The sequence below is a fragment of the Myxocyprinus asiaticus genome, chromosome 6, assembly GCF_019703515.2.
Source record: "Myxocyprinus asiaticus isolate MX2 ecotype Aquarium Trade chromosome 6, UBuf_Myxa_2, whole genome shotgun sequence".
NCBI lineage: Eukaryota > Metazoa > Chordata > Actinopteri > Cypriniformes > Catostomidae > Myxocyprinus > Myxocyprinus asiaticus.
Window position 1 is genome coordinate 31847495 of NC_059349.1, and position 72089 is coordinate 31919583.

The 72089-nt window shown below is 36.4% G+C and overlaps 3 protein-coding genes and 1 long non-coding RNA gene across 7 annotated transcripts in view; 2 read left to right on the forward strand and 2 right to left on the reverse strand.

Moving 5' to 3' along the window:
- Positions 1–1984: 1984 nt before the first annotated feature.
- On the reverse strand, positions 1985–31497 carry jph1b (junctophilin 1b). Of its 2 annotated transcripts, none has more exons than XM_051700943.1 (6): positions 30857–31497; positions 27109–27871; positions 13782–13900; positions 6861–7525; positions 5051–5148; positions 1985–2600 (listed from the first exon to the last, which is right to left on the reverse strand). In XM_051700943.1, the coding sequence occupies exons 1-5, from the start codon at positions 31233–31235 to the stop codon at positions 5068–5070; spliced, it is 2007 nt and encodes a 668-aa protein (XP_051556903.1). In that variant the 5' UTR covers positions 31236–31497; the 3' UTR covers positions 1985–2600; positions 5051–5067. The 2 variants fall into 2 exon arrangements, with proteins under 2 accessions (XP_051556903.1, XP_051556904.1); XM_051700944.1 differs by lacking the exon at positions 1985–2600 and adding an exon at positions 3804–4862.
- A 21078-nt stretch (positions 31498–52575) lies between these two features.
- Positions 52576–56062, reverse strand: LOC127442267 (uncharacterized). Its single transcript, XR_007897465.1, has 3 exons — positions 55969–56062; positions 55360–55476; positions 52576–54688 (listed from the first exon to the last, which is right to left on the reverse strand). It is a non-coding gene; the product is annotated as an uncharacterized LOC127442267 (long non-coding RNA).
- pi15b (peptidase inhibitor 15b) lies at positions 55440–59459 on the forward strand. Of its 2 annotated transcripts, XM_051700152.1 has the most exons (6): positions 55440–55571; positions 55694–55991; positions 56544–56662; positions 56937–57069; positions 57150–57265; positions 57458–59459. In XM_051700152.1, the coding sequence occupies exons 2-6, from the start codon at positions 55722–55724 to the stop codon at positions 57591–57593; spliced, it is 774 nt and encodes a 257-aa protein (XP_051556112.1). In that variant the 5' UTR covers positions 55440–55571; positions 55694–55721; the 3' UTR covers positions 57594–59459. The 2 variants fall into 2 exon arrangements, with proteins under 2 accessions (XP_051556112.1, XP_051556111.1); XM_051700151.1 differs by lacking the exon at positions 57458–59459 and having other exon boundaries at positions 57150–57451.
- Positions 59460–61854: 2395 nt separating this feature from the next.
- The window catches only part of LOC127442255 (cysteine-rich secretory protein LCCL domain-containing 1-like), a 17844-nt gene continuing 7609 nt past the window's right edge, over positions 61855–72089 (forward strand). The window contains exons 1-4 of one of the 2 annotated variants that reach the window (XM_051700132.1): positions 61855–62036; positions 62167–62228; positions 62617–62924; positions 68464–68582. In XM_051700132.1, the coding sequence (XP_051556092.1) occupies positions 62667–62924; positions 68464–68582 (377 nt within the window). In that variant the 5' untranslated portion in view covers positions 61855–62036; positions 62167–62228; positions 62617–62666. The remainder of the gene's footprint in view (positions 62037–62166; positions 62229–62616; positions 62925–68463; positions 68583–72089) is intronic. The other variant, XM_051700133.1, reaches the window with a different exon arrangement.

Genomic DNA, 72089 nt, shown 5'->3' on the forward strand with positions numbered 1-72089 from the left:
TTCATAATCTTGGTTAATGTTAATTTCTAAATAGACTATTTTTCACTGTAGGTTTATGTTAGATCATAAAACATTAGCTAATGTTTATGTATGAAACTTTTAATGTTGAAAAATGGATTAGTATATGTTGAAAGTAACAAACCAAGATTAACAAGCACTGCAAAAGTACTACGTGTTAGTCCATGTCCATAGTCCAAAGTGTTACTGTACTTTGAAACTGATACTGAAAAGAAATGTGCTTGTGTATACATATATGAATGACAACATTCAATGTATTCCTTAAATTACATAAGATGAATGAAATCACTGGTGAGTGCCATGAGCAGCGCATAGCAGAAATATAATATGTATTTGCCAGTGTTATATATACAGTATGTGTGCTGGAAAGTCAGGACTTGGTAGAGCTCTTGTCAAGAGGGTTGGGTGTGAGGTTGCATATTCGCAATGGGAGCCTGTTTCAGGCCTGACAAGAGAGAACAGGTGTCTTAGGACAGGTTGACCTCGCAGCTTTGACCCTGGGGGCCTATCAGTCTAGATCTAATGGCAGGGAGGGAGCCAGGAGGAGTAAGCATACAGTGTTAATTAAGGAGCCTCTATATATACACTCCCGCCTCTTATCAAAAAGTCCACTTAGCCCACTTTATGTTTCAAAAGGGAAGTTGAGGTGCCAGAAATTGTGTAGAACAGTTTTGCATATAGTATAAGACCAGCTGTCATTTTGAACTGGAGAATGAACTATCAAATGTCCTCTACCAGGACTTCACATAGAATATGTATTAAATTAATTATTTTTATTTTATTTTCTGAACAAACGACACATGTTGACATAGGAATAGATGTAGGAATTTGTTTTACAGGTGCGGAATACAGATTTAGTCATATGCGCAATCTTGGCTTGGAAGAAGACCACTGTCCTTTAGTTACTAGTTTAAGCAGAACAGTACAGTTGTAATTAAATTTAAGATGCACTCTTTTCACAATGGCTCTTTAATGTATTGTGGGGGCCTTTTCTTTAGAAGAAGCAATTGCTTTGAAATATGAGCCAGTGTATGTAGTTTTAGATGGTTGAGGTTTCTCACTGTCTCCCATTCGCATACCACAAATTCTCTGTAACCGATCCTGTTTGACCTTGGCAATTCCCACAAAAATATTTCCCAAACTATACAGGATCTAAGTTTGTATCGACCATTTGTATAAATATACCTTTTTTTTTTTCTTTTTTTTTTTTTTTTGCAGAGATTGAACACAAATAACGTACTGGAAGTCAGGACATTTCATTACTGTACCAGTGATGTGATGGAAACTACGTGACATACCTTTGTACTGTATGTTCCTCTTCCAGTTCGTGCGTCAGTATGATATTAATGAGGAAAAATGTCAAGTGAGATATAAGGTACTGGCCTTTACCAATGAGAAACTGAACTTTGAGTGTTGGTCCAGTCTCGATGCCTCCAGTCTTACCGTACCACACGATATCGCTCTTCTTTTAAACTGAGGAGCCACGGCTTACTGCCTGACTTGTAACAGGCTCTTTCTATAGTAACTTTAGTGCACTACAGGCACCATGTTCACATACAAAAAGAGAACAACAAAGCAGCTGGTGACCTTCCACTCCCTTCCCTTCCTATGAGCTCAGAGGAGGAGAGCGATGGCATAGTCTGGCGCAATTCTCATGGTGCTCAGATACGGCCCTCTCCTAGCCAACAGCAGCTGCTTCACACTATTTTGGTCTTAGGATCACCATAGCAATCCTCCAGACAAGGAATCATTTTCACACTCAAGAGGGAAGGACTGCGTAAAAATAAAAACATACCTTGAAGTCTAGGGAGACTGCACGAAAGTATTGGGAATCCCCTGCCCAAGCTCTTCTCTGTATAAAAATTTGTTATTTTGTATAAACAAATGCAATTACATGAACTGGACCAGGTGTTAAACTGATGTGGGTGAATGTAAGGGCCAAAGAATGCCAGTCAATGCTTCAAACTTTGCAAAGTCACCTTTTTTAATAGTAATTTATGGCAGTAATTTCCAAAAAATAATATATATTTATTTATATGTTTCTATATCATTGCGGGACAGTTAATATCAAAACTTTTATAAGCGAATAATACATTCAAATCAGTTTCAAAATGTGAAGATATTGACAGATTAAAGCCATTTTACTATCAAATGTAGTAATTAAGTCAAATACTTTTCCATTTAAACACCTTAAATACATGAAGCTGATTACAGAAAAAAAATGCATCAAATTTAACTGTGCTTGGTGTAGATGGACCAAAAACTAAAAACAAGAAATCTTTGTGAAAGTAATACCAATATGGGGATCTGATAATTACACTTACATCTCATTTGTATTAGGTTGGGATGGAATAAAAACAGACCATAAAGAAAAAAAGACTAGCCATGTACATAGCCAATGTGTTTACATCAAAGGTGTTTTCCCCCTGCCACAAAAAAAGCAGAAAGTCTTCATTGAAAAATAAGTCTGTTCTACATTTGCAGATTAATCTCGCTTGCAAATGACAAGTGCTCATCCATTCTGATGCTCTTCTCTTCCCTCCTCCTTCTCTCTCACATACTCTCGCAGTCTGACAAAACCTCTGTAAAAACAGTCACCCTGTTACTGCTGAAATTCATGCTTCACACGACACATACAGCCCAACATCCTCTCATAAACAAGCCGTATTCAGCGACCAGAGCTGGAAAATACACCATGCACACAGAATGTTCAAATCAATCAGCAAAACATGCGGTGCTGCAAAGTAATTTTAGTCAAGGCCATTTCGTGTCCAACTGTTGCCTAAATATATTCTGACTTTGTATATAAAATAGATCTATTTATAAGTATACATTTTTCATTTCAATACTAGTGCAAGAGCACCATGTGCACAATAATTTCAATTCACATCCTCATGCACCACCAGACCAAAATAATCAAGAATAACAGCAGATTTTCACAAAAATCCAAGTTAAGAGCGCATTTCAAAAATCACTTATTTTCTGAGGTAAACTATAACACTGTTACAAATTCTCAAAGGCATCCATCTTTACATTCGCATTCAGAACCAGTGGGTCGACCTGAATGTATTCAACACAATTTAGCAGGCATAATATTGAGGCAAGTTGCTTGGCGTATCGCTCTGCACGTGTCAAGTTAAAGGGATAGTTCACCCAAAAATAAAATTCTCTCATCATTTACTCACCCTTATGCCATCCCAGATACGTTTGACTTTCTTTCTTCTGCTGAACACAAACAAAGATTTTTAGAAGAATATCTGAGCTCTGTAGGTCCATTCAATGCAAGTGAATCGTGACCAGACTTTTGAAGGTCCTAAAAAGCACATAAAGGCAGCATAAAAGCAATCCACATGAATCCACTGGTTAAATCTATATCTTCAGAAGCGATATGATAGTTGTGGGTGAGAAACATTCCTTTTTAACTAGAAATTTCCTCCATGCCCAGTAGGTGGCGATATGCAAAAAGAATGTGAATCGCCAAAAACAAAAGAAGAATGTGAAAGTGAAAGTGGAGATTTATAGTAAAAAAAGGGCTTAAATACTGATCTATTTCTCACCCACACCTATCATATAGCTTATGAAGACATAGATTTAACCAATGGAATCTTATGGATAAATTTTATGCTGCCTTTATCTGCTTTTTGGGCCTTTAAATTTCTGGCTACCATTCACTTGCAATGTATGAACCTACAGAGCTGAAATATTCTTCTAAAAATCTTCGTTTGTGTTCAGCAGAAGAAAGAAAGTCATACACATCTTTGGGTGAACTATCCCTTTAAGGGGGGGGGGGGGGGGGTTATCGAGCACAGTCTCAGGCCTGAAGATTAAAGGTGCAAAATCCAATGTAAATATTTTACTAATTTCTCAAAAAATAAAAGCCATGCATTATACCCTACAGTGATTTTACAATGTCAAACATAAATTATTACAATATTATTCAGAATAAATAACTTTTTAAAACCAAACCACACACTGTACTCTAGTTGTTTACTAAATAGCCAATCTTTGTATAATATTGGATAAATAATATTTGAATATTTTCTACAGGACTGTTATTGGCTGTAACGTGCTATTATTTTATATTAGATTTTAGTGAATAAGAGTACAAAGCACTAGAGATATTTTTGTCATCTGTCACTACAGGTGAAAGTACACAAAAAACAAAAAACAAAAAAAAACCACAACAATAGATACAAAACAAATAAATAAAATCCTCAAGACAAAGTCATTAAACCAGTACCATGCACAGGCATGTCATGGATGAATCTCCTTAAACAGGAGCAGCAGATGATAGACAAGGCTGTAGAAATGGGTAATGGAATAAGACTGGCAAGTGACCCTTTCAAAATGTGCATGGTGTTTTCAACCAAGTGGAAAGCGGACACTGGTACACACTCCTGCTGCCCAAACACACTGGCGACCCGCAGCACATCTCCCTTTTAAAACGTCAGTTGGTAAATTAGTAAGGCAGCTGTTCGCTTCCGTCAACTAAAAGTGCATCTCCGAACATATCCAGTTAAGTCCCCCCCATTCCACCCCTCCCCATAGCAGCGGGGTGGACATGCACTTGACTGGGTACGGCTTGGATCAGCAGATTCTTTTTCGTTCCCAACGACTGGTTGCTTCAGCTTTCAGAGCCCAAGCGAGTCACAAATCATCGCCAGAGGAACTGGGTTGGCTCAAGCCGAATGGTCCAGGTTTCGTCTTTCTCCCATGATTTGCTCTAATTCCAGTCGTCCAGTCCTTTGCCTGTGTCTGAGTCTGACTGGCGCCATTTTGTTTTAAAGGCCACTGACGCAACTGCAGAGAATTAGGGGCCTACGCCGCTAGTTTTCATGAGCTCACTGAAGGGTCGAAACAGTTAGAGGGTAAGTAATTATGTTGAATAACATTCAGGCACAGCTGAAATTACATGTCAAGAGTAGGTAAGGTAGACAACATTAGTTGGGGCAAAGATGGACATCAGGGCCAATGGCTCTGGTGTGAAAGCACTCAACCTGCAATATCCTCCATTTGTGTATGTGAATCTTACCTGAGTTTAATGTTTCGTCAAGTGAGAAAATGGACAAAAATAATTGCCAGTCCAATATTTATCAGCATCACTAGTATGACCAATATTGAGTTGGGACCCTGGAAAACCAACAGAAGTGACAAAGGTTTAGATTTTACATTTTGATCTTAAAATCAACAATCACGTTATACTTATTTTGTAATAGTAACCCGAAAGGGAAAGTTCACCCAGAAATGAAAAGTCATCATCTATCCACCCTCATGTTGTTCAAAACCCATAAGACTTTCTTCAGTGGAACAGAAAAGGCAATAATAGGCAGCTCAGTCACCATTCACGTTCATTACATCTTTTTTTTCATACAATGAAAGTGAATGGTGACTGAGGCTGTCACTCCCTAACATTTTGCCTAACTCTAAGTAAACTTACTAAACAGTTGCGCCACTTTTGCATGTGGTATTTCAGTGCAAAAACCTGTGCTTCATTCACTAACCATCCGTAATCTAGTTAAACAGGCGCAATCAGCGCTGAAATTACACTGCGTCTTGAGTATTTAAATTAAGTCATTCTCATTCACAAAAATTGTCCACTGCAATTTACATTGCACTATTACTGCCAAAAGAAAGCTTTTTATTTCGATTTTTATTTGAAAGAGATATTAGCATACATTTTCTATCAATCATATCAGCAGTATTTCATCAAACAGTGATCAAATGATTGGGAAGAGCATTGTAAACTGTCATATATCCTGATGCATGTGTATTCAAGAGCACTTTCAGCATGTTAAAGAGATGATTCAGGTGTCAGGATTACAGTAGTGAGTGATGCTAAACAGTACCGCCAGATCAGTGTGGGACAGATCATAGTGGTATGTTGCATCCTCCGCTATATAGCCCTCAGAATCAGCTCACAAGTTTGGAATTGCGTGTGGGAATTGCGTGTGCAATTTGCATTTAGCAGTGATTTTGTGGGCGTGTCTGCGCCTTTGCCTGATCTGCATAATTTTCTTAATGAATCGCCTCTAAACCAGAACTGACAGTGTGTGCAAATTTACCAGGCACAGTTAATTCTTAGTGAAATTCCCCCATACTGCACTAGTTTGAAACAACAAATGCTGAATGCTGACAGAATTTTTCCAGAAGTTTTTTCCCATAAATTTTTTCCATAGGGATTTCATGAAGTACTTCATAAAAGAGTTCTAAGACATGAACCAAACCAACCAGCTATGAGATGAATCACAACACTACAAACTTTGATTTGAAGCAAAAAGATATTTGAAAATCAGACAAAAAGAAAAAGGCGTAACTGTACTTACGTGAGGGAATGAACTACAAGCGCATGAAGCATTGCGAATGACGTAATTTAAGTAAAAACACTGTATAAAACTATTGAATTAAAGCTGTTGATTATATAAGAATCAATATTTTTTCAAATGTATTGCAAAATATTCAGAGAATTACAAATATATAAGTAGTTTGAGAGTGCAGGGAGATCAACTCAGTTGCGTCATTCGCACTGCAACATGGAAGATGGCGGTCGCTGCTGTGCTATTTTGCTGTGGATTCTCTGATGGATCTTTCTTTTCAGAATTCAAGGGTAGTGTAGTTCTTCAGGAATTTTGCTTTAAAAAGTTGAAATAATGTGAACTGAAGCATACACCATTCACTAACAACCTCGCAGCTCAGTAGGTCTGTCTTTAAAAGTATAGAAGTTTTTGTTAATAATCAATTCCCCAATGGAAAAAATGAATGGGATTTTTACTTCCAGTACCAGACTGTTGCTCTCTATTATATTTAACACATTTTATGTTATTTTAGGGATATATGCCACTTACTGATTCCTCCTCAACAATGTCAGTTGTAATTTCCATGCTGGCTTTCTTAGTTTCTGCTAGGCTCTTTGGCTTCAGCGATTCCTGTTTCTTCAGTTTCGGCTCGGGTTTGCTCTCTTTGGCCATTACTGGTTTGGGTGTTGGTGGGTGGTACTGCTTTGCAGGTGGGGGGATCCTGGCAAGAGCAGTTGGGGTTACATGGTGATGTTCTTCCTCCTCTGGTTCATCAGGTGGGATCATTACCTCTGCCTTCACAAAGTATCCATGATACTGAGAGTGCAGCTCACCGTTCCCTGGGCTGGAGGCATTGGTGACCGGCGCTAGCAGCTTGGAAGGTTTGGGTACGGGTTCTACTTCCTGTCTTAATTCCTGTTTGTCTGGTATCCTGGAAGTAGCCTTGGTGACACCCGCTGCAAGGCTTTCGGTAGCAGGGGGGTTGTTTTCTTTGATAGCTTTTTGGGCACTTCTGTTAAAGAAGGGCTTTTTCTTGCTGAGGGGTGGTGAGGGGGGTGGCGTGGGACCCGGGCTTTGGGAAGGTGTCTGGGTTGGGGTGGTGCCTTTGCGATAAAAGTGTGGACTTCCTGATGGTGATTTCTCTTTCTTTTCCTCTGGGGCTTCTTTAATCTCAATGGGCTCACTGGAAAACCGTTGCTTGATATAATCTGGGCCTTTAAAATGGGTATCAGGAATGTCAGAATTAGTATTATATTTTAATCATACTTCATACAGACTCATTGGATTATTTTGGGCATTTTGCCACATTTTTTTTTACTGATAAACACAGGAGTAGAGAGAGAGAGAGAGACAAGAGGAGAAAGAGGAAATCAAGGGGAATGGATGGTAACATTACCCAGGCCAGACTGAAACATTGAAAAAAATAATAATAAAAAAATAAAAAATAAACTTTTCTTAATCATTACTTTTGTCATGTTTTAAAATAAAATATATAAATACCCTTAAAACACAATACATTATGATAAATATACCTGACAAGCAAAATTGCATAAGGGATTAAAGCTAACACTTTACAATAAGGTTCTATTCATTAACATTAGTTAATGCATTACTTATCATGAACTAACAATGAACAATATTTTTGTTCAGCATTTATTAATCTTTGTTAATGTTAATGTACTGTATAAATATACAATTGTTCATTGCATTAATATTATCGTACACTACTTTTAATGTAAAAAATGTGTTAACAAATGAACATTAACCAAGATTAAGAAGTGCTGTGAAAATATTGTTCATTATTATTTCATGTTTAATAATGTAGTTAACTAATGTTAACGAATACATTCTTATTGTAAAGTGTTATCAAATTAAGATGTGTTTTCAGAGAATGTTTCTTGAATTTTTATAAAGCTTGTCTTTCATACCTCACTGGTAAATAGCTCTTAATGTAAATTGTGTTACATTTATGCTTAAAACACGAATAAACAATTTGCCCATGGGGTAAAAAATTAAATAAACTTAATTCAGTATATATTATCTAAGCACAAGCCCTAATATTTTTCTTCTCAGGAAAATATATTTAGTTTAAAGGATGTTTAGATATTTTTTACTGAAAAACAAGACAAAAATACTGATACTGGTCACAGCACTCTCAGACTAAATTAGATTCTTCCAAACAAAAGTTCAGACATAAAATGATTAATATGTGACAAAAAAGACCTTGATACCTCTAAATAAGCTTCAAACATTTTCAAACAAAACATCAAGAGAGCGCTGTTTGCAAATATCTGGCTCAGAATAAACTACCACCACAACAGATGCAATTTCACATTTTCACAGTTTCACAGTCTCAGTCTGTTAGTGTTTATGCAGGGATGGACATTAAGAACTTTTCCACTTGCTTTATGATTCAAGCGTGAGCTTCCAGGCATTCTCCAGATTCTCCATACCACAGATATGGCCAAAGTGGCCTCACAGCTGACATGGGTGGGCTTTCTAGAACTTGCACTGGACTGTGACCAGACCCAGACTCAGACTGCAGCATAAATGACACTCTTTATCAGCCATTTCACAAAGCAGACCACAGAGGTGAGGTACACTAACAGCTCATCTGCTAAGAGCCTTGACGACAAGCTCTTTCCAAAAAATGATACGAGTATGTTTTTAAAAAAAATAAAATAAAAAATAAAACACTCACACACACACACACACACACACACACACACACACACACACACACACAATAACACCTTACAGTTTAGAGAAGGTTATTTTGGGGCAGAAAAGGATGTTTTAATATTAAGAGATTGGCTCTGGGGTAAGCACACTGGGGTATCCGGCTGTAGCTGATATTCAGTTGTAGCTGAATATATGCTGATTTTCAGAACAACAGCACAATTACGAGTGAGATACAGCTATTTAAATAAAAAGTTAATATCGAGTAATTTCCATTCAAGACACAATGGCCAGTTGTTTTTGACTATTTTTACTCTACTTACAAAAAAGTTCCCCAGACTGTCAACTTGACGCCTTTAACGCAGACAATAAAGTGATACAAAAATCAAATTGTCCCAGTGCTGTTAACATACTGTTGCAATCGAAATTATTCAACCCCCCCAAGACAGTAAGGATTTACAAAGGTAAGCTTTTTTTTTTTTTTACTTTACATCTATATCACTTGAGTGACACATTCAAAGTCATAGTATGAATATATAACCTAATATTTGTAAATAGCAGGATTTTTAAAAATACATGTCATAATTATTCAACCCCTATTGCATGTAGCTGTTTCTTAAATATGTAAGGCTACACAAGTAATTGTTTTTAAAACAAAATTAAGTCATCAATCTGCAATGGCACTTATTTAAGTTTTAAAATTTAAGTTTAGCGTTGTAAGCAAAAATGTATTTCTATGCAATTAAAAATAAGCTGTCTCAAAAGCTAATAGAGGAGATAATTTCATTACACAAGAAAGGTCATGGCTAAAAGTACATTTCCAAGGCACTTCAATTTCCAATAGACAACGTTGGCAGCACCATTCATACATTTTTTAAATATGGTACAACAGCAACCTTCTTGGGTTGTGGAAGAAAGCAAAACTTCACCAAGGGAAATGTTGACTTGAATATTCAAGAAGTAGTTAGGAAAGACCTGTGGAGTCCTGGAAGAAGGTTTTATAGACATATGACACTAAACTGAAAATGAGTTTTAGACCCATGTCAGCAGTACGTCTGGAGTAAGATGACAAGGTGATGACAAGAACACCACCATCCCCACAGTCAAGCATGGAGGTGGGTTAGTCCTGTTATGGGGGTCTTTTGCAGCTGCAGGAAACGGCTATCCTGACTATGTGACTGCCACCATGGATTCTTTCAGGTATCAGGCCATTTTGGCATGAAAAATGTGATGCCTTCAGTGTGTAAATTGAAGCTCGGTGATCACTGGAATTTCCAGCAAGACAATAACACCAAGGATACATCCAAGTTATCCAAAATCTGGTTCAGGGATAGGTCGTGGAATGTCCTTAAATGGCCCTTTCAGTCCATCATTAAAATCCCATTGCAAACCTTTGCTGGGATTTCAAGGAAGCAGTGGCAGCACAGAAACCAAAGAATGTCAATGAGCTGGAAGCTTTTGCTCATGAGAAATGTGTAAAAATTCTAATAGAGAGGTGTCCGAAGCCTGAAAACACTTACCTGAAACATTTATTTGCTGTTATTAAGGATAAAGGATGCTCCACAAATGATTGACTTTGGGGGTTGAATATTTTTGACATGACATTTGTGGAGAGAATTAATTATTTTTTATTTTAAAATTTGGGTAAACTGAACTCTTTGTTCTCAAAATCACTCAAATGTGTATTAAAAACTTACATTGACTGTTTACTGAGGTTTTAGTTTATGTGTTTTAATTCACATCACGAGAATGTATTGCTGGTCAGGGGGGTTGAATATTTTTGACATGACATTTGTGGAGAGAATTAGTTATTTTTTTATTTTAAAATAAAATGTAACTCTTTGTTCTCACAATCACTCAAATGTGTATTAAAAACTTACTTTGACTGTTTACTGAGTTCCCATCTATGTTGGGCGCTTATTGGCTGCTTTTCTTTATTATTTGGTCCAAGTCATCAATTTCAAAAACTTTTTGAAAACTTTTTATAATTAAATAAATTAATATGGTGGCACAATTATATTTTTGTCTACAAAACTCATTTCAAACATTTAAGCATACGCCTTCAGATCAAAAGATTTTTAAGATCATGAGAAACATTTCAGTCAAGTGTTTCAAAACTTTTGACTGGTAGTGTGTATACACACACACACACACACACACACACACACACACACACACTATATATACATATATTACATGAAACAAGTCAAACCAAACTTCTACTCTCAACAAGCAGTGAAAGTGCTTAATAAACATCAATCTTGATATTTTAAGAATTAATATTTGGATGGTTTAAATGGAGATTGGAATTTTTACCCATCCCCAATCCCTATTATTTTTATTGTAAGATATACATTTGGTTTTATTGGTTCAGTATAGCAAAATCCAATTATTTTCTTGAACCCCCTAGAACCTCCGGTTAGGAATAACTGATATAATGAATTTCCAATTTTTTTTATTAATTAATTAATGTAAATCAAAATTTGTATTGTGAAATGACTAAATTCAGCATGTTTTACACCAAATAATCCTTTTGAAATTAATTACGTGTGGATTTTACAATGATAAAATCGCTGTTTTATAAGAGAAGGCACGAACAATTTTGCAACAGGTAGGTGTCAGTTTACAGCTCTCCCCATTAATTTGTATGGTATCTGCAAATTAATTTTCAGCTATTAATTTGTCTATTACAGTGGTTCTGAACTATGGGAAGAGAGACGTGTGAGGCCTAGGATCTAGAAACTAGTAACTGGCAATCTTTTCTTTTTCTTTTTGATGTGTCAAAACAAGCTCTTCAGGCACTATGGTTCATTGTATGATGTAATGGACATAAACATGCACGGCTCAATATATGACAATCTTTCATTTGTGTGATATGAACAATATTACTGTCCTGAATTTAAAACAATTTGGTCATGAAGTTCGCCACTGTGACAATTGTTACCATTGACTGGTGGGTATGTCAATAACATTTCTGTGACATTACACTCACCCATATAACGTGTTTTGGGCACAGCATTTAATAATGTGTATTAAAAATCTTTGATGCTTGCCCAGTCTCAAAGCCCATGGCACATGCCTGAGGCACACCTAGCTAGCATACATTCGGTGCACATTGCTCTTCAGAGAAGCAGCAGTACACAAGTCTTGGTGGTAGATCTGCTTGTTTAGGGGGTTGTGTTTTGTGTTATGAATTTGTGCAGCTTCCCTGCTTTTTTGGGGTTTGTGTTAATGTCTAATTTTGCAGCAGCATGTGATACATGCTTGATGCAGCATGCCATGTTTTTCTAATTGTGCAGCAGCAGCAGCATTTTCACATGCTTAACACAGTATGTCTGTGTATGTTCTAGCAGTAGCAAGTATCCGTTGATCTAGTCCACCAAGACCAATATCCTGTCAATATGTCATACCTACAATAACATGCTAACTTCTTCCGAGAGTTGTCATGACTGAACCAAAATTAGTGTATCTCACTAATAAACATTTGCAATTTTGATCTGAATCTATTTCATTTCGGCAATGACATCTTCAAGGTAATTCTTATTAAAGTGGAGTAAAAAACTGACTTGTCCTGGACAACTCTTACCTAAAAAGATGAGCAACAGCACTATCCTAAACATTTTTAAATGTGCTACTCAAGATGGCAGGCCTGTTAGAACATCTCAACTTTTTTCAGAAGATAGAAGACAGAGGTATCATGTATTACACTCTCTCTGAATGCTGTAGTTCACACACAGCTGCCTAAGCGCTGGTGATTCAGCGATATTATTTATGACATGACATAAAATGACATCCTTCATAGTGGACCTTTTGTGTCCTAAACTGCAGGTATAATCCCACAGTGGCTTAACTGTCAGAACAGGTTATTGTACGATTATCTGACAATTGAGTCTAAGCGGCTGCTATTGAAATAAACAATTATGCTTTACTGCAACAGATGGATTTAAAAAAAAAAAAATTCTATTACATTTTATGGGCCAGTTTGTCTGTTTGACACATGCTACTTTGAAACCTTGAAGCCTCTGATTAAAAATTGTTATTCAGAATTTGTTATTTGTTTAACTTCATAAGAAAGATGTCACTGGTCAGCCATGCAGACCTGCGATTGGGGTGGGGGATTGGGATTTTAGGATTCTACTGAGTGTTTGGGAATTATCCTGAAACCATTTGGTAATGTATGGACAAATGCCAAAGGTTTAGTCAGGCTTTATATGAGCAGAGGGGTGGAAGAAACCTTTGCCTCACCGAATTGAGATTAAAGTGATATTATTGAGATTAATGATAAGGAGATGACATAAACCATGCATATACTATGCTTCATTCATTATGGAACATTTCGATAACTCAAAACTCAAAAATTTAAAACAAAATTGTTGGTATTTCTTAATGTTTCCTCTCAAAAACGGGTGATTGGTTTAGAGAAAAAAATAAATGTTACATAATATTGTATATCTGCCTAACATAAGCAACCTGCCACTCATACACTTCCTGTCAGTGTGAGAACATGACCCTCATGTTTTTTCTATAATAATCTGCAGGCAGAAAGTAGTTGGAGCTGGACTGAGAGAGGCAGCAGATAATTTATGCAAATGCTATTCCACCCCTTCACGACTCATTTGCAGTCGCATCTGCTCTCTTTCCGTCGCTTGACAGAGACGCAAAAAAGAGACACTTGACCCAGACACAAAGACGAAGACACAAAAAGAAAGTAATTAGGGAGGGGCGAGAGGGCGGACAAAACGGGTGTGTATGCATGAGAGATAATGAATGTGCGCGTGGGTGACGGAATACCTGGTTGATGGAAGTTGGGGGACAGATCCCTGGCCACTGCTCTGGCGATGTCAGAGTCCTGGCTGGCAGAAAGGGCGGCCTGGTCAGCTGCCTCTGCCTTAGCCCTGGCGTGTGCGGTTCTAGGTAAAGCAATGAGAAAGAGTTGGAGTCAGACAGCTTGGAAGATAAGAAGATATTGGAGGAGGTACATCACTTTAACACTGCCCCTGGCACAATCAGTCACCACCACTGCAATGGCTGTATTTCCACTGTGACACTCACAAACAAACACAAAGTTGCATTCATTGACACATGCTAAGAAACAACTTCAAAACAAATTAGGGATGCACCAAAATGTGTGTGCCGTTACTGCTATCGGATTATTTATAACATCTGCTGATACCGAAACCTCTGTTTGGAGGTCTGGGTTTTTTTAAGCTACCTTGTTTCAAATCACTGTTAACTAATTACACAACTTTGAAAGAAATTTTAAAAATACATTTTCTTCTCTATGTCTCTACATGTCATTTATGTTTCAGAGTAACTGGTCTCGGTTAAAAACAAAACACTGAAACACAAAACACATTATTAACTCACTTTAAAATTCTTAACTCACATTAACTGAATTCTGAATGGTCTCCTGTTAGGCTCACATTCAAATTAGTTGTGTAAAAAGTTGTAAGTAATGGTAGTTTCACCTTGTGACATTCTGGCAGTGCAAAGCTTAAAAATTGCAACTCTGCTGTCATTGTCACCTAAATTAAAGTAATTTCTCACAAGATACATGATATATTTTCTTTTACACACACAATAGGTTAATTGTCCGGCGCGTTTTTTCCACCCCATTTTGATTGACATGAAACAATCTACCTATGTCCGATAGTGCAGATGATTGATGCATCAGTACTACAAATACAGCGAAATATAGGCGATGGCAGTGTTGGGTGTAATTGGATTACAAAGTAATTAGTTAATGTAATCTAATTACTTTTGGATACAAAAGTAGTGTAACACATTGCATTTTAAATTCTTGTAATCAGATGAGCGGAAAAACACATTTTTGCGACAAGTGTTTTAGCGAGTAACTTAAAAGTAAAGTAATTAGTAATGTGATTACTTTTTCAGTAAAATAATCAGTAAAGTAATCTGATTACAATTTTAGAGAAGTCATTAGTAATTTGTAGTGGATTACTTTTTTTTGTAACTTACCCAACACTGGGGACTGGGACATTAAACTGTACAAGATTGTCCTTTTGTCCATATTCAAACATATATTCCATAAAACTTGAATGATAACTCAGAATATTATAGTAGTATAACAATCAGCCAAATAGCGGGTAAATAAGCCATCAAATTCCATTTGGTAAAGCTGAAGTGTGTGATTATTATTAAAAAAAAAAAAAAGCTTTATCCTATCTTAATATGCAGACAACTATAAATAAGCCATTTGTAGGTAGATTCCCCGAAAAGTGTAAACACTGTATCTCTGAAGTTTGCAAATCTTGCCAGTCCATCTGGTGATGCTAGCGGCACAGAAATTATACACTTCAGCTTTAAGAAGATGTGAGTATGAGTCAAAGAGTGCATTTTGCAGCATTTATTAATCTATACAGATATACAGTATGTAAGAGTATTTACATTTTATGTATACAGTATACTGTATAAGGCCTTTATATATTTCTATACACATATGGGGTGACAGGAGCACTAACAGGCACTCCAAACCAGCCTTTTAATTTTAGTTTGTTTCATCCAGTGTAAGCACTTTTGGGGTTACTTATATCAGTCTAAGTGGACTGTTCTTCTTTGAGGCATTGGCCTACTTAAAAAATTCCCATCTCATATGCAGAGTAAAATATGAATGTCAGTGCTGTCTCCTCCCTCATTCCTTGTTAATGATTAACCATTACTACATTGTAAAGTGTTAGCAGGCTTTTAATGACTTGACCCAGCATGAAACATTCCAGACAAAGTACCTTTCGAAGTCCATCCACATTACAACTGTTGTGCTAAGCTTGCTTTTAAGGGATCATAGTCTTCTACTATGGCGTGGAACGTTGTTGTCAGAAGAGCTGTACAAATAAATTAAATTGAATCTAAAGCTCTGGGTGAATTAATTAAACTAGCCAGCTTCCCCTTTTTCTTAAACAAACAAACAAACAAAAAAACAAAAAACAAAGGAGGAAGCTTAAACAAAGCTGTAGCAAAACGGATTGCACAGTATACCTAGTATAGCATAACTGCATTTCACAGATCCAAGAGAACAAGACATATATGGGGCCGATCCTCTGCTGAAATTTGCTGTCATTGTCATAAATGAAACCATAAACAGGAGAAAGACGTACTGCAAGCTTGATTTAGAGAGACTTGTCATGGTGATGTAGCGCTAAAACAAATAAACTGAGAGTCTGGTGCTCATCTAGAGCAAAAGCAGCTCTAATGCTTTGAGAGAGTGGGATTAATGCTTTATTATGGCCCCTGACACTCAGTCCAGCCTGGCTGAGCTTAGTTCCTTGAAGAGATACATCTCCCTCATTGGGATACTGGGCTTCCGAAGACACCGGTCTAAATGAAACGTGTTGCAACTGGGTCTTAAGAGCAAACTTTAGCTTAAACAAAGCTGTGAAATGTACCATGTTAAAAGGAATAGTACACCCAAAATTTTAAATTCTGTCATTATTTATTTATGCTGCAAGTTGGCCATTAATAATATCACACGTAATTGGTTCTTGAGTGTCTCGTAACCAAACAGCATGATGTCAAACCTTCACCATATTTGATCTGAGAGCTGCAGTGGAGGATTATCAGTCAATAATGACTTAAATTTTTTGGAGCTTGACAGCCCATGGTCACTATAAACTGCCATAATATGGAAAATATCTTATTTACATGAAGATTCCTTAAAATTATTTTGTCTTCTATAGAAAAAAAAGGAAAAAAAAAACAGAATACAGGTTTAGAATTACATGAGGGTGAGTAACTAATGACAGAATATTTGGGTGAACTATTCCTTTAAATAAATAACTCTCAATTCTATTGCTTAAAAAAGAAAACACATTAATCAAAACAATAAATATTTAAAATCAATGACAAGCATGGCTTCTCCGAAGACGAGATATGTAAATTTAACATAATATTAAGAGAGCCTCTACAGTACATACTATTCATCAGCCAAGTAATAGGCAGCACCTTCTCTAAGTGTTAATCGCTGGACCTAATGTGATATTTTTTGGAGCCAAAGAACATCTCCTTGGTGACAGATGGAGCACTTGCAGAAATTCTCAGGGTTTTAATTTGGTAGTCTCTTCCCACATTCGCCCACTCTCCCTCTATCATACACAAGAACTCAGATAAAGATGTCAAGTGGAGGCAATCCTGCCTGCTTGAGCCTACAGGGATTCAACACATGTCATGATTCTGATCCTCATCTGTCCAATACACACTGAGGCAAGACATGTCCAGTTGATGCCTAGTTGATATAGTATGATTTTTTACTTATGTGCTAGAAATGCATGCAAATTGATCATTAAAATGGACATTGTTTATCAAATATAATTAAATGTATAGGAATTATACAAAGAAAATTACAAATATAAAATACACTGAGGTTAAATAATTCAGGGAGGAGCAAGAGCCTGGAAAATTGTCCTTTTTAGAAGCTTTATAACATGTGTAAACCTCCGATTACTTTTGCAGCCAACAGATGCACTACATAAAACTTAAAGGGATAGTTCAAACACATGATTTTCTTTCTTCCGTGGAACCAGGAACCAATGTTATTACAGTTCTGGGGGTTTTTAATTGAGTTTTAATTTTTATTTCGTTTTCAATTTCAAATTATTATTTTGTTTAGTTTCAGTTATTTTACCAACCTTGTTTGTTTGTTTTAGTTTAGATGTAGTTTTTCAATTACTTTTAGTTTTAGTTTTATTTTAGTCTATCAATATATTTTAGTTTTTATTTCTATTTCTATTTCAGTTAATACAGATGAGTAAATGACTTGGCAGGGGACAACTTTGTGTAATGTTCTTTAAATTAAAACTATTCCCTATCCAGTCCAGATTACACATATGTCTACATAGTGTATAGCTAGGCTGATGTACAACATGCTAAGGACCAAGAAGGACTTACAAATGTGGAGATACACTCACCGACCACTTTATTAGGTACACCTGTACACCTACTTATTCATGCGATTATCTAATCATCCAATCGTGTGACAGCAGTGCAATGCATAAAGTCATGCAGATACAGGTCAGGATCTTCAGTTAATGTTCACATCAACAATCAGAATTGGGAAAAATGTGATCTCATTGATTTCGACTGTGGCATTATTGTTGGTGCCAGACGGGCTGGTTTGAGCGTTTCTGTAAATGCTGATCTCCTGGGATTTCAGCAGCTACAGTTCTGCTGAATGCACAACACGTCGAACCTTGAGACGAATGGGCTACAACAGCAGAAGACCACGCTGAGCTTTCTGTTCTTGGCTGACAGAAGTGGAACCCCACGTGGTCTTCTGCTGTTGTAGACCATCTGCGAAAAGATTTGACATTTTGTGCATTCTGAGATGCTATTCTGCTCACAACAATTGTACAGAGCGGTTATCTGAGTTACCGTAGCCTTTCTGTCAGCTCCAACCAGTCTGGCCATTCTCCGTTGACCTCTCTCATCAACAAGGTGTTTCCATCCGCAGAACTACCGCTCACTGGATGTTTTTTGTTTTTGGCACCATTCTGATTAAACTCTAGAGACTGTTGTGGGTGAAAATCCCAGGAGATCAGCAGTTACAGAAATACTCAAACCAGCCCGTCTGGCGACAACGATCATGCCACGCTCGAAATCACTGAGATAAAGTTTTTTTCTCCTTCTGATGGTTGATATGAACATTAACTGAATGTCCTGACCCATATGTGCATGATTTTATGCACTGCACTGCTGCCACACGATTGGCTGATTAGATAATTGCATGAATAAGTAGGTGTAGATGTGTTCCTAATAAAGTGGTCGATGAGTGTGTGTATCCCTTTGTTTTATGAACAGCAGTGGATGATGTGATTAAATAAACGAATGCATTTATCTTGAAACATTGAGCACATAACCAAACATTGTGGGCACATGCACATGAAACTCCTGGCCAGTAGGTGACATGTTTGCCATGCAACAGATAGAGACATTTAAAGAAACAAAAACAATTTTGTAACATGCACAACTCCAAGTAATAGAAACGAAAACTAAAAATATTTTATGATCATTTCTATTTCGTTTTAATTACTTCTGAAGCAATGCATGATAGTTTCAGTTTAGTTTTAGTTTTTTGGAAAATTTAAGTTTTATTTTTAATTTAGTTTTTCTAGGTTATTTTTTGAAATATTGTTTCAGTTTTAGTTTCAGTTTCAGTTAACTATAATAACCTTGCTAGGAACCTCAGTCACCATTCACTTTCATTGTATCTTTTTTCCATCTAATGGAAATGAATGGACTCTTTCTGCCTAAAATCTCTTTTTGTGTTCCACTGAAAAAGTCATATAGTTATTGAACAATATGTCCTGTAGATGAGTTAATATAAATTATGACATAATTTAAATTTTTGGGTGAAAATGATCCCACATAGCGAGGGGAAATCTTAGACCCCGTTTTTTGGTCAGGTGAGACAGATCGCTGTTTACACCTGGTCACTTAGAGTGACTTTGGAGGGGAGGGCACTGTTTTATGACGAGTTACATCAGTCACTATGTCAGTGTGTTACTGCATGATATTAAAGCACAACAAAGTCAGAAAAGGCAAAGAAAGCACGGAAAAAAAATTATGCGCTGTTTCTCCCAGATGCGGTTGAAATTTAATCTAAGCACAAATGCAACGTCAAGCAGATGTATCAATTATTTTAGTGGATTACCTGTATTAAAAAGCTTCCGGTGTTTGTGCTTCTCATCTGTTTTGATATCAGACACACTAAAGAAGATCCATGAAGCTCTCGTGATTGTGTATGTACTTGCTTTTTTAAATTTTCTGATCGGACGGTTATTTTCTTTTAAAGCCGCTCGTAACCGGCAACGTTTATACTCTTGTTTTAGTACAGCGACTGATTGACAAATGAGGGTTCTCACTTCACTGCTGCTGGGACACATACTGGACGGATTAGCGTTTACACCTCAAATGTGATGTGGACACATGCGTTTTTGACCACATACATATGTGGTTTTTGTGATCTGATCACAAATTGTTTTAGACCCCGTTTAGACCTGTATTTAGTGCTGACCACATGTGATCGGTTCACCCGAAATGCATATTAATATCAGTTCGAAACAGGGTTTGACCACATTCCTATGTGGTTTTTGTGATCCGATCACAAAACATTTTAGACCTGGTTCAGACCTGTATTTATGGCTGACCATATGTGATTGAATCACCCGAAATGCATCTTAATACCAAGTGGAAACTGGGTCTTTTAAAGCAGATTACCATGGAAGAAAATATTGTTCTACATAAACTGTTGTGGAAGACTCTTAATCTGTGCAGGTAATCCCATCCATTAAAGCTTTGAACAGATCTAGAGATTCTGACAACAGGACAAAATCTTTTATATGAAATCACCTTTTTTTTATATATATATAAAATCAACTCACAACTTAAATGCTATTGTAGGTACCACTTTACAATACAGTTCTATTTGTTAACATTACTTAATGCACACAATCTGGTAACTAACAATGAACAATAATTTTTTATAGCATTTATTCATCTTGATTAATGCAAATTTAACAAAATTCTATTGTTCGTTGTTAGTTCATGTTAGTTTATAATGCAATAACTGAAGTTAACGTAAAGCCTACAACTATTTAATGTTGAACATGTACTGTTTACTGTATGTCGAAATTAACATCAACCAAGATTAATAAATGATGTAAAATCATTGTTCATTGTTAATTCATATTAAATGTTGCATTGACTATGTTAACATACACAACCTTATTGAAAAGTGTTATCATATTATAAAATTAAAACAACTACAAAATGTACTATGGTGAGTTTTTTGGTTAAAATACCATAGTTACAACAGTTACTGTATTTTTTACTATAAAACTGTGGTGCCTGGGTATTAGCCACCACTGTAATAAAAAAATAAAAAATACAGAAAGATTCTTACACTGTATGGAGATCCCATATCAATTTATTATGGTTTTTAACAACAATGACTGGGTTAACTATGGTATATTGCTGGATCTTAATTTTTGCTTTTGCTTTAAAGCATAGGATAAACACACACACATACATTAAACCTGAGTGCTCTAACAGATGATAACGGACGCAGACTGGCTACTGTATCAGTGACGGCTGCAAGACTATATTCTTGTCTCTGGTGAGAAGCCAACTCCTGCTTTGCCTTATTTAGTCACACTGCACACTGACACATGTGTGAAAGAGCACACAGCTGAGAACCCGCTCTCTCTTTCTCTCCTTCTCATTTTTTGCCAGACTCTTTCAAGACAAGCCAAAGCCCTTTCCAACTCTCCACACATTCCCTGGGCCCTCACAGTGCTTGTCACTTCTCTCCATAACAATCTTCAAAGGCACTGAGAGATATTTAATTCATCCTGTAGCTCTGGGACATATTACTGTTTCATTAGCTACATGGACTGTGCAACCCTCATTATAGAAATCTTTCATTAAAATTAATATTCTATCAGAATCAGGCACAAGTTAATGAATTAATTCTGTTAAACAACAGGACAAGGACATGGTTCTTGTGCTGACAGAGTGAAGGAAATAACTTCATTAAAGGAAATGTTAAATCAATAGAAAAATAAATAAAAAATAAATAAATAAATAATATTTTGCTTGAAGTTAAAGGGTTAGTTCATCCAAAAATGAAAATTCTCTCATAATATACTCACCCTCATGCCATCCCAGATGTGTATGACTTTCTGTCTTCTTCTGAACACAAACAAAGATTTTTGGAAGAATATCTAATCTCTGTTGGTCCTCACAATGCAAGTGAATGGGTACCAAAACTTTGAAGCTACAAAAACACGAAAAGGCGCGTAAAAGTAATCCATATGACTCCAGTATTTTAATCCATGTCTTCTGAAGCAATTTAATAGATTTTGGGTAAGAACAGACCAAAATATAACTCATTTTTCACTGTACATTTTGCCATTGTAGTCTCTAGGCACGATCATGATTTCAGGCTTGATAACACTTTCTAGTGTTTGACGCATGCACAGAGTGCTAGATGATGCTATAGGAAGTTTAACTGAGCTTGAAATCATGTTTGCCAAGGAGACTGCTGATGTCAAGATGTACAGTGAAAAATGTTTGAATCGCTTCAGAAAACATGGATTTAACCACTGCAGTCTTACTTTTATGCTGCCTTTATGTGCTTCTTTGGAGCTTCAAAATTCTGGTCACCATTCACTTGCATTGATCTACAGAGCTGAGTTATTCTTATATAAATCTTTATTTGTGATCTGCATAAGAAAGAAAGTCATACACATCTGGGATGGCATGAGGGTAAATGATGTGAGAATTTTCAATTCTGGGTGAACTATTCCTTTAATGAAGCCTACATTGAAAAACAAAAATGTTAACCTAGAAAATGTGCTTCTGCTTCATGTGGTAACATCTAAATTAACTGACAACATCACTGAATCAAACTAAATACATTAGGTTATACCAACAAGACCAATTTTAAAAGTTAGATTGGGTAGAAAGAGCTCCTTAAGGTAAAAATTACAGGTTGCCACATTTTACAGTGTAGGACCATTACGATTGTTTGCATTCTGAAATTTTCATGACAATTAAGCACCCCCACCTCATTCTCATTACCATAATGCAATATATCCCAAGGATGCATGCTTGCGTTCAAACAAAACTGGTCAAAGTACAACTCTGAATGCAGGGTTCTCAAGATGTATTTTTCTAAGCTTTAAACTACGTTGAACTTGCCACAGTGTCTCACGGTGTATACTTCAATTATCTTAATAATTATATTCATTATATATTATATTTATAATTATTTATGTATAATTATTATTAAGTCCGATTCACATTCTTTGTGCATATCGCCACCTACTGGACAGTAGGGGCTTCAGGTGATGTAGATCGCAAAGTATGAGGGAATTATAATGCAAAAATACAAAATAAGTAAATACAGAAGCACTCTCGTTGTGGAATGAGTCAGAGCTCTTTAAAGGAAACACCCCGTGTTACATCTTTAATGCAGTTATATTTAATGCGTTATAGCTTTATTAAAGTTCAAATAATACAGAAGCAGATCATGTAAATAACTACAAACTCCGAAACTGGCATTTCTCTGTGCGGTCAGCGCCTCTTCTATGAGTTGCGTGAATGTCTTGATCTAAGGGGGAGAGACTGAAACTGCACACTCTGTCGTGGGAACGCTCATATCTCGAGCGTGAACGCTTAATGCAGCTAGATTATAACGTGATGGCTCGCGACTTATTGAATCATAATATATGTCACAGTGCATTTCTTATCGTGCAGAAAATTGGCAATACGCAGCTTTATTAATAAGAGAGAGTTTGTTTTTTTCTGAGTTAAAGATGGATTGAAGTGAACAGAAAGGTGAGAGAGGGTAGTCTTCACCCCATTATACACTGCAACAAAATATGTTTTGGCTTGTTTTCCAATATGAATATCTAAAACTCCTTTAAAACAATGTACATTTACTTTAGCAGCTATACTGCAAAAAAAAATTGTTATATGAGAATGTTGAATATAATATTAAAAATACAAATATTTTAAAATATCTAAAAATCCTTTAAAAAAGATGCATTCACCTGAGAGGCAGCATATAAGATATTTAGACTTGCTTTTAGAGAATAGATCTTAAATATAAGTTTATTTTGTCTTTACTGCACTCGCAGAAGTATAATCAAGTGAAAAAAATACACTTATATACAAAATACACTTATTTAAGATACATTCTCTTAAAGCAAGTCTAAATATATTATATGCTGATTCTCAAGTAAATGTATCTTATTTAAAGAATTTGTAGACAATTTTAAATGGAAAATAAGACAAAAAAACTTGATAACAATAGGATTTTTTGCAGTGAATTTCTTTACTTAATTAAACTTAATAAAACGTTTTTTTTTTCTTTAATTCAGTGAATGTAATTTAGAGGTATTTTTAAAAGATGATTTTGTCCTCTTTATTGTTAGTAAGCACGTTTAATACACTCTTTTAAGTCAGGCACAAGCTGAATAATCGGTTAAGAGCTAATGATTAATCATTGCAATAATCGCCAAATAGTCGAATAATCGTTCTAATAATCGTTAGATTAATCGATTATCAAAATAATCGTTAGTTGCAGCCCTACTGGACAGCGATGAGAATTTAAATAAAAAAAGGAACCTAAATATTGATCTGTTTCTCACCCACACCTATCATACAACTTCTTAAGGAAGCACTGGATTTAACCACTGGAGCCATATGGATTACTTTTATGCTGCCTTTATGTGATTTTGGAGCTTCAAAGTTCTGGCCACCATTCACTTGCATTGTATGGACCATCAGGGCTGAGATTCTTCTAAAAATCTCTGTTTGTTTTTAGCAGAAGAAAGAAATTCACAAACATCTGGGATGGCATGAGGGTGAGTAAATGATGAGAGAATTTTCATTTTTGGGTGAACTATTCCTTTAAGGTAATAATTGCAAGTTACCTTTTTTTAGTGTGAGAAAAAAAAGTGTGGGGTAATTTTTAGAAAGAAGAAACGTCTGAAGAAATGAAACTCTAATGAAACTAAAATCAAATTTATTATGTGCCTCAGAGTGAAAGCACATTAAAATTAATTAAGGTGAGAAACCTCTGCCACTTCAGAGTAAGGGTTCAACAGTACTTTATACAAATGATAGCACTAGAACCAGAGGTACCACTCAGTTCAGATGGCAACATTATTGTCACTTTAACACCCTGATCTTCACTACCTGCTTGAGCTTGCAGACATTAATGTATACATTTCATTCAACCATCTGTGTAGATTAAATTAAAGAAAAATACTATTTTGTGGTTTTATGATGTGAGAAAATGCCTATAGTTGTGTTTAAAAACTAATTTTGGACCTTTACTTCATTAGTTTATGTGCGACTTTGTGTTAAATATGAACAGAGCCATGGAGACCTAAACAACTGACTGTAATTCATTCCCAGAGGTATGAAGCAGCTTCTTCTCTGAAAACACATTTGGCGTTTGATTTACACATAACACAACATCACATAGTTACATAAGCAGCTCCTCTGCACTTTATGACCAACCCCTACCCTAACCTGTGCTAAACTTCTCTTAGGACAATAAAGGCCCTTTTCGTTTTTGTAATAAACAATAATGCATAAAAGTATTTGGGGATGAAATTCCAGTGAAGTGTGAAGCGAATTCCGTTTGAACGATTATAAACATTGTGACTGGAGCCCCTGATTCCTCTGTGACTTCATTCAGCACATCCTGCATTGATTATTTGATCAGGATAAGAGTTATGGCTGGGGGGCATATGATGGCACTCATGCAAAAAGACTATTCATACAGGGCTCTTCTGCACAATAGCTGCTCGCCTGTTTCACTAGTCACATCCCTTCTATGTGTAACGCTCAAAAAACTAATTCATTACCTTTACTTAATTTAAAGAAAGTTTTAACAAGCAATTTAATTAAGTTATTTCTAATTTATTCCACTTCATTAAACCAAAATAATTTATTTGGATTTGGTCAAATCAATTTACTATAGTTGGTTTAACTCAACTTTATTAGGTAAATCAAACATAATTCTATTAATTTCCTAAGATTTATTTAAATAATTGTTTTATGTTAGTTCAAATTACTTTCATTTGTTAATCACTAGAATTAGATAAGCAAGTGTGAGAACAGTGAAACTGCTGCACTGTCAGTTTGATAGCAACTGCTTAAAGAAATAAGCAGCATTCAAATCAAACATAATTTGATAATACAACCCTCCTCAACCTAAGCACAAGCACCAGTCTTCACCGCAATGGTAACCCCCCAGACTCCAGCCAAACAAACACTACTTTAAAAATATGACAAACAGAACAGTAAGCATGAACAAAACTCATCCTGTTCTTATCATGCTCAAAGATGCATAAAACAACAGTTAAGTTTCAACATTAACTGTTTCCATCCAGTCCCCTGCAAAGCATGATGGGAAATCAAAATCCCCTGGCCAGTTTAATCAATGCTAAAAAAATATTCATGTAGACCTTTGGATTAAGTAAACTTAAATTTTACAAATGTAATTGAATTTAACATAATGAATTGAAGTTAAGACTAAATGTTCTAGAATTGAGTTGCTTTAGCTAATTTTAATTAAGTAAAGTGAACAACCTGCAAAAATCCTTTTTCACATGAGGGCAAATGAGCAGGTTTGCAGCTCTTAGTGTGCAGCATGCATGGGTGATGTTGATTTGAGGAATGCAGTTATTGTGAGTGATAGGTTAGATTAAGAATTTTATGTCAATCAAAACTGGGTTTATTTTCAACATGAAGAAAGAGAAATAGAAAGAGAGAGAGAGAGAGAGAGAGAGAGAGAATGAGATATGCAACAAAAAGTCAAGATGTTGTCCCGTAAATATACAATGGCCCCCAAAAATGTTTTGGACTTTTAAACCGGTTGAAGCTCATTGACCCCAACCATGGGACTGACTTAATTTTGCATACATTGGTTCACATTTACTAAATAGTCTACTCTCCAAAAATGTTAATAATGTTGGCAAATGATACATCTGTATATTTGTCAACATTACTAACATTTTTGAACAGTACACTAAATAGTAAATGTGAATGATTTTAAGCAAAGTGAAGTCAGGCCCATGGGTGGGGTCAATGAGCTTCAACAGGTTTAACAGTCCAAAATATTTTTGGGAGCATCAACAGGTTTTAAACCACAGTTAAAAATGTGTATGAATGTCTTTGTATTATATACAAGACATCAATCCAAGTGGCATTTATTTGAAAGAAATATAGTACAAGCAAACTTTTCAAATGATAAAAAGTAGATATTTTGTTCAAATAAAGTATATGAAGATTTGTTTTGGTTGTCAAATGTTAATTGAATATGTCCACAGTTAATCTGACGATAATCCCCTGTGGTTACTCTGCTAGGACACCTGTGAACTAGAGTGGAACTGACTTCCTACATTCACTTTATATTACCATGACACAATTTGCTTAAAAGTAATTGCACAAACAGTTCTGAGAAAAGCTATAAAACTATTTGTTTGCAGATGCCACTTGGTTTGATACAAAATACAATGACATTTTGGGGCCACTGTATAATGCAATTGTTCGAGTGTTGTAGGATTGATCTGGGGGAAGCATTAACCTTGAGGTGGCAATTTCAACTTTCGTTCGGGCAATGGCAGATGCTCGTATGGCTCCTTCCACAGCACGGTCCACTTTCTGCCTCGTCTTGGTGTTCTTTAGGGGAATGAGCTGCTTCTTGATGCCACGCACCAAAACGTTATTTTTGTACTTCCCCTCTTCTTTTGTCCCATCAGGGAACATTGTGCACCCGTAGCCATGCCGTTTGTTGTTCAACCACTCCCCTTCATATTTCATCCCATTGGATCGCTCGCTGACACCAAAACCATTCCGCTTGTCATTCTTCCACTCGCCATTGTATGACTCTGTAGTGGTAGCATCGACGTTGTCCTCTGCTGGCATGTACTCATCAGCCACCTCTCCGTCACCAAAACTTACAGTGGAGTTTGCATCACTGGAGCTGATGCGGCTCATAGTGGCATCACTACGCGCTGAACTGCGTTTGCTGGATATGGAGGAGCGGGAGTCAGACTTCCTCAGCTGTTTGAGGCTGCCAAACAGCGAGCCCCGTCGGAAGAGGCCCTTTTTTTTGCCAGAGCCCACCTCGCTGTCACTGTGGAAGTTCAGGACAAAACCGCCACGGGTGCCAGCAGGGCTGTCTGACATGTGATCATGCAGAACGGAGCCGTTACTCTGCTCACTGCGCAGGGAGGCCAGTGAGGTGCGGAGCGGGGAGCGGATGACAGTGGCCATGCCATAAGGCACGCTCTGACGTACACCATAACCATGCCGCATGCCGCCCATCCACTGGCCCTGGTATGTACCTGGCAAAGGGATTAGGGAGACTTCAGTCTAGATATTACATAACACATAATACAGGGATAACAAACAAAAGCAAACACCAGAGGAACTAACATGTCTGGGTGCTTTGATGTTTTTAGTCAAGTTTTTTGTTCATTGAGGTTATACGCTGATTTCTGAATCAGAGAAAGCAATATCACAATGAGAACTAATCACAATGTTTAAAAATTTAAAACACTTCTTGCACACATGAATACTGAAAACTGAAATATTATTCAGTGGTGATGATGTAGTTCCATTTCTTATTTTAAGGTTTGCACAATGTACTCTATTAAAAAGACTGAATGACTTTAAGCACAAAGACAGTTTACAGGAGGGAAGAATCCAGACTGATCACATGATGACGACTGCTAGTAATTCGGTAGTATGGGGTTGATTTAAGTGTACACATTTTTAATTCTCTAATCATTTACTCACTTTCATGCCATCCCAGATGTGTATGACTTTCTTTCTTCTGCTGGACACACATGAAGATTTTTAGAAGAATATTTCAGCTTTGTAGGTTCTTTCAATGCACAGGAATGGTGATAAATGCCTTTGAAGCTCCAAAAATCACATAAAGGCAGCATAAAAGTAATCCATACAACTCCAGTGGTTTAATATTTAAATCTTTTTTAACTATAAATCTCTTCTTTCACTTTCAGAATGCGAAAAAGGGGATTTATAGTAAAAATGACTTAAATATTGATCTGTTTCTCACCCACAACTATTATATAGCTTCTGAAGACATTTAGCCAGTGGAATCATATGGACACTTTTATTTGGCCTTTATGTGCTTTTTGGGGCTTGAAAGGTCTGGTCACTATTCACTTGCATTTTATGGACCTAAAGAGCTGAAATATTCTTCTAAAAATCTTTGTTTGTGTTCTGCAGAAGAAAGAAAGTCATACACATCTTGGATGGCCTGAAAGTGAGTAAATGATGAGAGAATTTTCATTTTTGGGTGAACTATCCCTTTAAGAATGGAAACATTTCTGGATCATATTTCACCCCAAAATCAAAAGAAAGAAATAAGAAATTATATTTTGCTTAAAATTGATGGTGTATTTTAGGAATGTTAAGATTTTTTGCAATGTGACATTATTATCATGACAATACACACACTATTCTTATTACCCTAATGCACAAAATCTCATTCTAATTACTGTAATGCAAAACATAAATTGTGGCATATTATTGAAATTCTATAATTGGCATACTACACACATTTATATTAAAATATATAAGTAAAAAAATAATGTATACATCATGGTTGTATCTGTTATACTTTCACAGATTTGCAGATTTAAATAATAATAATAAAAAAAATTATTACAAATTTAACGTATTACAGTAACGAGAATCTAATGAGAATTAATAATTGAGAATAATATATGTAAAAAAAAAAAAAAAAAAAAGAACATTAAAAAAAAAAATACTAATAAGACCACATTATACTATGATGTCACAATGAAAAAAAATCTGAATTAGGTTCTAAAATAAGATTTATTTTATTTTTTATTTTTTTATTTTAGGCTGAAACACAAAGTTTTGGTGAGATTTACCCTATTATAAGTTTAATACTCTTTATTGTCTAAGTAGTAATACATCTAGGCCAGTCTGTCAGACCTAACAACTTCAACAGCAGAGCCAGCACTATTTTAAAACATAGAAGTAACCTGAGACATTGTGAAGTTTATGGCTCCAGCCAACCATAACTTTTATTTATATATTTACCTATTTATCCACTCATTCTTCCTGATTCTGCACATGTCATATCCTCAGTGGTAATGCTTAGAAGCTTATATCCTATTAGGTAAAGAGGCCAAATGGAAATTACTTATGATTTATGGAGTAACAAAGAGCCTCTGCCTCAGCAACCCTATTTTCAGGATTTTTTGCAGAAGATGAAAGTGAGTTATGAGTAAGTGGTAATGTGTGACCCTACTCTCTAAAAATTCTACACCAGGCCTCTGACACCACCAATAGAACTTCATTGTTCCTGCCAAAATCTTGTCTAAATGTCAAATTATCTGGGTTTAAAATGTTATTTTTTACAAGACTTCATAATATAGGCCTACTATGAAATGTAAGTGTTATTCCAATGATGTTGCATAATAACTTTGCTCAAAGGCCATCTCTGTACAAATGGACAAAATATTTAATTACATTTTAATAAACCAATTTCTTGCTGTATGATGGTCTGTTTTGACTATAATTACCTTTCACTGTTTTTTAATATTTAATTATTTTCAGTAACAGGTTAATCTTACAAAAGTAATGTGAATAAGTAAACTATCAAGTAAGAGGTGGTACAGTCTACACTTTCCAACTTCACACTGCCTGAAAAACAAAAACAAAAACAAGGATTATTTTATTTTATTTTCCAAATATATGCCCATTTTGCTTTTTAACTTTCATTAAATTAAAATGGTGCCACAATTTTTTAACAGAGAAAAATTTTCTGACAAAATATTAAAAAAGAGACATGAACTTGTCTGCTGGTCTTGTTGACAAGAGCTTTAATTTGACATGTTGTAGATGTAACTATTATTAGCCATGACCTCTGTGAGCAACTACTGCTGACCAGTCCAGTTATAGGCTATGTCATACATCAAATCAACTTTGCATAAGTAAACTACTTAATACATCTTTATTATTTAGGGCCAAAATGTAATAGTCAGACAGTAGAATTAAAGAAAGAGAGAGAGAGAGAGAGAGAGAGAGAGAAATAAAAAAGCCAAAAACAAAATCTTTTTCGTTGAAAAAAAATAAAAATAAAATAATAATAAAAAAAAAATTTAAAAAAATGAAATCCTTTCACAAAACCGAAACATCCTTTCATCCACCATGATCATTCTGCACTGATAACGCATTAACTGTGACTGCTACATTATTAGGCCACATTGTCATATACACAAGTATTTACAGAGCATTAAATAGGTCAAGTGATGTTTAGGTGAACTCACCCCCATCCCCGTACGTCTCGACCCCGTATCCGTCCTGCAATCCATTACTCCATGTGCCTTCATACCTGGCAGGTGTATTGAAACTCTGGCGAACCCCATACCGACCCTTAAATCCGTGACTCCACTCTCCGCGATACAGCCACCTCCCCTTCGACTCCACGCCGAGCCCGTGTCGCTTTCCTTGTGCCCAGTAGCCCTTGTACGTATTCCCACTGGGCCAGGTGTACACCCCGACTACCTCAAACCCGTTGGACCAGGACCCGGAGTATTCGCCCTGGCCCTTCGGGCCGGTGCAGATGCCGTGTCCGTGGGCTTTTCCATCCTCCCATCCACCGCAGAAAGTGCCGCCATCGTCGAAGTCAAACCGTCCGCCCGTCATTCAGATAAAGGGTTGAAATTAAAGTGTTTGTGTCTCGACGGTCGTACCTCGGATGCTGGACGATAAATAAAGGGAGAAATGTCACAATGCGAACGCGGTGATGCGATGTGGTGGTGTCTGGTGGAGATGGCTTAGTGCGCGCATTGGTGCGAGTGTTGGCGGTGAGTGAGAGGGAGGATCGCGCACAGGCGCCGGAGCCACACGCGCTCGCTGTCACTGTCGCCGTTCCTGGCTTTTTTATGATCCTCTCCCCCCTGTTCGCTTCACAGGGAAGGAGAGAGAGAGAGAGAGAGGAGACAGCAGCCCAAAGCCAGGGGAGAGACACCCAGTTGCTGACGTCAGTTGTATAGCCACGCCCCTCGCGTTGGACCATATTCATATTTGTTGCACATACTACAGAAACTGTAGCAGACAGACAGACAGACGTATAGACAGGCAGACAGGCAGACAGACAGACCTATAGACAGGCAGACAGACAGACAGACAGACAGACAGATAGATAGATAGATAGATAGATAGATAGATAGATAGATAGATAGATAGATTGATAGTTAGATAGATAGATAGATAGATCCTTAAAGGTCACCTGGAGAGAAGAGGTGTCCAAGCCACACCAGCTGACCACTGGTGTTTCTCAGGGATCAGTGCTTGGGCCCCTCCTCTTCTCAATCTTCACTACATCACTTCGACTGATACTTAAGGCAAATGGCTTTTCCTACCACTGCTACGCTGATGATACACAGCTCTACCTGCCATACCAGCCTGATGACCCCACCGTCCCAGCTCATATCTCTGGCTGCCTGGATGAAGGAATGTTATCTTCAGCACAAACTTGCTAAGACAGCACTCCTTGCGATCACAGCCAACCCGTCTGTAGACCAAAACTTCACTGTTCATCTTGGTTCAACTACACTTACGCCAACCAGGACAGCCCAGAACCTGGGAGTGGTGGTCGAGGACCAAATTAACTTCACACATCTCATCAACCTCCCGAGCTTGCAGGTTTGCTCTTTACAAAATCAGGAAAACCAGACTTTTCCTGTCTGAATATGCAACACAGCTCCTGGTCCAAGCGCTGTTCATTTCAAGAATAGACTACTGTAATGCTCTGTTGGCCGGCCTCCCAGCTAGCACGATTAAGCCACTGCAGATGGCCCAGAGTGCTGCAGCATGTCTGGTTTTTAATCAGCCAAAAACGGCTCACGTCAACCCACTCTTGATTTCACTCCACTGGCTACCTGTAGCTGCCTGCATCAAATTCAAGGCTTTGACTCTGGCCTTCAGGACAGCCTGGCACACTCTTACTTCAATTCACTCCTCCAGGTCTATGTCCCAACTCGCTCTCTGCAGTCAATGAACGAGTGGCGCCTGGTGGTCCCATCGTAAAGAGGCACTATAATTTACTTTCTCTGTTCCTCTGTGATGGAATGAACTTCCAACCTCCACACGATCTGCTGATACCATCTCAACACACAAGAACCAGCTGAAAACACATCTGTTCCGTGAGCACTTAACCAATTCACATTATTAATCGCACTTAATATTTAACTATATATATATATATATATATATACTTCTTTCTTCTATGCTGCTAGCTTCTATACTACTCCAGCCACGTTGAGAATTTGGCAGTGTGATACTGCAGATATTGTTGACTTTTGTATGACAAATTGCTTGCTGTGTTTCTTATTTGTAAGTCGCTTTGTATAAAATATGTAATATAATATTTGTATATAAATGACCAAATGTAGATAGATAGATAGATAGATAGATAGATAGATAGATGGATAGATGGATAGATGGATAGATAGATAGATAGATAGATGGATGGATGGATGGATGGATGGAGGGTCAAACGGACAGACAGACAGACAGACAGGCCAGTCAAACATATCTTAGTTACTTACGTAGCAAAGATTAGATATCACATTGTTGACAGCTATGTTGAGCGAATTGCAAAATAAATTTTGTCATGGTAAAAATGGGCTGCAAGAGGACCTTGAGATTTATGGATCTGGCATAGACTTTTACTTTTCTTCTGCCAACAGGCAGACCAGTTTGGACCACCAGTCCACAATTAAGTCTATAATTATGCTGCATTACCTGGGGCATAACTGTGCTGTAACACTGTAACTACTAAAGAAAACAGTAGCAATGTTGTCACAACAAAACAGTCGGCCACTGTCATGATCAGATGTGGCCAGGTTTGTCTGATGGATTTATGACAGCTTTAGTGGTGGTAATGATTGGCCACCCCACTTGTTACCAAAAATAGATCCTGAAAATGCATTATCTCTCTATGTTATACATATATTTATTTGTTGGTTAAAAAAGAAGAAAAAACAACGAGGACTAAAATAATAAATACTAATACTAAATAATAAAATAGACAATACTTATCTAAAACGGACTTATTAGATATTATCCAATGTAAAATACTGAGTGGGAGTAGGCTACAGTATATAAATACAGGTACATGCAACATAAATATCAAATAAATAACCAACATCTATTAAGTCCTATTAGGCAACAGAGCTGAAAATAGTCTATCATATCTCAAGATTAACCCATGTTGCCCTGCTCAGTTTCTATAAAGACTGAGTACTCAGATAATGGCAGACAGCTGATGAAAGATGAATGAACTTGTGCATTGCAAAAGGTGACAAAGAACGTCATCAGTCCTCAGAATAGAAACTCAGATCCATGTGGACAGTATTTTACAACAACGCTAATACAATGAACGCAGAGGTACATAGCCTACTGTTGTAGTAAGTGTTACTTATGTACCTGGAATCATACAACTAACACTAGAGACTTGAGAATCCATGTGAGACCAGGTGACAACTAGAGCATTCAGATTTTACACAAAAATCGTAGTCATGTCAGAAAATACTGATTTTCACTTAATTTGACTTAAATCAGTTTTTTACCCATTGTATTCAATGTAATGTTTTAAATTAAAGCACGTTCTTGACATTTTAAATGATTCTTAGTAACAGGTGTTGTGTGTGAGTTGGAAATACAACTCTCGCAATGTATTGGTGCAACAATGAATGCGAATAGTGACTATTCTTCTTGTTTGTGCAGTCTCGATGCACCTCTCGATGCCCACATTCACTATAATAAAAATTTCCTTTCAGTGTTGGGTAAGATTTCAGTCAAGATTAAATTGTGTGACCAGTATGACATTCGTGAAATAAAAATGGCAGAAGAAAGCAAGACAGCAAATAACAGAATATTATTATATGTTAATCTAGAAAAATAAATGTGTTAATCTACAAATGTAATGTATTAAAAGAATTGTGAGTTGTTCTGTTAAAAGTAAAAAGATTTAAAAAAAAAGTTATTTCAATAACAATTTACAATAAGTTTGTATATGTTAATATTAGTTAACACAATAGTTAACATGACCTAACAAAGAACAAAAATGTTTACATGCATTTATATCTTGGTTTATGTTAATTTCTACAGATACTAGTAAATTTTGTAATTTAACATGTACATTTAATAAAAAAACTATATATATATTCAGTTGATTTGTTTGTTGTATTCAAAGATTTTTGTTTATTTAAAGCTTTTTAAAAGTTTTTTAAAAGCTTTCTTTTAAGCTTAACGTAACCCTATCAAGTGATTTTAATAAGTGTTTTGTTTTTACTAAAATAAAAAACTGTAACATTAGATTTATTTTGCTGTAAAAAGTACTTTTTCATTGTTAGTTGATACATACTGTATTAACGTGTACAGGACCTTAATGTTGTTTCTTTATGTCTCTATAAGACATGTATCTGCTTGCTCTAAGACGTTTTACCCCAATTTACCACAAGGTGTCAGTGTGTGCTTGGTACATTTCCCATTGTGCATTGAATTCACTCAAAAAGGCCACTTATTGCTTTAGAAACATCAAGATAATCTATTAATACATATTTCCCTTCTTGTGCCTTATTTTGTCACTGGTTCCAAATTTATTGCCATGTCCAACTGACTGTTCCAATCATTTTTTATAATTATATGAACTGAAGGCCTCTCGCTGGTTCCATTTGGGCAAATGTGGTTATGATGTCAATGTCCTTTGCCCCCAAAAGCAGCTGTGTTCAAATAAACGAGATGAGACAGAACCACTCCCAAAAAGAAAAAGAAAACAGCACCAAATGCTTACACCTAACCTTGATGGGTTACAGAGATTAAAGTTAAATTAATAAGGACAAAATGAACAGTATATTTTAAGATAAGAACATACTGTATAAATATTTCTCATGTTTTATCCAACAGTCACCTCTCAGAATCATTACATGTTTTAACATTAGAGTTATGTGAACATAATAATTAATAATCACTTGACAAATTACACTGACCATAATGAATGTTCACACCAGGAGCTAAATCGGTTGCATCATGGTTATCCAATGGTGGGCAGCATGGTTATGCAATACAGTATTATTATTATAAGCATGGCCACCTGACAAAATAAAGCACATTGAGTCCAATGGCTGTTAACTGATCATTTGTAAGACCTGCTTCATGCCTCTCTGGGCAATGGTTCCTCTCTCACAAAGGCTGAGCGCTCTGTATTTGTTGGTGGCACTGCAGAGAGCTCAGCTCTCGAACTAGAAGGCAGCAGAATGGCAAGCCAACAACAACAACACTTGCTAAGCACTAAGATGGAACAAAGAAAAAAACAGTGCTGCCAGTACCATGTCACAGGAGGCTTCACAAAGCTAGGCTATATTCCTTTAGATAAATCTCTGTGTCAAAACAATTGATTCTTTGTGGAAGAAATGAAAAGACAAAGGGCCTGCTATCCTTTGAGCTTAGAAAAATATTGCTGAAGGAATATGGGTTTTTGTTTTCTTTATATTGTGTAATAGGCAGGTTAAGCATTATGAAACAGTCTTATCAAGACATACTAAGACGTGTGGCTACTTTTTCATGCCACATTGCAGTGGATTTTCCCAAGCAATCCAACAAAGCTCATATGTAACCCCTCATCAAGGAAACGACGTCAAAGATCGGGTACTCGGATATCTCAGACAAACACTAAAAGTGCTTAACTTGTTCTCTTTCCCTTCAAAAACAACATAATTGATACTGTGCAGTTGGCATACACTTTCCTGTGAGTGAAAGTGGATTTACTGTACTCTGTGTTCATGAACAAGCACACGCATGTACTGTATGAATATACACACTGATGACCCAATACATTATGATCACTCACAGGTGAAGCGAATAATATTGATCATCTCCTAACAAGGCCACATGTCAAGGTCTGGGTAGATTAGATAGTAAATGAACAATCAGTTCTCGTAGTCAACATGTTGAATGCAGGAGAAATGGGCAGGAGTAAAGACCTGAGAGTCTTTTACAAGGGCCAAATTGTTATGGCCAGAATACTGGGTCAGAGCATCTCTGAAATGGCAAGGCTTGTGGGGTCCTCCTGGTCAGCAGTGGTGAGTACCTACTGACAGTGGTCTGAGGAGGGACATACCACAAACCGGCGACAGATAGTTGGGAGCCCAAGGCTCGTCGATGCATGAGGGCAACAAAGGCTATCCCATTTGGTCCGAACCGTCAGAAGGTCTACTTTGGCGTTTACCTGAGGAAGTGATGGCAGCAGGATGCACTGTGGAAAAACGACAAGCCAGTGGAGGGAGTGTGATGCTTTGGGCAATATTCTGCTGGGAAACCCTGGGTCTGGCCATTCATGTGGATGTCAGTTTGACTCGTGCCACCTCCCTAAACATCGTTGCAGACCAGGTACACCCCTTCATAGCAATGGTATTCCCTGATGGCAGTGGACTCTTTCAGCAGGATAATGCGCCCTGCCACACTGCACACATTGTTCGGGATTGGTTTGAGGAACATGATGAAGAGTTCAGGGTGTTGCCTTGGCCTCCAAATTCCCCAGATCTCAATCCGACTGAGCATCTTTGGGATGTGCTGGACCAACAAGTCCGATCCACAGCGGCACCACCTCGCAAATTACAGGACTTGAAGGATCTGCTGCTAATGTCTTGGTGCCAGATACCACAGGACACCTTCCAAGATCTTGTAGAGTCCATACCTCGGCTGGTCGGTGCTGTTTTGGTGGCACGCGGACGACCAACAGCATATTAGATATTCTGTATTGTGTGTATTGTATACTGTACATTGTATATTATTATTGTGTTGTGTAATTATGTGTATATTAGATATGTAAATTGTGTTGTGTAAATCTGATGTTTATTGTAAATTGGTATGTCTTATCACTGTCATGACTGCTATGTTGCTCGGAACTGCACCCAAGACTTTCACCCACTGTTGCACTTGTGCATATGGTTGTGTGACAATAAAAGTGATTTGATTTGATTAGGCTGGTGGTCATTATGTTTTGGCTCATCATTGTACTGTATGCAGATACACACCAGTGTTGTAAGTTACACAAAAAAGTAATCAACTACAAATGACTAACTACCTCTCTAAAATTATAATCAGATTACTTTATACATTACTTAATCAAAAAGTAAACACAATACTAATTACTTTTTAAGTTATTTACTTTCTGCTAAACTAATTTAAAAATATGTTTCTATATAACGCAAACAGACGTACATATGAACATGAATCATGTTTTTAATGCATTCGACATAAATAGTTTTAGAAAAGTGTAACCCAAGGAATGTACTTAAAAGTAATTACCTTAATTGAAAGTCAGTAACTGTTACTGATTATAAGAATTTAAAATGGAATGTTACACTACTTTCTGACTTTGTAATCAAATTACACACAACACTGATATAAACACACAAAGGAACACACATGTACACTACACTTTCTTTTTCACTCTGTTTCAATCACTTTCAGAGTTATTTCTCTATAAAGGTGGTCAGTATCCAATTGTCCAAATAGTTTGTTTCTTCAAAGATTAGCGTTGCTTTTTTTTCCAAGTCAAGTCATGGTTTACCAATTAAAATGTGCATGAAATTTACATCAGAAATGAACAATGGACCTGACATTATACAAAACACAGAAAAGAGAGTAAAAACTGGCGAGGAAGGGTCATTGCGTGTAAAGTAATTATAAATTGCTGTTGTACTGATTTAGTGCATTGTTCAGGTGGAGGGGTCAATTCGATACGCTGCTTCTTATCAGACCCCTTGAATTAACGTGGTTGCATGACATCATCTCCTTTTTAAAACTATGATTTCAACCAGGACAACATGAGTTCTTGCCATTATGTCAGTTGTTATTGTTAAAACAAACTGTTTTTAAAAGGACTAGACTGTTTCCCTTTCCTTTCACTGATGAAGTGTGAGACAGTGAGGATTAAATTTCATTTTATAGATTTTATAGATACAAGATCTGTCATTAGATTGTGTCATTCTATAAACAGTTTTAGGATGATGATATGGCCAAGGAATAGTCTTTTGCATTAAAAGCTTGTAAATGCTGTCTGTTAGTTCTATTTTTGTGGTAAAATTCTATATATATGGTACCGAGAGCTATTCTCTCTTCTGGCTTACATGTGAATTGAGGAAGGGAAAAAAGTTTAAATGTAGAGAATATTGTTACACACACACACACACACACACACAAACTTGTTTTTAGATCATTGTGGGGACTCTCCATAGACTTCCATGCATTTTATGGATTTTATACAAATCTAACGATAATTTCTATCCCCTAATCCTACCCCTAAACCTAACCCTCACAGAAACCTTTTTGCATTTTTACATTTTCAAAAAAAAAAAAAAAAAAAAAACATCATTTAGTAGATTTACTAAGCCATTTCCCTTATGGGGACCGCTGGCTGGGCCCCACAAGGTAGGTGATCTCAGGTTTTACTATCCTTGTGGGGACATTTGGTCCACACAATATAGTATAAACACACACACACACACACACACACACACACACACACACACATATATATATATATATATATATATATATACACACACACACACACACACACACACACACACACACACACAGATAAAACACAAATCCTGCTATCATGTACGTTGCAACCCTTTGTTATGTTGTACTCAAAGGGTCTAAATATATATTTAGAATATACTGTAGTAACAGTGAATATTTATGTTCATGCATTTATCAAATGCTTCCATCCAAAGCGACTTTGCAACTTCTGCAAGTGTCTTTTAGGTAAAGTTTTCCCTAGAATAAATGTCCATCTGTTCCACCCACAGTGAAAACATGGGCCATTACCACTTCTGTCGAAACAAGACAACTGACCAGCCCAGTGCACCGTCACTTTAATCACTGTAAAAAAAAAAAAAAAACATCTAGCCCTGTCCCATTTAGTCTAGACCACATATGCAACACCAAAATGACATTTAACATTCAACATTAGCTTGTTCATTACTCTGTGCAGAACACTATAATTCACATTTATTTAAAGGGCTTGCTCTGGTTTCCACTGAACAGTGCTCTCGCAGAACAGCACCAAATACAGTTTATGATTCCATTTCCCTTTGCTTTTAACAAGAGGTTTAGGATGGGATAGTTCCTAAGATCATTCAATGGACATTCAACACTTGACTGAAACAGTTTTCCCCTAATTGTCCCTTTCATGTAGACATTGGTGTTAATGGTGCTTTTATAATGTAAAGGGCCTGTTCACCCAAAAATGAAAATTCAAAAGAAAACACAAAAGAAGATGTTAGGCAGAATGTTGGACTGACACCCTGAGTCACCAATCACTTTCATTGTAAGTTTTTTATTCATATAATAAAAGTGAATGTTGAATGATGCTGTCAGTCCGTAACATTCTGCTTGAAGGGATAGTTCACCCAAAACTGAAAATTCTCTCATCATTTACTCACCCTCATGCCATCAGATGTGTATGACTTTTTTTCTTCTGCTGAAAACAATGAAGATTTTAAGAAAAATATCTCAGCTCTGTAGGCCAATACAATACAAGTGAATGGTGGCCAGAAATTTGAAGGTCCAAAAAGCAGATAAAAGCATAATAAAAGTAATTAATATGACTCAAGTGGTTAAATCTATGTCTTTAGAAGCACTATGATAGGTGTGGGTAAGAAACAGATCTTTTTTGCTATAAATCTCCACTTTCACTTTTAAATCTGAAAGTCACATGTGGCACCTGTTAGTTTCACTTTCACATCTGAAAGTGAAAGTGGAGATTTATAGTACAAAAGGACATAAATATTCATCTGTTTCTTACTGACACCTATCATATCACTTTTAAAGATATGGATTTAACCTCATGGATTACTTTTATGCTGTTTTTTATTTGCTTTTTGGACCTTCAAAGTTCCGGCCACCATTCACTAGCATTGTAAGGACATACTGAGCTGAGATATTCTTCTAAAAAATCTTTGTTCAGCAGAAGAAAGAAAGTCATACACATCTGGGATGGCATGAGGGTGAGCAAATGATGAGAGAATTTTCATTTTTGGATGAACTGTCCTTTTAACATCTCCTTTTGAACATAAATATAATTCTGCGTTCAACTAACCCTGCAAGATTTTTTTAGTGGTCTTGGACTTTTCTTTTTCTAATTGGCACATTGTTAATACATGCAGTAGTTTTCTGGAAAGTTTTTACATTTCATTTTATGCAGGCTGTGATTATCCTGTGATTATACTTCTTCTGATGTAATCATACACTGTATATAATGGCAAACATGAAAAGGTAGGAACACATATTGGACTACATATTTGCACAGAAATGTGATGTGTCCAGTATTTGGATGGTGTCAATATTATTTTCAGTATATTTAGTATAGATGTTATTTCTTCATTTAACCAATTTATCTGGGCTATAGATTTTACTTGGGGTCATTGAGTTTATAGTGAATGTTCTGTATATAAATCTAATGTGTGAAATCCTTCTCTACACTGGACATCCTTTAGCTTGGATTGCCTAAGACACTTGACTAGATTGCCAAGCCTCAAAAAAGTAATTTATTGCTATATAAACCACAACAGCTGACACTATACAGTACTTAGTTCTCTTCATTTGATTATAGATTCCCACATGTGTTTTTGATGGGAGTTTGAAGGTCATCTTATAAATCATTTGCCATTAAAATCCTGATGAGAAAAACACTTATTGCACTGCATCATGGTGGTCACGAAGTGATGGTTGAAACTGAGGTCCATCACTGATATTAGGCTGAAGTACAACAAAGTACATTTAGGATTACATTTGGACTCAAGAAGAAACAGAGCTTTATTACAGCACTAGTCTGAATGAGCCAAATTCACTATACCATATAACTCTTTAAAAGGCAATAAATCAAGCATAACGTTAGTTCAGGCATGTTCAGGTTAGTTCACGTAAGTTTAGTCAAGCTTGCAAACAGCTGATGCTCAGCTGATCATAATGTCTACCAATACAGTTCTCTTTTTTTTTTTTTTTTGCACTTATAAAAAATGTTTGCACTTCTGTTTTTGCAGTTCTAAACAATGCAATTCACATTTTACATATAAGGGTAGAACATTACAAATTCATATTATGAATTATTATGTTCAACATGCTTTACTTTTTCAGATTTCATTTATTTTGGTAGATTTTTATTTATATTACACAGAGAAATTATTATAAACTCAATACAATGCACATAAATAATTATAATTAAACCATCAGTTTTTCATATCAGCATTTTCATGCTTATGCATAAGCATGAAGATGCTGATATTAAAAACCAGTGGTTGATATTGCCGTTTATTTCAGTGGTTATACCCAATGGTTTTAATATGGTCAATAATTGGCTGATACATTGGTACATCCCCACGGATAATATTTTAATAATTAGTTAGTACAATAGCAATATAAAAGCTAATTATTTACAGTAAATCATCTTTATAATATCACACTAATACATTTTTTACACATAGAAGTTCAACCTGCCGAAGACAATGATGGTGCACTTCTACGCCTCCATCACTGAGTCCATCCTCACCTCCTCCATCACCATCTGGTACGCTGCTGCCACTGCCAAGGACAAAAGCAGACTGCAGCGTGTCATTCGTTCTGCTGAGAAGGTGATTGGCTGCAATCTGTCATCTCTCCAGGACCTGTATGCCTCCAGGACCCTGAGGCGGGCAGAAAAGATTGTGGCCGACCCCTCCCACCCAGGACACAATCTCTTTGAGACACTCCCCTCCGGCAGGACGCTATAGTCCATCGGGACCAAAATCTCATGCCACAGGAACAGTTTCTTCCCGTCTGCAGCTGGCCTCATAAACAAGGCCTAGGACAGCCAACCCCCCCCCCCCCCCCCCCCCGACATTGTCTCTTATCCCACCTTCATAGACACTACGTTACATTAACATAGTTTCCACATCTGTCTTGCGTCAACGTAAAGAAAATTTATCTGGTCTATTGCACTTTTTATTATACTCAAAATGGGAACTTTTCTGTGAACTGTGAACAACTGTGAACAGTGAACATTTGCACATTTTATGGTTCATATTCTGCACATATTGCACAACTGTACAGCTCCTTTATTAAAACCAATCAGTTTACTTTTTCTCTATATATTGCATCTTAAATATAGTTTATTATTTATTTTACTATGTTTATTGTTTATTGTTATTGTATGCATCAAACACCAAGGCAAATTCCTTGTATGTGAAAACTTACTTGGCAATAAAGTCAGTTCTGATTCTGATTCTGATACAGCGAAGTTTGTATATTTAAGGAGGAGGTCCCTCATAAGGTGGCTGTCATATATGGGGGTCCTTGTCATCAAAAAGTTTAAGAAACCCTGATCTATTGTGCCATATTGCACAACACCAACAGATGCTTCAACTGTCTACAAGTCAGTAAAGTATTTATTCAAGTATTCATTTGATGGAAGTGGTCCTGACTGACATACGTGCTAATGAATTTTGGCAAAGAAACTCCAGAGGCTGTGTGATAACTCAACAAAGTTCACAGGCTTGAGTCCCAGTCATAGACATTAATGTTCTTCACTTGATATACAATTGTTTTCATTACACTGTCCATCCAACATGCGCATAAATCTCATGCATTAATAAATAATCAAAAAAGTGTAAACTGTGTTTTCATACCTCAGAATTGAGGTACTTGTTCAATTTACTTAATTAAAATGAACTAAAGCAACACAATTTTAGAACATTTTGTTACAACTTCATTTCATTGCGTTAAAATTGTCAAATGGAAGAGTACTTAATCCATTTGAGCTGGAACTGCATGAATACGTTTTGTGTTGTTAATGTAGCATTAATGAAAATGGCCAGAGGATTTCCATTTTCTTTGCATGGGACTCGATAGTAAGAGAAAATGTTAAAATGAAATGTGTTATGTGTTTTTGTGCAAGATGAATATGAAAGGGGGCTATTTGTTAGTGTTTAATGTTTTGTTATGTTGAGATTTAGAAGAGTTTCTTTTATGTTGGAGTTTTGGGGGTTACCATTATGATGAAGCATGTCCCTTGAGCTAACGACGACAGGTAGATGACACACTGATTGCTCAGCAAATGCTGTGCTTACCATAGCAAAGTTACTAAACTACATTCTTTCGTGCTTCCAAGCAGTATATACTTAGCATTCACTGTCACTATTTAGTATATACAGTTGTGCTCAAAAGTGTGCATACCCTGGCAGAAATTGTGAAATTTTGGCATTGATTTTGAAAATATGACTGATCATGCAAAAAAAAATTTTTTATTTTATTTAAGGATAGTGATCATATGAAGCCATTTATTATCACATAGTTGTTTGGCTCCTTTTTAAATCATAATGATATCAGAAATGGCCCTGATCAAAAGTTTACATACCCTTGAATGTTTGGTTAATTTCCCACACCTGTGGCTTTTTAAATTGCAATTAGTGTCTGTGTATAAATAGTCAATGAGTTTGTTAGCTCTCTCATGGATGCACTGAGCAGGCTAGAAACTGAGCCATGGGGAGCAGAGAAGAAGTGTCAAAAGACCTGTCTATCAAGGTAATGGAACTTTATAAAGATGGAAAAGGATATAAAAAGATATCCAAAGCCTTGAAAATGCCAGTCAGTACTGTTCAATCACTTATTAAGAAGTGGAAAATTCGGGGATCTCTTAATACCAAGCCAAGGTCAAGTAGACCAAGAAAGATTTCAGCCACAACTGCCAGAAGAATTGTTCAGGATACAAAGAAAAACCCACAGGTAACCTCAGGAGAAATACAGGCTGCTCTGGAAAAAGACAGTGGTTGTTTCAAGGAACACAATACTTGTTGACCCCTCTCCTAACATAGTTGTGACCATAAAGCTCTATTTTGGTCTCGTCACTCCAAATTACAGTGTGCCAGAAGCTGTGAGGCATGTCAAGGTGTTGTCGGGCATATTGTAACCGGGCTTTTTTTTGTGGCATTGGCTTCTTTCTGGCAACTTGACCATGCAGCTCATTTTTGTTCAAGTATCGTCATATTGTGCTCCTTGAAACAACCACACTGTTTTTTTCCAGAGCAGCCTGTATTTCTCCTGAGGTTACCTGTGGGTTTTTCTTTGTATCCCGAACAATTCTTGTGGCAGTTGTGGCTGAAATCTTTCTTGGTCTACCTGACCTTGGCTTGGTATCAAGAGATCCCCAAATTTTCCACTTATTAATAAGTGATTGAACAGTACTGACTGGCATTTTCAAGGATTTGGATATCTTTTTATATCTTTTTCCATCTTTATAAAGTTCCATTACCTTGTTACGCAGGTCTTTTGACAGTTCTTTTCTGCTCCCCATGGCTCAGTATCTAGCCTGCTCAGTGCATCCATGTGAGAGCTAACAAACTCATTGACTATTCATACACAGGCACTAATTGCAATTTAAAAAGCCACAGGTGTGGGAAGTTACCCTTTAATTGCCATTTAAACCTGTGTGTGTCACCTTGTGTGTCTGTAACAAGGCCAAGCATTCAAGGGTATGTAAACATTTGATCAGGGCCATTTGGGTGATTTCTGTTATCATTATGATTTAAAAAGGAGCCAAACAACTGTGATAATAAGTGGCTTCATATGATCACTATCCTTAAATAAAATAAATTTTTTATGCATGATCAGTCATATTTTCAAAATCAATGCCAAAATTTCACAATTTCTGCCAGGGTATGCAACTTTTGAGCACAAATGTATAATAAATAAAAGAGATTTATATGAGTAACATTGACATGTCTAATTATGTTGGGTTTAAATATTTCAACAAGGTTCTTTCTACACAAAATATATTTGTTGGGATTACATAGTAATTTTAAGTAAAAAATAAATAAATAAATAAATAAAAATAAATTAAAAAAATTGTAAACATGTGGAACCACTGTCCACAATTTAATCCTGTTCAGCCAAAGAGCTATTTTTTTTTTATTGATATGATTGAAATAGGGTGTCTTAGACTGTGATCTAACATGTGTGGGTTTGGCTCTACTATGGTCAGATTCAGAGAAAACAGAGTGTGAAAATTGTAGTAACAACAGAATTCACACTAAAACCAAGTAAATCTGAAGCCATTTTTCTCAGTTTCAGTATTAGTGTCGTTTTAGGGCACTATGTTCAAATGATGATTTAGATAATGTGTTCTTCCTAAATACAGCTGCTGTTGAAGTGAGTACATTAGACATTGGTTCACTTTGTGTTCTGGGGAATTCTTGTGAGTGACTCATGATGGTAAGGGAGGTCCTTAATCATTTTTTTTTTTTTTTTATATCCGAGCTGCAGTCAAGTGCATTTATGGAGTACTGAGAGAGTTGTTGTGCTTGGAGGTTCCCTTAAGGGGGAAAGGCTTTTCTTTCCAAACTCTGACATGGTATGCGTCAATAAAACAAATGCAAAGATTTAATTGTTAAAGGGATAGTTAGCACAAAGTTGACAAATCTGTCATAATTTACTCACCCTCATGATGTTCCAAATCCAATTAACTTTATTTCTCCTGGGGAACACAAAAGGTTAGACAGAATGTTAGTTACTGACAGCCTCAGTCACCATTTACTTTCACTGTATGGAGAAAAGAATGAGCAGCATCAAGATTCTTCCTTTTTGGGTGACCTAACCCTTCAATGGCATTTCCCTATTATAATTAGTTTCTCTGTCAACCATCTAAGCACAGTTAAAACTGATAAGCTCCTCTAAGAAAGTGAACGATGAAGCAAGGAGTGATGTCATCTTCTGCAACAGAAAACCCTTACAACTGAGATTAAGCAGAGATGTTACACAAGATGGTTTGCCTTGGCTAAAATGCTTTTTATTACAACTTTACAACTGTGCAGAAGAGAACAAAGGCAAAATACAGATGAGAACTATAAATGAACAATAGCAAATAATTACAATCTTTTAACTCATTTATCAAGAGCTATTAAAAGTACACTTATTACAGCAACAGCCCCCCTGGAGCAACCTCGGCTTAAGTGCCCTGCTCACGGGCACAATGGTGATAGTTCTGCGGGGTTTGAACCTACCACCTTTCCAGTCAACCACTGGGCTACATACAAACCCTAAACAAGAAATTAAAAATTATACATACTGCACAGAAACAAAATATACAGATATTTATAGTATGCTATAATATGTTACATGTATGTTATTTGTAGAAATGCAGTTTACTCTAATTAGAAGTTGTGTGTAAGTTACATTGAATGTATTTTGACTGTGATATTTAAATAAATTATATAATAAGATATTAGAAATATATAAGATATTACTAAAATATGTTCTTAATCATAATGTTACATTTATTTGACATGTTTAAGGCATTTACATCCTTTGTTTTCATATACTAGGTCAACAAAAATATAAATACTTTGCACATGTTTTAAACTAATACGAATTTCTGGCAAGTCAACTACAGAAGTGTTGCACAACTCTATTATTTCACTTGCACAAATCATACCAAACGCCCGTCCTAACTGTACGAAATAAAGCTCTCTAAATCTATTAAGATATAAATGTATTCTGGATGATCTCTGCATTTTTGACAATAAAGAAACACATCACTCTGTCCCATTTATGTTATAATGAGACATATTTCTTCAAAACAAATTCCTGCATTTAACAAAAATATCTGAACCCATTGCAGTAAGACAGTTGGATTTATTTCAATTATTGTATGAATCACAAACTGGCCATGGTAATGTGGGGTCTGACATAATACCCAAGCAAAATATAAAACAATATTCTCATAGTCTTCATCTTTGGTGGCTTGCCAGATGCCCAGGAGCTTTCCAAGTCCTAAAAGCTTTCTCTTTTGGTCAAAAAGAAACACTAAATGTTTTTATGAAGCACAAAGCGTAGGCAATATACAGTACATGTATTCAAGAAGAGTCTTGACTTTTGAGACTTTTTAATGCAGAAAGCTAAATTACAGCAGATTCATTTTTATGCCCAGGACAAAAATTGTAACAAATATAATATTGTTTAATGAATGTAACAAATGTATAATTAATTCATTCTGCTAAGTGCATTTACAGTAAAAGCAGCCTTACTTTTGCATGCCATTAACCATTCAAATGACCTGTTTCTGGGCATCTAATTGCATGACTTAGTCAAAGGCAATGCAAATCACACTAGGGAACAAGATTGTACAATGCCCCTGTTAGACATCAGATGTGTGTGTGTGTGTGGGCAGGTTTCAGTGGTTTACGAGGACTTTTTTTAGGTTACAAACTGGTAATTACAAGGGTATTATGCTATAAATGTGGTTTATGAGGACATTTCTAGTGTCCCCATAATTTAAATTGCTTAAAAACATACTAAACGATGTTTTATTGAAAATGTAAAAATGCAGAAAGTTTTTGTGAGGGTTAGGTTTAGGGTTAGGGGATAGAATCTATAGATATAAAAATCATTATGTCTATGGAGAGTCCTCATAAAGATAGCTGCACCAATATGTGTGTGTGTGTGTGTGTGTGTGTGTGTGTGTGTCTGTGTGTGTGTATTTTTATACTACATTGTGTGGACCAAATGTCCCCACAAGGATAGTAAAACCTGAGATCACCTACCTTGTGGGGCCCAGCCAGTGGTCCCCACGAGGGAAATGGCTTATTAAACATACTAAACAATGTTTTTTTTAGAAAATGTAAAAATGCGTGAGGGTTAGGTTTAGGGTTATGGGTTAGGGGATAGAAATTATCGTTAGCTCTGTATAAAATCCATAAAATGCATGGAAGTCTATGAAGAGTCCCCACAATGATATAAAAACAAGTTTGTGTGTGTGTGTGCCAAACATCTGTTCTTATTGTTATCATTTTGTCCCACAAGTTATTCAATCATGTGACAGTTTTGAGATGCAAATAATTTGTTTACTTTTTCAACTAGATACAAATGTATCTCCTTATGTGGTTTAAAGAAAGCACATATAAAATAGTTTATTGATCATTGATCATCCCTCCCATCCCATCCTATGCCTCATTAGCTCCCATGCTGGAGCATCTCAAAGGGTGTGAATCCTCAGCACACTTTTAGCTTCAGCCACTGGGGGCAATGCTTCAAATTTCGTTAAGCGCACAGACCGATTTCCGCAGAGGAACTTTCAAACTCCAGTCACCAATTGCACAGTGAGATCAGTCTGAATTAATGCTGCATTCATGTGGACCTGGGAAGCTTGTACCTCCGAGTTGGGCATTCAGTACTATGACATGTCACGCATTCAAGTGGTAAACAAAATACGGAAGAAGCCAAACTTAAATAAATACACAATGAACGACAGCAAAAGCTCTTTTTCTGTTGTACCAGTGAATAAACATAAGTGAATAAACCTGTATCACTTACAACTTATATGATTTATTAATAAATAGTATCTAACAATTTATTAATGAATTTGCTTAAAACAAACCACTATAGGTGAGTCATTAATTGACTGTCATATTTAACAAATTAATATTATTGAAATAAAGAACAGAAGTTGAAATAATTTTGCAAAATCATTGCTTCCCATCATCTATCATGTTGACATGCCCCTTCCATGTCCCAACTCAGCAACTCGGGTATAATCTAGAATTCAGAGTTTCCCACTTGTTAATGTGATTTCGCTTTGTCATTCATGTTTCTGACTCCACTTGAAGGGCACATACTGTACGTGATACTGTGATTTTGGATATTAGGTGGCATTATTCACAATCATTAGAAGGCCTATATTCGTTCGTTTTTCATTAGTCCTAGGGTGTTATTCAAAGCAATGCCTGTTATCTCTACTTTCTTACTGGTTCCCAATTGTTCACTTTTGCAGAACACTACAGATTTTTGAGACTTTGTTGGAATTTTAACAATTCAAAATTCCAGCTCAGCGAGTATTGACGCTGACTACCACCCCTGGAGTCGCGAGTTCGAATCCAGGGTGTGCTGAGTGACTCCTAAGCCAGGTCTCCTAAGCAACCAAATAGGGCCCAGTTGCTAGGGAGGGTAGAGTCACATGGAGTAACCTCCTCGTGGTCGTGATTAGTGGTTCTCGCTCTCAATCGGCCATGTGGTAAGTTGTGTGTGGATTGCGGAGAGTAGCATGAGCCTCCAAATGCTGGGAGTCTCCGCGGTGTCATGCACAACGAGCCACGTGATAAGATGAGCGGATTGACGGTCTCAGAAGCGGAGGCAACTGAGACTTGTCCTCCACCACCTGGATTGAGGTGACTAACCGCGCCACCATGTGGACCTACCAAGTAGTGGGAATTGGGCATTACAAATTGGGAGAAACGGGAATAAAAAAATTAATAAATAAAAAAAGCAACGTTTAATGGAACTTTGGTAAATTGATGTAAACTACATTAACAATAGATTCAGTAGTTCCTTACTGAATCAATGTTGTAAACAACTTGCAACAACAGATTCTACAAGAAAGGCAGATAATAAGACTATCAATTTGTATGGGCTATTTCATGGATGCAAATGAGCAGATTCTGCATGCAATGTTAGATAAGTGAACACTGTTCCTGCATTAGTTTTTCATAGCTCCCTGGTGATTCAATAGTTACTCATAATGATTCAACGACCCTACTAAATGCATAAACACATGCACACACAAAAATCTTGCATGTATTAAATGATCATTTGATTCTTAGAATTTATGTTTTGTGTTTTGATTAATGGACTTTTAAAACTGAAAAGGTAGCAGTTTTGGGTGTGCCATGTGCGAATATGTTTTGATTGTTTAAGACATTGTAAACAATGGGTATAAAATGGATATTGGGTTAATGTAACAAAGACATATGTGCAAAGAAATATTTTTCTAAGGCTATCTATAGTCCCTAGACAGTCTGTTTTATTACTACTGAATTCACAGATTAAAAGCTAGCCAAGCAGGCTGTACTACTATTTTGAAAGAATACAAACAATAGTTATACATAGAAGTCATTTGCGTTAGTGAACTAGGCCCTTGATTACATGTTTGTCATTTCACTGCGACAGAATTTACCACTTAAATGGAGCACAGGGTAATGAAGTCGTTTTTCTGTGACTATGAGCTGCCAATTTGAAAGAACAACATTGGGTGGGGCACACAAACGCAAAACATTGACTTGGATTTCTCTTTCCCACTATTTTCTGCACATAGCCACTGTACAGTACCAGTTCACCAAATTAATATGCATCATCACATTATAAATGTTTATTAATTACATTTTAATGGGGATGTAGGGGTTTAATTAACATCAAATCATTAGCAATCAGGTATGTACTGGGTTAAGGCTTGCATTTTTATGTCGTCTTACTTCTACTGAAGCTAAGTTTGTGTGAAATTCATTCTTAAACTAAAAACAGCCCAAATGGTTCTACCATTAAGAGTCAAATACAACGCAAAGGTGAAATGAAATCCATAAATCAAATTATATTGATCTTCCTTTTTCATCTGGTTTCATTTGTCATCATGCCTTTTGTCTAATGATTACATTCCAATGGTTTTCAACTGGAGGGTTGTGACCCAAAAACTGGCCACAGCCCTTGTCTGATAGTGTCGCAGCATGAAAAGAACAATGCTAAATGCAAATAATAAAAAGCAACCAAACATATAATTGTGCATAGTTAATACAGCAAAATAAATAGGCTTTTCAACTGTTAAAAGAGACGAGAACAACAAACTTTTGTTGTTGACGTCAAAGTTTAATATGGATTCACTTGCAGCTAGGATAAAAATGATTTGTGCTGACATTGTGTTTTATGCTATGAATTATCAGCTGCTGAGAGTATGAAACCATCAGAGACTTAGAAACCAAACACACACATTTTTATATTGTTTGGCCTATGCAGTATTTCAGTGTTTGAATTTATGGACATTTTTGTTTACTTTTGTAGATAAACAATTTTGGTACTGTTTTGGGTCACACTTCCTGTCCAATGTAAAATCTGGGTTCTGAAGCAAAACAAATAGAGAACCATCATTTTATACACTTTTTCATCCTTCATCTCTGACATATTTTGGAGATGTTTTAATGTGAGAGGCATAAAGTTGCCCACTACAGATCTAAGAAAGATGCTCCAGCATCTCTGCACTATGACATTCAGTTTTTGCTGTGGTTTGCTGATACATTCTCTCCATTTATTGGGTATTAACCTTATTCTTTGATACAGAAAGCAAATAGCATTTGTTCATTGATTAGAAGTGTACGAGTTCTGATATAATACCAGCCAGCTATTGGGTGAAGTTCTTTTTTGTATTTTTTATTTTTTTAAATATATTTCTTTCTATTTCTTTTCTTCTTCTTCTTCTTTTTTTTTAAAGATAGTTTATTCTAAAATTAAACTTTTAATTAATGCTAATAACCTTTAGGACACAGTACAAAATAAAAATAAAAATCCCCTCAGGACCAAAGAATACATAAGCAATAACATAAATTCCAAGAAAACCTGCAAATTCACAGTTCAGAGGAAGTGGAGAGGAAAGTTGAAGGGGGAATGGGGTCATATGTGCGTCACATTGCTCTTACTCAGCTTCCACTTGCCAAAGAAAATGATATGCCTCTGAAGGGCTTCTTAACTTGGCTCCATATATATGCTGGCAAAAGGGCTATTTGGACTCAAACACTGAACAGGTGTATCTGTATAATAAATAAGACAAGAAAAACACAAAACCCATATCTCAATCTCACTGCCTTGAAAATGACTTTCTGCGCCTAAATTAGCATTACTGGCTACACTAGAAAGAATGAATGTACTATACTGTATATCATGACTTCATGTTTGTAAGGCTTCCACGAGACAGCCTGCATTTGCATGGGTCCATAATTTTGACACATTCACACATTTCCCTGTTTAATCTGACACACTAGCGTATATCATTACAAGATTTGACACTATAAGGTTACTTTCTTACCATGCCATCCTCTCCTTTTGTAACAATTAAATTTCAATTTTTAAATGCAATTTTCAATTTCAGTTTCATTTTATTGACAAATAAGGTTGTCCGAGGTGATGAAATGAGAAATCTTTCAAAAATCTATTTAAAACACGTCAGTTTTTTTCTGTTCCTGTTGGTTACATACATTTTTTAAAAACACCTTTGTTTACTGATGGACTACACTCTTGAAATGGAATACATAGACTATCAATTAATTGCCAACAAAAGCCTTTGCCAGCCAACTAACAAAAAACAATGCATCTATGTGAACTTCTGCAGTTAATCCAAAATTAGTCATTAATCTTACAGTTCATACAAAATCTTTGTTTAAACACTGGCCCTTAACACTTACTTAGTTTACACATTTTAATCCATGACTTGCACTGCATACAAATAACTAATATTGGCATTATATTCATGTTGTTTAGGCATAGGGGAACTGGCCCCCACAGTGAGCCTGATTTCTCCCAAGGTTATTTTTCTCCATTAACTAACATCTTACAGAGTTTTGTGTTCCTTGCCACAGTCACCTTTGGCTTGCTCATTGGGGTTCTAAATACAATTAATATTTAATGATTTAATTTCTATACACAATTTACAGTCATTTAATCAAACTACACAATGATATTACAGTTTCATTTTTTTGTTAATGCATGATTTCATGTAAAGCTGCCTTGAAACAATGTTTGTTGTGAAAAGCGTTATACAAATAAAAATGACTTGACACAGCATTTTCTAAAAAAATAATAAAAATGATTAAAAAGTCATTAAAGCGGTGTAAGGAATTGATCTGTTTCTCACCCACACTTATCATATCACTTTTGATATAGATTTAACCACTGGAGTCATATGGATTACTTTTATTCTGTTTTTATCTGCTTTTTAGTTCTTTGTGTGAGGTGTCAAGGACATGCTTATTAATATTATGCCCTTACTTAAACCCCTTATCTAAACCTAACCGATCAGCAGGGTTTGGGAGTAATGGAATACATGTAACGGGATTATGTATTTAAAGTACAAAATATGAGTAACTGTACTCCACTACAGTTACAATTTAACTAATTGGTAATTAGAATACAGTTACATTCAAAATGTATTTTGATTACTGAAGAGATTATTTTGCATTTTATTGTCATTTGTTTCATTTAATATTTAGTCCTTTCAGATGGAAATATTTATACATATAAATGATGCGATCGAAAGTGCATTTGAACAGCGATGAAACACTTTCTTATGATGTGTTACATTCATACGAGCAGACAGAGAAGTAAGTTTGAAGTAAGTTTGGAGCCGAAGAAATAGAAATAAACCTTGTGTAAATTGTCAGCTTTACACGAAGATAAAATGCTATTTCTAGCCATTTTACATGCACATGTTACCTGGCACGATCATATTTTTTTATCAAGAAAATTCACGTTGGATCATTATTTCTTTTTCTAGTCAGACCTTTGATATTAGGACAAAAATCATATTCTTGATAATAATTTTTGTATTGTTTTCCTGTAAAAATATCTAAAAAGCCAAAACAAGTGAAAAAATCTACCAGTGCTGAAGAAGTAATCCAAAGTATTTAGAATATGTTACTGACCTTGAGTAATCTAACGAAATACGTTACAAATGACATTTTACAGCATGTATTCTGTAATCTGTAGTGGAATACATTTCAAAAGTAACCTTCCCAACCCTGTTGATCAGTAGAGTGTGTAAACATGATAGGAAGCTGTTGAGTGTGACAGAAGCAAGTAATTGTTGTGTAATAGATGGAAACGATGTCCGGCGACGTCATTGGCTGTAGTGAAAGACATAAGAATTCATATGAGTGCAGTCATCATTTGATATCATACGAATTAGCCAAATTTACCAAAGCCGAACAAATCCTTATGATTTCGCTGTGAGAGTGGGTTGCCATTTGTGTTCAGTAGAAGAAAGAATGTCATACACACCTTGGATGGCACAAGAGTGAGTAAATAATGAGAGAATTTTCATTTTTGGGTGAACTATCCCTTCAAGTCAAGTGGTGTGAATGAATGAATGAATGAACATTACATTTATATAGCGCTTTTCTGACACTACACTCAAAGCGCTTTTCAAAGTGAACACTCTCCTCAACCACCACCAGTGTGCAGCATCCACCTGGATGATGCGACGGCAGCCATAGTGCGCCAGTACTCTCACCACACACCAGCTGTTGGCGGAGAGGAGAGAGTAGAGTTATTGAGCCAATTAATGGATGGGGGTGGTGTAACCATCAATCAACTAAAATCTATTAATATTAAAAGGTAATTTAAAGGTAATACTTTCCTTGCACCCTGAATACATGTGACACAACTTAATCATTAATTTCAAAAACGTTTTAAATATAGTTTTCAAGGTAAATACTATTTATGAGTTTTCATAGAGTTACTCCATTTGACCTGAACCAAATGAATCATATAAAAAACACGTACAGTCTCAATGGTGTCTTCTATGTCTTATATTTTTCGTCATATGAGTGAGAATGGCTACCTGCAAGCTGGTTACACCACCTGACTTTTTCAGTTTTTAAAATATGAATGCTATTTTAAAAGAATTTGCTTATTTTTTGAAAATAACAATGACAAAATATTATCACAAACTTCTTATTCCAACATTGTTTATATATATATATATATATATATATATATATATATATATATATATATATATATATATATATATATATAATTTCAATTTATTTACATTTTACTGTCTCCAAACGGTTACAACATTTAGACATAATGACTTTAAATTCAGAAATGGAAAACATGTTCATCATAGTAGAGATAAACATTATTTAACCATAAGGGTACAAAATAAGTACAGTAGCTGATCACGTACCTTTGTGCTTGTTGTTGGCGGGAAAAATTGTTGGTTCAGGTGACCGGCGGGAAGCTGAGCACCTTGCGCTCGCCTCCTGAATCACAGCACAGTATAAAAGCCAGAAGCAGCATCAGACTGGATGGGATTGAGAGATTTCCGTCAGGATATCTAACAGGCTCACACTCACAACACATCTGACAGAGCTGCTGTTTTTCAGCGAAAATTTAAAGGTATAATAATACAATTTTGATGCAGACGGTTTTTTTTTTTTCAATTATTTTTTTTATAGCTTTCCTAATGACTATTTGCCGACAAAGTTGTAAATGTTTATGTCTGTTATTTTTACTTGCAGATAATAAAAGATTAGTCACCAAAGAGGAATGAAGAAAATCAACTTTTTTACCGACTTGCTTCTTGTATGCATAGCCAGTGATGCGAGCGCGTGGATTGTCAACAATGCGACTGACACGCTCATTGGAGCCAATATCACCAATATCAATAAATCGGAAGTGGGGGATAACGGATTGGCATCCATACCAAAATCGAGGAGAAAACGTTACATTTCGCAACGTGACATGATAGCTATTCTGGACTATCACAATAAGGTGCGAGCGAGTGTTTTCCCACCTGCAGCCAACATGGAGTACATGGTAAGCAGCCCACTCATCATTTTCCTCTTGTGTAATAGAGTGCCAAACTCTGAATATGCATCATATATAGCATTTTACCACTCAATATAAAAACTATATACTGTATATGCAGCGGATTAGAATGATACGCATATCTGCGTTTACATTAAGTTAATTCGAGAGCGCCTCCTGCTGGATACGATAAATAATTATTATAATAGTCTACTGTTAATTGGTGCCATGTGTATACGTCATTGCCTTACAAGGTTAAACAGAGAGTGCGTACAGTCTCGTGTGCAATAAACAAAAGGTCTCAGAATCACACCTAGTTGTCTGCAAACTGTTGGGGTGAGAAATACTCCCATTTATACTTTTTGTAAGTAATTTACAATGGAGTAAATGCTATTTTTTAACAAACTGGTGTGTTTATTGTAAGAACCAAGTGGATAAGGATCTTGATGTGAACATATTTGACATGCTTTCCTTCAGTGTTAATCTTCATAATTGTTCCATGAATAGTCAAATAAAAATAGCTTTTATTCATTGCACATAATTGCTTTTATTACTGTAAAGGTTTGGGATGATGGCCTGGCCAGGTCTGCAGAAGCTTGGGCAGCAACCTGTATTTGGGAACATGGACCTCGATACCTTCTCCGATATCTGGGTCAAAACCTCTCAGTCCGAACTGGCAAGTAAGTATTGCAGTGCTTTGAGGTGAACAGTTGTTTGCCATTTATAGAGCATCCTCACAGATCTTTGTTGTTCCTAGAATAAAGAAGAATTGTGCTCATTTAAGACTTGAAATGTCACTTTGGTAGCATTATCGAATTACAAACGTTGAACAAGATTTAAGGCGATGGGCCAGACCAGAATTTTCTTTTTTGGATGCAATCCAGTGGATCCTTCCATTTTCTTTTTTTTCTCTCTGTTTCTGAGCTACTGCCAAATTGTTTCTGCTCTTGCCAGTTACCGCTCCATTCTTCAGCTGGTTAAACCTTGGTATGATGAGGTCAAAGATTATGCATTTCCATACCCACGTGACTGCAATCCCCACTGTCCGATGCGCTGTTATGGACCCATGTGCACACATTACACACAAGTGAGTTTGATTGCCAGTCATAACTCAGATTAAGTCAACAGTAAGTAAGACACTTTAGTAAGATGCAACTTCTGTTACAGATGGTGTGGGCGTCAACAAACAGAGTTGGGTGTGCCATTCAAACCTGTTACAATATGGTTGTGTGGGGCGCTGTGTGGAGGGAGGCAACATACTTGGTCTGCAATTATTCACCAAAGTTAGTCATGTTTTTATCTTTTAATTCAACTCTAGCCAGATCTTGCACATGGAGCACAGAATCTTATATCGAGCACAGAGTGTACCATTCTCTCCAGTCTGATGAATGCCAGAACATGACTAAGGTGTTATGCATGTTCATCTAACAAAAAAGGCTTTAGTGGTATAATTTTTAACAAATCATATTTTACAGGGGCAACTGGATTGGTGAAGCACCTTATAGAGTTGGTGTACCATGCTCAGCCTGTCCTCCTAGCTATGGAGGTTCATGCAGCAACAACATGTGCTTTCCTACCATCAACTCAAACTTCATGTTCTGGTTTAAATAAGCTGTCTGCCATATCTTTAATGCTATTAAGTGATTGGATTATTACAGTGATTTACAGTGTAATCTTTTTAATGTAATATCTATGCATTTTGTACAGCAGATGTAGCTTTTTGTATGTTTACTACAGAGTCCAGAAATGGTGCTAATGTCAATGCAACCTTAACTTGTCTGTTTAAAGGGATAGTTCACCCAAAAATGAAAAATCTCTCATAATTTACTCACACTCATGCCATCCCAGATGTGTATGACATTCTTTTTTCTGCAGAACACAAATCAGTGAATGGTGATCAGAACTTTGGATCTTCAAAAATCACATAAAAGCAGAATAAAAGTTATCCATAAGACTCCAGTGGTTAAATCTATATCTTCTGAAGCGATATGATAAGTGTGTGTGAGAAACAGGTTAATATTTAAGTCCTTTTTTTACTATAAATCTCCACCTTTGACCAGCCACAAACAGTAGGTGGCGATATGCATGAAGAATACGAATTGGCAAAAAACAAAACAAAAGAAGAAGAATGTGAAAGTAAATGTGGAGATTTATGGTAAAAAAAAAGACTTAAATATTGATCTGTTTCTCACTCACACTTATTATATAGCTTATGAAGATACGGATTTAACCACTGGAGTCTTATTAATTATTTTTATGCTGATTTATTGGATTTTTGGAGATTCAAAGTTCTGGTCACCATTCACTTGTATTGTATGGACCTACAGAGCTAAGATATGCTTCTTAAAATCTTCATTTGTTTTCTGCAAAAGAAAGTCATACACATCTGGGATGGTATGAGAGTGAGTAAATGATGAGAGAATTTTCATTTTTGTGTTCTAACTATTCCATTAAGGAGCAACAATCATATTGATGCTCATGAATTAGATTAGTTATATTTTCCTCTGGTGTACAGATCAAGTCTGTGCTGCTGATCACTATATGGGTTATACAACAACGTTTACTATATATTCCAATTTTCATGTGAATTTTTTACAGTCCATATCTGTCAATGTTTTTCCAAGGTGCTTAAACAAAACTTTAAGCTATATTTTTGTTAATGAACAGAACCTTGTACGAAGTAGTGACTGGAATGGCATTATAGCTGTCAATGTTGTTTCAGTTGCAATAGCCACAATGAGGTTTTTGTAATGATAACTTTGAATGTATTTTCAGCATTTTTATTTGGTCATCAGAAAGCAAACACAGTAAAGTTCTCATACCTCTGTTTTGGTAAGTTGTGGTATAAGTTTTTGTGTGTTACATTTCATTGTATAGATTGGGAATCCATGATAAATTATCATGAAACGGTGCTCTTCTATGCCAAACATTGTTACTCTGAATGTGATTTGCTTTTCCTTTCACATAATCTTTGCTGTAAAATTGTTCTGGTTACACTACATGATTCTCAGATTGTGACCTCTTCCCGAACCCCACATCCTAGTCTGTTTTATAGTTCTCTGGAGGAGAGGAAGTACATCTAAGCTTGTAGTGTAAAACCCTGCTAAGCTATATTGTGAGTATAGAATCTCTGTTAACATTTAGATAAACATGATTTTGTACCAGCATATCTTACCAAACTCAATTAGTGACCCATTGAGATGATTATTTAAAGGGATAGTTCACCCAAAAATGAAAATTCTCTCATCATTTACTTACCCTCATGCCATCCAAGATGTGAATGAATACGTTTCTTCTGATGAACTCAAAGATTTTTAGAAGAATATTTTATCACTGCTGGTCCAAATCTCCATTTTCACATTATTTTTTTGTTTTTGCCGATTCACATTTGTCATGCATATTGCCACCTACTGGGAAAGGAGGAGAATTTATAGTAAAAAAGAACTTAAATATTGATCTGTTTCTCACCCACAACATTCATATAACATCTGAAGATATAGCTTTAAGCACTGGGGTCTTACAAATTACTTTTATGCTGCCTTTATGTGCATTTTAGAGCTTCAAAATGTTGGTACCCATTTACTTGCTTTGTGAGGTCCTACAGAGCTGAAATATTCTTCTAAAAATCTTCAAGCAAGAAAGTCATATACATCTGGGATAGCATGAGGGTGAGTAAATGATAAGAGAATTTTTATTTTGGGGTGAACTATCCCTTTAACTGACATTTATTGAACACCTCTAAATTCCCAGCAAATAGTAGCATAGTATTGTTTTATTCTTATTTCTTTAATTATAGCACATGTTGCACTGAGACTATTTATTTAAGCCCAGAAATGCAGTTTATGTAGTTTAAAAGCTTCTAGATGTTGTATGCTAAATTATACCAATAAAGAAGTCTTTACATATACATATGTGTATTTTGGTGTATAATTGTGTGTGTGTGTGTGTGTAATAACTTGCTGTTAAAATAGAGGTATGTTTAATTTTAAATGAAGTTGAAATTACACTTTAAACATAGTTTTTGCTAAAGCAGAATTACATTTCTTTGAGATCAGAAATGTACTGTGGTAATTTGCATAAACATTTCTAAGATTTTCCTGGCACATGCTGCTTGTTGTTTCACTATTTCTCCAAGAGGTCGCTACATCACGTTTATTGATTATGTAAACATTCTGTCGCTATATTTGTGTCTTTGTCCAGCCAAATGGCTCCAGTTTTCTTGGAAAGTTCTCCACAGTTTCTCCTTGTCCACTTTCCAGAGATTTTATTTTGTTTTATTTCTTCTTCTATGTTCAGCTTGTTACTTCTAGCCATTCTTTTAGTTGGAAAAAATCAGAACTGTATGCCTCAAATAGTTCAGAGAAAATATTCCTGATCACTGTGCAAGACTCATTTGGTGAAAACATTATCAGCACTTTTGTTCTGTATGTGGATCAAGCTGGAACATGAGAAATAGTGAACTAATTGTATGCTTACTTGTAAAAAAACAACACAACCTTATTTTTCCAATTTTACAGACCCTCAAACTGGGCAATGGATCAGAGGGAAAAGAACTGAAAGACTTCCCCCTCACCATCACCTAATAGTGAATGTAATAAATGAGCTCTCTCCTGAAAATATAGTTCAAAAGCACAGCATACTGTACATTAACTGGGCCCGCTGAAAGGCCTTTCAACCTTAAAATCATCCGTTACCAGTTGCATGACTTCTTCCACAGATGTGCACATTGTAAAGTATACCTCAAATGGGGAGTTTCACTCTTTCTGTACTGAAAAATCTGTTTTTAATATGTATTTAATTTTGTCATCCAGTATTTAGTGTATTTATTATTTAATGTTCGTGGAGTAGGCTATTCTGATTCTGAGAGCATAGAGTTCAAAATTTGTTTCCATGCAGGTGGTGAAGGGTTTGGAAAAGCTACTCAATGCTGCCATCTAGTCTTTGCTTGACTTATGACAAAGTTTCCCTTGTTTACAATTGGATGACAGGATGACAAATTGATTTGGTCTATTTTAATTTATTATGTATCTTATACTGTGAACATTACTGATGAATGTAGCTCATATATCTAAACCCAATAAAACTCTGTCAAAAATGATCCCCATGCACCCCTGCTTATGTAGCACATGCATTATTTATTACTGTAACACACATTATAGTCACTATCATTCAAAACATGTATGACTTTTTTTACCCCATGAAACAAAAAAGGAGATGTTTCACAGAATGCCAGGGACTGACAGACACAGTCACCATTCACTTTCATTGTATGGGAAAAAAGATGCTAATACTAAGGGTAACATTGTGCCTTACATGTCCTTTTGTGTTCTACAGAAGAAAGTCATACCTGTTATGATATGGTCGCACAATGAAAGGTTTTTGATAATCCTTTTTCTTGTTTTGAAAAGCAGCGTTTCTAATCACTGCATACTGTATAATATAATGCATGGCAGCTATTGTTGACTGCAGATGAGTGCTATAAAAATGTGTATTGTGTTCAGTTCTTATGTGTATCATCACTTCTTCTTATGCTGTTCCATAAAGCAGAATACACTTTCTCAAATAACAATTCCAACAACTCAAGCATAGATTTTAACAAATGAAAACATGTCAGGTAAGGATAAAATATGTGCATACAGACAATAGACAGACAGACAGACAGACAGATAAATAGATAGATAGATAGATAGATAGATAGATAGATAGATAGATAGATAGATAGATAGATAGATAGATTAGACTGACTGCAATGGAAAAAAAAAAAAAAAAAAAAAAAAAATACAGCGCGAGTGGGCGTGGCCTATGAAGCCACGCCTCACTGAACTCAACTCTTGAGTATAAATGAGACAAGCAGCCTCACAAGTTTAAACATTTGAACGTACATTAATTTACTGCACAATGACTAATGATGACTCATAATTTCAAATTGAGAAAGAAATTAGATGGACAAGTGTATACTATTTGAAGTAATCCTCAAACTGTAGCGAATCATTATTTCAGTAATTAAACACCGGATCTTGAATACCCATCCACGCACGGAACCGGACGCTGAAGGTAAATTGCTTGGCTTTAATTCAGTGTGAAGAAAAACATTTAACATATTCCGTAAAATATGTGTAGTAGTTGTTTGAATTGATGGTGCTGAACGGGTTAACTCCAGTGATGATCATATTTATTTCTCTAGCACAAGTCGAGAGTTATTCCTATGCAGCTGAAGAGATGCTATAGACCTCAAAGACTTTTGCGGTTAGTTTTAATGCAGGACACGACCGTATGAAATATTGCATGTGTGTGGCAAAAGACATACTCAAGTCTTTCACAAGTGGAAAACTATCAGCTTAGATGTGAAAGTGCTGACACTGCACTTTTCAATTAGACTTGGATGAAGTGATCTATTGCTGAGCATTCTTTCAAGTTAAATATAATTATCATTGTGGCATATAATTAAGTTCTTATTTATGTATTGTATAAATATATTTGAAGTAAAATTATTTTAAATATAATATTTATTATATATGCATTAATAATTTGTATCATATATCCTATTATATATATAATGAATATATATTTGACATTTAAGATAGTAAACGCAATTAAAATTTACATTTGAAACACAATTCTTTTGGTTTCACAGGCGGAGGAGAAATACAGCGTTGGATTTTGTCACTGACAGTTAAAGGAAGCATGAAGTGTGGACGTGAAGACTGGTATTGTGGCCTTGTGCTGCTTCTGATTGTTCAAACTGTGGTCTCCATGGTGATTCCCAATGCCACCCAATTAGAGGCTTTGCTGGAAAAATACATGGATAAGGATGAGGCGTGGTGGCAATCCAAGCCAAGGGGCAAGAGAGCAATTTCACAAAGCGATATGCAGCTCATCCTTGACCTGCATAATAAGCTGAGGGGTCAAGTGTACCCCCCTGCCTCAAACATGGAATACATGGTAAGATTACATGATTATCCAGTACTCAGTCACAATATTAGTCAATCATGGTGCTACTTACTTGGCCAGCTTCCCCTTCTGGCCTTTTTAAAACAATGTACATGCAACATTTGTGATCAAATATACTGTAGATTTGTTGCAGAATAAGATAGATACATACATACATACATACTTTATTAATCCCTGTGGGGAAATTAGTGTGCAAAAGCAGCCAAACATTAAAACTATACACATAAGTACCACATATAATAATAAAATTAATAAATAAATGACATCCGAAGATAATTACACAATATACAATATGTGTGTGTGTGTGTGTGTGTGTGTGTGTGAAGTAGTGATGAGGATGAGGCGTCAGATGTGTATGAGTGTGTTTGGCTGTAGGTGGGGGGTTAATAATTTACCAGCAACTTCACCAAAAAGTCAGTGGTGCCTCTGCACATGGGGGATGAATTGTACAATCTTATGGCAGTAGGCACAAATGACCTTCTGTAGCGCTCCCTGTTGCACCAAGGTAGGATTAGCCTACTGCTGAAGGTGCTCCTCATTTCATCAAGCATGCCATATAGGGGGTGAGATATATTGTCCATGATGGTCAGAAATGTAGATATTATTCTCTTCTCAGCAACCACCTCCAGAGGGTCCAGGTCCACCCCAATGACAGAGGCTGCCTTCCTAGTGAGCTTATTCAGCCGTTTAACTTCTCCAGTTTTAGCCCCACTACCCCAGCACACCAGTGGATAAAACAAGGAGCTGGCGAAAGATGTAACTTTGAAAGATTGCCTGATCTTCCAAGAATTAGGGTTCAGACTTTGTTTGACATGATTTGAGACAGTCAAGAAAATAAATAAATCTGTTAATAACCCTTTACAATAATATTGTTTTTGTTTTTGTTTTGCATTAATTAACTACATTAGTTAAAATGAACTAACAAATAAACAATATTTTTCAGCACTTATTAATCTTTGTTAATGTTAATTCTACCATATACTAAAACATTTATTAAATTAGAAGTTGTATATGTTAAGAAATAACATACATATATGTTAGAGACAAAATATGGACACTATGTTGGAAATTGCCAAGTAATTGGTGGATTAATAAGAGATTTTTTTGGAAGAAAGCAAGCTACATGAGATGCACAGAAACGATAGATGAAATATATCGCAAAAACTTTTGCACATTATGAAAACCTCTTATTAGGTGTCATACTTTTGTCAAAAACTTTTGTCAAAGTCAAAGTGAGAAAAAAAAGAAGGGAAGAAAAAGTGTTACCAGCATTCATCATTTCTTCTGACACTGAACACCTGTGCACAGAAAAAATAGTTTCAACTTTCCCATTGAATTATATGCTTTATTTTTTTCTTTTAAATTTTTTGAGGGGGTCATGAGGGTTCATATAAATGATTTATATGTATGGAGGGCACTGCCAAACAATATTGAGTACCACACCAAGGTGCATGAGTTTTGCATCATGATAAATGAGGTACACTTAACACAGATGCATTCAGAAACACTGAACTACAGTCAAGTTTGTGGTCTACAACAAACAATCCATCACGAAGGCCAAAACGCAGCTTCTCCTTCCCACGTACTGTGGCTCACCTACTGTTCGAGGCACTCAGCCAGACCTCTCATTGCTTTCAGAGCAGTGGGCCTTCACCAAATATGACCTGATAATTCTTAGAACCTTCCACAGCTGCTTCTTGCTGCAATGTAGTTGGCAACAATGGAGGCAAATGTTGACTCAGAAATTAAAGAGTAAAATGGAATGTAACCTTGTGTTCTTGTGGCACAACTAGCAGAGTATAGCGCTAATATCACCATTTTGGGTTTGATTCACAGGGAATAAACGTACTGATGAAATGTGTACTTTAAATGCACTCTAAGGGACCGTTCATACCAAACACATTTTTGCGTCTGTTAGCAATGTTTTTCAATTGTTTTTCTATGTAAACATGTCAGACAACTTTGATCATTGCCCCACATTTCCCTGTTTTCAGCGTATCGTGCAAAATCTCTATTTTTAGACACCATGTCAGGTTAAAAAGAACTTTAACTTTTAAAAACGTGTCTCAAGACACCTGTATTATGTTTTATGTGTTGCGCTGCATCTAGCTTGTTTTAGCAGAAGAACATGTTCTACCTGAGCAACATTTTAACAACCCCTAGCAAAATGCTAGCAACCCCTAGCTACATGCTAAAACATGCTAGTTATCTAAGGGTGTGTTCACACTTGGCTGATTTGGTTCGATTAAAATGAACTCTGGTGCGATTGCTCTGTTATTGCGGTTCATTTGAACAAGTGTGAACGCTGTCACCCGAACCTTGGTGCGCACCAAACAAGCAGACCGAGACCGCCCGAATAGTGGGTCTCGGTCTGCTTCCAGACGAACTCTGGCGCGGTTCGATTGATATATGAACACAGCATGGACCAAAGACGTCTAAACGGACCAATAACAGGAAGTAATTTGCCTTATACTGACTTCAAGCATACCTGGTTCTTCTCATCATAGGAGCCATGTTGCCCATTACAGTTTGATACAGGCGTCGGAACCGCCGTGAGCCGTCCTTGCAGCATATCTTCATTTGTGTGTGCAACGGAGGAATTCCTGGCGCTGTTTTGACTCCTTTACACCTTTTATTAGCTCTTCGTTTGTTCTCAGCTGGTAAAAATACCACCATATATGCATATATAAATATAACGAGCGCATTTTGCCCAGCAGCCAGCATTTTGGATGATCGGCAAGTTCCGTCAAAAAATATACATCATAAAAGCTGTCCAATCAGGTTGCGTCTTTTTCCTGATGCCTTTGGTTTTGTATCGTTAGGTTCGGTGTTAAAAATGCCACTGTGAATGCTAAGTGAACCAGGACTAAATGTATTATTTTCTTTTTTGGTTTGGACCAAGAGAACTGAACTACAAGTGTGAACACACCCTAAGTTGCTTTGGATAATGGGCTCTATTTTCGTGAGTGCGCAAAGCGCAGCGCTGCGTGCTACGACCGTGTGCAACTTCTTATCCGATTTTCATGAGAGCATTAATTCTAGGTGAATAGAGTTACAAAGTTAATCTCCAAATTCTGAAAGTACAGAATATCAAATTCTGTCCCTTCAATCGCTGTTGAATCTGTTTGTTAAAACAACAAATTATGAGATTTGTGTTAAACTTTCTAGAGGTCATGGCTTATTTTTCAAATTATTATTATTATTATTGTTGTTATGTTTATATGTATTATTATTCTTGTATATTTACAATTGTATTTAGGATTTCATTTTGACTAGTAATTTTCCACCTGTTGTAGAGTGGTTTTTAAGTCACGGGAAAAGGGGCCGGTGGAAGAAGTTGGAGAGAGTAAAACGATTGGATTTAGTATGATGTTTTTGACCACTTCATTATTTCTATTATATTTTCGTTTCGTTTGAAGTGTAATTTGAATTTAGAAATATTTTTGGTTACATTTTTCAGTAATTGAATGTAATTTTTCAAAATCAAAATTTACTGGTAGAAGTGCACACCGATACAATCACTGTTAATACTAGCCATGAATAGTAAGTAGATTAAATTATTAATAATAATTACTTAATTTAACGGAGCGTCCAAATTTACATCCAAATTCTGACTAGAATCACATTTTCCATGCGTATAAAAGGAGTGTGTCGCTGTCATGGAAACATGCCTGACATTCATCAAGGATGTAGTTAATGCACAAAAGAGTGTTATTTTCAATTCCTCTCATTATTTGTATACAGTCCATTTACACTACCAACTTCTTATTAATGTGCTGTCTTTGTTTAATTCGTTGGTGCTTGAGGGAACGGACTATATAACTGGATGCAGACGCTGGAATAACCAGAGAAGAACCTCAGAATTAAATTGCACTTGGTCCAGACCGTCCAGACTTTTTGCGCGTTGCGCACGCGATTCCGCCAACCTCACTTGCGCCTAGACTTAGCGCATGCTTGCACGAAAATACCAAAACTTCATGGCCATGTCCATTGACTTTGTGCTTATGACTTAAGGCATTGCACTACGCTTAATGCTTGCACTCTTAAAATAGGGCCCAAAGTGTCTGCAAAATGTGCAAACGTTAAAAAAGTGCAACAAATATGTGTTTTGGCTTTACCCTTGTCATTATGCTAACAGAGCCCATCTTGTCGCACTGTAGTGTTGCAACTTTCATTTTTCATAGTTCTTAGGTCCAGCTTTAGTGTGTAACTAATTAACTGATTCTCCCTTAATCCTGAAATGTATGATTCAGTTTCCATGACTGCACATGGATCAGTCCATATGACTGCTTGCAGTCAGCTATTAAAGAACATTTTCAAAACATTCTTCTTAGTCAGTTACTTTTGACTTGATAAAATCTGCGGCACTCTGGGACTCTCAGTGTTTAATCTGTCAAACCCCCAGAACCCTGTATCCCACAGCAAAGTTTAACAGAATATGTCTTTGTGTGGGGCCCAGGTAGGGGAGGAGACATAGCTATCTCCACTCTCCATAGTCATCTGGGTAATTAATCTGAAAAGGAAGTGAGAAGGGAGTCGCAGAGGATGCACTCCCTAGGAATGCACTCAGATGGTCGGTGTAACAGCAAATTAGGCATCACAACAACTAAACAATGACAAGACAGGTCTCAAAGGCCACATAAAATCTCAATAGGCTTTGCATCTCTATGCACATTCAGATGCAGTAAGTTTGCTATGGTCTTCAGCATCGTAAAGACTTTTACGGCAAACATTTAGAGTACATTGATGACAATCACAGGCCATTACTCAGTACTGTTCCTGCTGTAGTCATGCTATTGAAAGACAAGAATTTTACACTTGTATTAATATTATCATTGTAAATAGTATATACAGTACCATTTTGGGCTTCTAGTTAAGATTCAAATAAAAATTCTTGTATTTTGTCAGGTCATTCATTGTGCAATATAAAAGATGAGAATTATCAAGGTAGTTCATAAATAATATTTGTTGAGGACTGCCAGAATGGAATGCACCTTAGCTATGCACACATGGAACAGATTACAGGAACACAGGGCAGAAAACTACGCATTTGTAATTTTAAATTTAGCCTGCTCTGTAGTGAAATAATCAGAACTCTGTGCAGAACAGTACACTGAGCCTTTTCTTTTATTAAAACAATTTAAACTCCCCAGGTAAATCTGTGGAGATCCTAAACACAGTGTTACTGTAATAAGTCTTTTGTTCCAAGCTAGTGCAACACAAATTCTTTATGGTTTTTAACTTCAACTGGCCCACTTGTAGATCCATATCAACCTACTGGTCAAAATCAAGCAACCATGCATTGACGTACATAGGCAGAACCAGGTTCAACCAACTGCTAAAAATGTTATCAAAATGTTTTATCAGAATGTTGTTCGGAGATGTTGTTTTGCCCCTAAAATTATTAACTGTTGTGTTTTAATGTTTGGACCTTTTTCCTTTACTTAAGCAAAAAGTATGACAGGTATACAGCAATCATGTTACCTTAAAAAACATTAATAAGCCTCACTCTGTGCTGTGTGTGGGACAGGTGTGGGACACTGAACTGGAGAGTAGTGCTGAGCACTGGGCACACACTTGTCTGTGGGAACATGGACCCTCTCACCTACTGACGCAGATTGGCCAGAACCTGGGAGCTCACTGGGGCAGGTGCTGTATTGATAACCTAACTTTATACATTTGTGCTCAAAAGTTTGCATACCCTGGAAGAAATTGTGAAATTTTGGCATTGATTTTGAAAATATGACTGATCATGCAAAAAAACTGTGTTTTATTTAAGGATAGTGATCATATGAAGCCATTTATCATCACATAGTTGTTTGGCTCCTTTTTAAATCATAATGATAACAGAAATCACCCAAATCGCCCTGATCAAAAGTTTACATACCCTTGAATGTTTGGCCTTGTTACAGACACACAAGGTGACACATACAGGTTTAAATGGCATTTAAAAGTTAATTTCCCACACCTGTGGCTTTTTAAATTGCAATTAGTGCCTGTGTATAAATAGTCAATGAGTTTGTTAGCTCTCACGTGGATGCACTGAGCAGGCTTGATACTGAGTCATGGGGAGCAGAAAAGAACTGTCAAAAGACCTGCATAACAAGGTAATGGAACTTTATAAAGATGGAAAAAGATATAAAAAGATATCCAAAGTCTTGAAAATGCCAGTCAGTACTGTTCAATCACTTATTAAGAAGTGGAAAATTCAGGGATCTCTTGATACCAAGCCAATGTCAGGTAGACCAAGAAAGATTTCAGCCACAACTGCCAGAAGAATTGTTCGGGATACAAAGAAAATCCCACAGGTAACCTCAGGAGAAATACAGGCTGCTCTGGAAAAAGACGGTGTGGTTGTTTCAAGGAGCACAACACGATGATACTTGAACAAAAATGAGCTGCATGGTCAAGTTGCCAGAAACAATATGCCTGACAACACCTTGACATGCCTCACAGCTTCTGGCACACTGTAATTTGGAGTGACGAGACCAAAATAGAGCTTTATGGTCACAACCATAAGCGCTATGTTTGGAGAGGGGTCAACAAGGCCTATAGTGAAAAGAATACCATCCTCATTGTGAAGCATGGTGGTGGCTCACTGATGTTTTGGGGGTGTGTGAGCTCTAAAGGCATGGGGAATCTTGTGAAAATTGATGGCAAGATGAATGCAGCATGTTATCAGAAAATACTGGCAGACAATTTGCATTCTTCTGCACGAAAGCTGCGCATGGGACGCTCTTGGACTTTCCAGCACGACAATGACCCTAAGCACAAGGCCAAGTTGACCCTCCAGTGGTTACAGCAGAAAAAGGTGAAGGTTCTAGAGTGGCCATCACAGTCTCCTGACCTTAATATCATCGAGCCACTCTGGGGAGATCACAAATGTGCGGTTCATGCAAGACGACCAAAGACTTTGCATGACCTGGAGGCATTTTGCCAAGACGAATGGGCAGCTATACCACCTGCAAGAATTTGGGGCCTCATAGACAACTATTACAAAAGACTGCACACTGTCATTGATGCTAAAGGGGGCAATACACAGTATTAAGAACTAAGGGTATGCAGACTTTTGAACAGGGGTCATTTCATTTTTTTCATTGTTGCCATGTTTTGTTTTATGATTGTGCCATTCTGTTGTAACCTACAATTGAATATGAATCCCATAAGAAATAAAATAAATGTGTTTTGCCTACTCACTCATGTTTTCTTTAAAAATTGTACATATATTACCAATTCTCCAAGGGTATGCAAACTTTTGAGCACAACTATATATATATATATATATATATATATATATATATACTTTTATGTACTGTATATAACTCTTTATGTATACCTTAAATGTTCATATTGTAACATAAAATCTTGATTTTGATTTGAAAGAAGTTAATGGACATGTTATGCATCAGCTAACCATTTCAACTGGTATAAGATAAACCAGCAACATGTGGATTGGCATTTCAGCCCCAGGCCTTAATCAGGGTTAACCCTTTATCCTTGTGTGACCTGCGTCCACATGCGTGGACGTTGTATTTTGGCTTTGCTATACTTAACGCTTAATTTATATGAATAAAAACCAACTGAATAATGTTTACAAGACTCTAGTCATTTAAAGGGTTAACTTCTGCCGCACCGATTCGTGTTAAACAACCGCATGCCGTCGATTTCCTTGAAGCACTCCTACGGACACGGCGGCAAAAAAAGTGCCTCTGATAAGAAATATCTTAATGTTTTTTCATTGAAACCTGTTTGGTTGTAAAGAGTAGCGTCTCTAGCATTTCCTCAAAAGTAGAAAAAACATGTTAGCTATTTTGAATAACTTTCAACTCTAACACATCTCTGGGTCATTTAGCTTCATTTTAATATACATTTTGTTATGTTTAATTTAGTTATCTCTGTTCAATACGATTCTATTCATTAGCATTAGTAAATGCATTCCTATACACCGATAAGCCACAACACTGTTGTGTATGAAAATCCCAGGAGATCAGCAGTTACAGAAATATTCAAACAATCATCCGTGCAATTATCTAATTAGCAATTGTGTGGCAGCAGTGCAGTGCATAAAATCATGCAGATACGGGTCAGGAGCTTCAGTTAATGTTCACATCAACCATCAGAATGGGGATAAAATGCGATCTCAGTGATTTGGACCGTGGCATGATTGTTGGTGCCAGACGGGCTGGTTTGAGTATTTCTGTAACTGCTGATCTTCTGTGATTTTCACACACAACAGACTCTAGAATGTACTCAGAATGGTGCCAGAAACAGAAAACATCCAGTGAGCGGCAGTTCTGTGGACGGAAATGCCTTGTTGATGAGAGAGGTCAACAGAAAATGGCCAAACTGGTTCGAACTGACAAAGTCTATGGTAACTCATATAACTGCTCTGTACAACTGTGTTGCGAAGAATGGCATCTTAGAATGCTGTTCTGAGATGTGGGTTGGCGCTGATTTGGCGGTACGAGGGGGCCTACACAATATTAGGCAGATGGTTTTAATGTTGTGGCTGATTGGTGTGTATTTACTGTGCATTTTCACATTGAGAATAAATGGGTTCATCCAAAAGCTGAAAAATTTTGTTTTCAGAGGCTTTATATGGGGTTAGGATGAAAATAAGGTGCATTTTGAGCTGTTCTGAGACCAGTGCACATAGACAGCACACTGGAGGTGATGTCATTCACTAAATAGTAAGCAAGGGAGCAAGGGAGCATCCTATAGCTTTCTATGCAGCTAAGTGCATTCAGTCCTAAAATCCAACCAAACGTTCAGTTTCAGACTGCAGATGATATTTGGACCACTTAATATGTTTGGCAGACATGGTAATCAGTACATAGATTCGGGATTGTATAATGCTAGATTTTATTTTAACATGGTTGGCAGTGATTGGATGATGCTGGCCATTACATTGAATAAGAATGATTTATTCAGCTTTACAGAAAATCAGCTGTAATGTCTGTAACATCTCAAAAACATGAATAACTCCGGGAAACATAATAAACAATTTGATGAAAAAAAATTTTTCTATAGCTTAGTGTTATTTAAAATTTCACAACGTAGTCTCGCTGTCCACATATGTGGACATTAATCTTTAGGAAAACTATTTGCTCTAGATTTATTTATTTATTTATTTTATTTTTTTGCTTGTTTATTAGG

What these genes read in the sequence shown, in the direction of transcription:
- pi15b (XM_051700151.1), top strand. Translation starts at nt 55,722, where the DNA reads ATGAAGAAAATCAACTTTTTTACCGACTTGCTTCTTGTATGCATAGCC. An exon ending in CTCTCAGTCCGAACTGGCAA is followed by an intron (nt 56,663 to 56,936) that starts GTAAGTATTGCA and finishes TGCTCTTGCCAG; the next exon opens with TTACCGCTCCATTCTTCAGC. An exon ending in TGTGCACACATTACACACAA is followed by an intron (nt 57,070 to 57,149) that starts GTGAGTTTGATT and finishes CTTCTGTTACAG; the next exon opens with ATGGTGTGGGCGTCAACAAA.
- jph1b (XM_051700943.1), bottom strand. Translation starts at nt 31,235, where the DNA reads ATGACGGGCGGACGGTTTGACTTCGACGATGGCGGCACTTTCTGCGGT. An exon ending in CGAGACGTACGGGGATGGGG is followed by an intron (nt 27,872 to 30,856) that starts GTGAGTTCACCT and finishes TCCCTTTGCCAG; the next exon opens with GTACATACCAGGGCCAGTGG. An exon ending in CCCCAACTTCCATCAACCAG is followed by an intron (nt 7,526 to 13,781) that starts GTATTCCGTCAC and finishes CCCATTTTAAAG; the next exon opens with GCCCAGATTATATCAAGCAA.